At 43.4% G+C, this 72089-nt stretch overlaps 1 long non-coding RNA gene across 3 annotated transcripts; it reads left to right on the top strand.

Moving 5' to 3' along the window:
- Positions 1–17117: 17117 nt before the first annotated feature.
- On the top strand, positions 17118–27651 carry LOC125692472 (uncharacterized). 3 transcript variants are annotated; one of them, XR_007376685.1, is made up of 3 exons: positions 17118–17610; positions 18933–19089; positions 23131–23818. It is a non-coding gene; the product is annotated as an uncharacterized LOC125692472 (long non-coding RNA). The 3 variants fall into 3 exon arrangements; XR_007376686.1 differs by lacking the exon at positions 23131–23818 and adding an exon at positions 19356–20242; XR_007376684.1 differs by lacking the exon at positions 23131–23818 and adding an exon at positions 24540–27651 and having other exon boundaries at positions 17119–17610.
- The last annotated feature ends 44438 nt before the right edge of the window (positions 27652–72089 follow it).

Genomic DNA, 72089 nt, shown 5'->3' with positions numbered 1-72089 from the left:
CCAGCCTGGGGACTTTAATTTTCTGGAAGGTGTTTCTGACACAGCTGGATGCAAGAAACATTTCAAGAGGAAGCCTGATTTCATGAACTTTACGGTGAAGATTAGCAGAGGATTTGGATGGCATTCCTGGCCTAATCCTAGAAGTGCTTATGCGGGCTTTGTGCTGGCTGTTTGCACTGGATTTGGAAAATTGGATTGGACTCAGAAGAACGACATGTTATTTCAGCTCTGGCATGCTGAAAGGAATGTAGAGAAGCCCAGCTCTCCGTGCCTCAGTTTCCCCTGTGCAAAACAGCCTCATTAGCACAGTCTTCTCTGTTTTCCGGATTTAATGAACTAATAAATCAAAATCTAGACAAAATCTATGCTGTTAATTAATGGCAAAGTAATATCACTCATGCCACAGTCCTTAAATTAAGTGTACTGCAGGGCTCCTTGCTACACCACCCAGCCAGCATCAGTCTGTGCTTGATCCTTGGCTGCACAGGAGTTTCCCAGCACGTGATGCATGTGGCTCCCTGCTCAGATTTATTGGAATGATGATGAGAGGAAGGCATTGCAGCAACAGAAGAGCTTTCTGATCTTTTCTCAAGGGAGAAGGAGTAAATAGAAGAGCAAAGAGACTCAATATATGCCTAGAATGACTACTTCTGCCCCTATCAAGCCTCCAGGACCCAGAGAAAGCATATATATGCACTTAAATGTATTTCTTAGCAGCACCATTGGCTGAAGAACGGCTGAGCTTTCCATCCACTGGTGACAGCCATTTATTTCAGCTTCCTGCTCTGGAGATACATTTCCTGAGAATCAAAGAATCATAGAATCGTTAGGGTTGGAAAAGACCTCCAAGTCCAACCCCAGCCCATCCCCACCATGTCCATTGACCATGTATCACTCAGTGCCACATCTCCATGGTTATCGAACATCTCCAGCAATGTTGACTTCCCCACCTCCCTGGGCTGCCTATGCCAGTGCCTGACCACACTTCTCTTTTAGAGAAGAAGTTTTTCCTATTATCCAACCTGAGACAATCTCTTTATGGCTGATCATGGCCCATTATAGAAAAGTAGAGCTGCCAAGAAGCTCTGCAGGAAGTTCTGAGGGTCCTGGGATGAGGCAGTTCGGTGCTGCTGGAAGAACATTTATCCAAGCATTTCTGCAGCATGGTTCAGAGCTGGCAGTAGCAGGATGTGCATCAGCAACACAGGTTGCCCAGTGAGGCTGTGGATGCCCCCTTCCTGGAAGCATTCAAGGCCAGGCTGGATGGTGCTTTGACCAACCTGGTCTAGAGGGAGGTGTCCCTACCTATAGCAGGGGGGTTGGAACTATATGATCTTAAATGTCCCTTCCAATCCAAACCATTCTCTGATTCTAGGGCTACTGATCTATGAGGTGGTAGCATTTCAATTTTGGCATCAGTCACCTGCAGAGGATCTCACAATGTGAAGCTTCTTCCCCACCTTCTGCTGCTGAGGATCAGAGCTTGCTCCAGATGTTCTCCATGTCCACCAGGAACAGGACGCAAAGTAGCAGATTTGTATGGGATCATGGGATTTCAGACTGGAACATCATGGAAAAAAGCATTGGGTGAGTCACAGCCCTCCCAAGTGGATTCTTGCGTGGCCATTTCCCTGCAAGCAATGGTCCTCTGCTGGACACAGCACTGAGACTTCAAAGGAGCATTTAGCTTGTCTTTGCATCTTCAGCTCTCTGTCTTCCCATGCTCCACTTGACCCTCTTGGGAACTGAATCTAACATGGAAAACAGTAGGATGGGACTCTCCATGGCCATCAGGGCCCTTGCTCTTCCCCAAGGGTGGGATCAGCTTTGCCCAAGACAGCCCTGAGCACGAAGCATCTGGCCCTAAATGACTTGCTGACAGGGGAAATCCAGGCCGGGCTGGAGATCTGAGGCGAGACCCGTGCATTGTTCGAGCCTGGCAGTCAAACAACACACTGGTTTTTTTTGCTGGCATCCTTCACAGGGTGATTTTTTTCCCCCAAGTGAGTTTATGGCTCAGCCAGAGGCAGTAGTACCGTGCCAGCACTTTAACAAGGCTTTCCTATAAATATTTCTCTTTCAGCTTATGATAAAGGCAGTGTCTACTCAGATGGAGGGGAAGGGAAAGGCTGGGGAAATCTATTTGTTTTCCCATTTAAGCAAAACCACACATCCTCGTAATTATAACCAGGGAGGGAAGCAGCATCCTCTGGCAATCATGTTCCTCTTAACGTGCTTTTTTGTTGGAATTATTTATGTCCTGTTAGTGGGAAATATACGGAGTATGGTGATAGTAGAGAACAGCCTTCAACTTCTGTAATGTGAAATGGTTCCCATTTGTGGCTAAAAGAAAAGCCCTAGAGAAACAAATAGAAAACAATTGGTCTTTTAGTATGTCTGAACATCTGTAGGATTACATTAGAACTGCTGATTGGAGAAAAAAAAATCCTTTTTTTTTTTCCTTTAAATACTGTGCTTGTTTTTAAAAATCCATATTTGACATCATATATTCTTGATTTTTCTTTCTGAAAACTTGCTAGTTGCCTTGGTGGCAATGGGAATGATACTGAGGGTGTGTTGATGGTGCCTATTGCCAGTATTTCCCAAGGCAATGTCATAAAGCCTTCAGAGAGAAAAACCAACCAAAAATCAGAAATATCAACTGATGCCACGCTGGATCTGAGTCTACAGTCCCGTGACTGGTTATACGAGCATCTATCTCACAGTATTTCCTAAATCATAGAATCATAGAATGGCCTGGGTTGAAAAGCACCACAGTGCTCATCTAGTTTCAACCCCCTGCTATGTGCAGGGTCACCTTGAATGCCTCAATTTGGAATGTTTTACCTTCTAGCTCCTCCAGGAGATAGCCAAAACTCATATCTCCGCTGGAGGGAAACTCCAGAATCCTTTTGCAGTTCTTAGGAACCAGTGAAAGGGAGCCATGGGGATAGCTGCATGTCTTATGAATTTATGACCAATGGATCCATGCCCCAAATTTCCAGAAGCCTGTGTGCTCCTATACAAGTTTTATTTAGTTATTTACTTATTTATTCATTTTTAGTAGAAGAAAGGCCGGCTTTAGGCAATGCCTATGCAGCTTTGAATGTGCTGTCTCTAGAGCATCCATGACCACAGGACAGACAGCCTCCTGCCCATCTCTGGTGTATTTGAGTGTTGGACAGCCCCAGTGGACATGATGAGCAGAAGGTCACTGTAGGAACGCCAGTCTCTCCACCTTGATTTAAACATCCTTATCTTTCGAGCCCTACAGATGTGGGTTGGCTCAATGATCATGACGTGAGGAAGCAAACATGTAGCTATTTATTTAAACACACTGTCAGAGCCTTCTTCTGGTATTTGCAAGGGCCTGCTGGCTTCTCCCAGAGTCCTTTCAGCACAGCAGCTGGAAGTGAGGGGAACCATTAGAAGGAAATATGGTTTCCTCTGAAAGAACCTTCAATGGCTGATTGACCATTGATTGAATGGCAGTGTGTAGTAAAGTGCAAAGTCTGCACAAGACTGACGCAGATAAAGCACTCACAATGCCTGGTGAAGATTCTCTAGCATCTAACATGGTGGTTGAGGCCACAAGGCACCCATTGCCCAGTTGCCTGTTTCTATAAACCCCAGGACAGAAAGTCACACAGTCACACACCAACACACCCAGCCTCACACACATCCCTTCAAACTCACACTGCATAGAATTACTCATAGCCCTGATAATTTACTTTCTACTGCTATGAATGAATTCCAAGTGTTGGCAGGAACGTATATCATTATTTTTGAGTGAAAAAAAAATACCAATTTATCGATATTTTTTCCACAAAGTGTTGGCGCTGATGAAGATGTCAATGCAAACATTGCTTGGAAAATACTATAAATATTTTTCATTTTCATGAAAAAGATGAATGTTATTTCTCTGGTTGCAAATGTATTTTTGTTTTGGAATGTAAACGAACAGTGCAGAAACTATAAATTGTAGTTTAAACTAAACTGCAACAGGATGTTTCCTAATTATTAAAATGAAATTGCTGACTCAAATTAATTTTCCTCACTGGTTTGTTGTTCAAGATTAATTTGGAGATTCCTTTCCCTCCCTTTTAATTGGAGAACATGTTTCAGTATCTCACATTTTTTCAGGGACTGTGAAATTCACATCTCCCCTCTGCTTATTTTCCACAGATAGAGCAAGATATAGAGACATGGTAAGGAAAATTGAGTCACCCAAACCCTCATGAGAAGAAGTAGATTTTATGTGCCCACATTCCTATACTCCTCCATCCCTGCTTGCTGAACCCCATTGCCACCAAGAGCTGTAAAAGCTCTTGTAGTCATCTGGGTGATTAGTTGTAGATTTAGACAACTTGCTGTAGCTGCTGAGTGTTATGTTAATCTTACAGGAAAGGGCTCTGAGTTTAAGGGACAGATGTTTGTAATATGGATGTATTGATTACAAAGAACTCGGGCCCCACCCAAAAAGCAGCTGCATTTAATTGCAAGGAATGATCTCCTTTTCTTTTCTTTTCTTTTCTTTTCTTTTCTTTTCTTTTCTTTTCTTTTCTTTTCTTTTCTTTTCTTTTCTTTTCTTTTCTTTTCTTTTCTTTTCTTTTCTTTTCTTTTCTTTTCTTTTCTTTTCTTTTCTTTTCTTTTCTTTTCTTTTCTTTTCTCTTTTCCCCTTCCCTTCCTCTCCTCTCCTCTCCTCTCCTCTCCTCTCCTCTCCTCTCCTCTCCTCTCCTCTCCTCTCCTCTCCTCTCCTCTCCTCTCCTCTCCTCTCCTCTCCTCTCCTCTCCTCTCCTCTCCTCTCCTCTCTTCCAATGGGCTACAAAAGAAGGAAAGATGTATGTGTGTGGCAGGTCTGCTACAAAAAAAACCCCTCATTAGTCATTTAATCTCTCTATGCCTCAGCTTACCCACCTATAAAATAGGCCCAATGCTATTAACTTTATTTCTCAAGGTTTTTGGAGTTTCTCCTGTTGAACTGATAAGATTCTGTTTCCAAATCAATGGCCGTGAGAAAGAGCAGAGTACATGAACTCCAGCCTTGAATAAATAATGCCAATGTATCGGGATCAGGCATGGACAGTGTGAAAAATGCACTTCAAATGAAGTCACCTAAATGTCAGTTAACACCATTCTCCCGTGTATCCCTGCCCTGATTGAACACAGTGGGAAAACGTTCCCCACCCTAGCTCTCATGGGTTGCTCAGAGATAACGTCCCCATATCCCAGGGCTTGCTGGTAACCCCATATCGGTGTGACAGAGTTGGTACAGTTGTTCTCAAAGGGCTGAGAGAAGATGACTACATCTGTTATTCTTACTGCATCCATGCAGAGCCCAGTGTGGAGAGCTGGCTCTTGGAAACCATCTCTGTTCACGATTAAAGATATTTTCTTTAGAAAAGACTTGAATGGCCAGCGTGGATTAATTTTTCCTTCTCTGTAATCGAGGTTAGTTAACATTTGCATGTGGTAATCTTTTTCATAAGTTCCTGGACATAAATCACTCGTCAAAGAGAGTCTGGTGGCTTGGAAGCAGGGAACAGCCATCCAAAACACCACTGTGTGGGCCAAGGGTTGTGTGAGCTCCTCTCTCCCCAGCTGTAAATATCCGCAGAAAAACGAGTCCAGCCGTGGTGAATGGCTGGATTCAGTGCAAAGAAATGGCATTTCTGGGAGGGTGGTGTTGGAACTAGAGAGCCAGTGCAAGAGGACTTGGGTTCACTCTGTGAAAGTCATCGGGAATGTATTTGTGTGTGTTTTACGGACTGCCTCCCATCCAAAAGCAGAATGAACATAAAGCAGGCATTGGGCAGCACCTCTCCAGCCCAGTCGCCTGGCACAAAGCTCATGCATGACAACAAAACAATAAACATCATATGGACTCTTTGGGCAGAATGTTAAAGTGCAGCAACAAATGCATGCACATACATGAACTAAGATTTATGTACTCCCAGACATACAGGAAAGAATTCCAAACTAATTAAAGGCATGGCTTTGAAGCAGATTCGTGGAACATTATCATTAAAGCCTTTCCTGAGCTTTAGGTTAGAACCCTGAAATGGGTTAGGGTGATCTGCTGACTTAGCTACACTAGTTTGTATTTTCACTTTCAGCTATATCATACTAACCTTCCTGTGAGCTCTCTTTGAGCAACTCAGACTGACACAGCTCTGATGTGTGTGTCCAAGGGAACAGATCACAGATAACCTCTCCCTTGTATGATTACAGAACAGGACAAGGAAGCTAGGACTTGGTTCTGCCTCCAGTTTTGCTCGTTGTATTGGGAGCCTCTTCACCCCATAGGGAAAAAGAATAGACCGTTGAGAGACTATGTACTTGCAGCTCCCTGCAGAGCATGAGAACACTTTATACCATGGTATAACCTCCAAACAGCACCAGCTAATGAAGGAAGCTTGAACTGAACACACCGAACCTGTACATTCATTGGTTTCTTTGCTGGTTTCTCCCCCAAACACTAGTGAGATCCAACTGCCCATCCCACAGTAATTGCAGGACATCCAACACCATCTTAGGGGCCTCCCAGGCACGTATGGATCGTATCTGAAGTCTGCATGGCTCATGGGATCCCAGTGTCTTATGGGGACGATGGCAGCTGGCCATACAACCCCATGAGATGGAGCCCACATGCATTATTTGAAGCTCTGTAAGCATCACAGAAAAATAACTGTTTCTTGATGGATGTTGCTTTCACCTGGCCTAAAACTCAAACTAGTCCAACAAAAACCTGTTCAGCAGGAATTCAAGGAACAATAAAACACATGTTACTGAGTTATGAGACCTAGTCCTGGTCTAGCGTGCTGTGCCTCTTACAGCCCCACTCCACTCCACTAACTAGGCAAAGAGCTACTAAAACATAACCCCAAGTTTATTATGTTAAAACTGCAATAAATCTGTCATGGCCATTCAGGCACTAACATATGACTGTGGAAAATATGTTGGCCTAAGATTTGATAGCAGCAGATGGGCACGTTGCTATTGTTTCATCATCGTAAACTAGGGGGAAATGCTTAGTTACAAGGATCCAAACTCTGCAGGACAGATCTTTGGCTGGTGTAAAGTGGCCCAGAGCCAGGGAAATCCATTGAGCTCCCTCAATATAAACCAGCTAAGGATCTTATCCTGCACTTCCCATTGCCATCTCACACGGAGGTAAGAAGGGACATCCTGGCTTGGGCTGCAGGGTCATCTAATCTCTCCTATCTTTGCTAGAAAACATTTTTGTAAAAATGGAACATAACTGACCCTTTCCCCAAGTATCATTTTCCAGCTTTTGGCTACTAGTGAGTTAGGGATGTTCTATGTCAAATAAACATAGTAGCCACCAAGTGGACCTGTCTCCATGACGTTTTCTGTTCACTTTTGGAAAAGTGATTCGTGTTTATGGACACAACAAAGCCATGTTATGACAAAGTGCTCAACAGCAAAATTATACAACTTATGTAAAAATAAACCCTCTTTTTCTGTGTTTTAAAATTGTTACCTGTAAGTTTTTCACCATCCATTATTACTTGCACAACGAGAAGATACGCACAATGATCTGTTTTTCACTGCTTCATGGCAGTCGTGGTTGGGTGGACATTAAAGCTATCCATTGGCATATCATAATCTATTGGCTAATCTATCATGGCCAGTCATGCCTTTTCAATAGTGGGGATTCCCTATCTATGTATATCATAGAATGGTTTGAGTTGGAAGGGAGCCTTAAAGGCCATCTAGCCCCACTCCCTGCAATGAACAGGGACACCCACAGCTCCATCAGAGCCTGACCTTGGGTGTCTCCAGGGATGGGGCACCCACCACCTCTCTGGGCAACCTGTGCCAATTCTTCATTACTCTTATCATAAACAACTTTTTCCTTATATCCAGTCTAAATCTCCCCTCTTTTAGTTGGAAACCATTTCCCCTTATCCTATCACAACAGATTTCACTGCAGAGTCTGTCCCCTTCCTTCTTACAACCCCCCTTTAGATACTCAAAGGCAGCCAACTATCTAGAACTTATATTTCTCTGATACATAAACTCTTAAGAGGACAAATGGAGAAAATCACCCTAAGATGGAAAATGCATAAGGTGTTTCAGCTGTGGCCTAAAAAATCACTGCATACAGCCTACAATTAAACCAGTTGGAGGTAATAAATAAATAAATAAATAAATGAAAAAGACTTGAAAGTCTGAGTGAGAATGACAGTGTGAAAAGAGCTGAGGCACTGTCTAGTGAGTCTTTGTGCCAACAGGACTCACAGGCATCAGGAGATGACTTTGGATCCAGCTGTCAGAGCCCAGCCAGGCATGGAGAGCTACGAGACATCCCTGGGGTTGGGGAGCACAGAATGCAGCAGCCAGACGTAATGGAGGTCCCTCAGCAGAGCTGTGTGTGTGTGTCTGTGTGGGTTGAAGGGGTTTGTGTTAGCAGAGGTGGATGGCTGAGAACAGCAGGGAACTGTTGTTTCAGTGCTCTGCTGTCTTACAGTTCAGTTATTCGCAGAGTGGAGGTAAAATGTGACAGAGGGGTGACACTGTCACTAAGACAGGGGCTCTACAGAGTCACAGAATAACCTCCAGGAGTCATCTCTGATAACTGCTCTCATAGCAGGTTTAACCCTACTTTGTCCATTGCCTCTTATTATTTGCAGTGCACCTGGCTCATCTTTTCTCAGGGCCTCACGCAGGTATCTCCTGCAAAATGTGAGATCCCCCTTTTTGGCTCAGAAGTAGCAGTAATAGTGATGCTGACAACAATAACAATAATCATAGATTACTGCCACCTACAACAACAACATTATTAACTGGAAACAACATAATAAGATCTCCAGAAGCAGAATGAATATGCAATTTCACTGACAGATATTTGCTCTCGCTGCTCTTAGTCCAGAAAATATGTAAGGTTTTGGCCTCCGATCCTCATTAAATCCCTGGAAAACACTGTGGCAAAAACCTTAAGATGCTGTGTTTTACTAAGCTTTTCAGGGCCCCATTCTGCTGAAATTCTTTCTTTTCAAGAGGGGTAAAACTCACTGAATTGTTTTCTTAATAAAAAGGGGAAAAATCAGTGATGTTTTCTATGAACCTGTCTTTGTTTATCGTTGGTAGGAGGAGTGTTCTGTATCTAGTTAATATTTCTGGATGTAAAATGTTAACAACAACAAAATAAAACCCAGTAAAAAATACAAAAATATATCTTTTTATATTTGGACTTAAATCCAGTCTGAACTTCCTCTCTTTCCATTTGAAATTTCTGCAAGAGTTATGCTGAGTTTCTGCACCATCAGACCCAAAATGAGTCTTACAAAAAGGAAATGCTCATTCCCAGTACTGGAACATCTATTGGCACAGCACTGGGAGATCTATTTATATGCTATATTTCAGCTATCCCTTCCCAAACACAAAAATTTCATGTATTTGGGGAAATTCATCTTCATGGTTCCCTTTTTTTGAGAATAACAGAAACTTACTGTGGAGGTAACAATGGCTTTCATGTCGACATGTGACTCCATTTTTACTTTTATTTTTACAAACTTCAGAGAATGACTTTATGTCCATAACAGTAAAAAACAAAACGATACAGAAAACCCATCACCTGTACCTGAAAAATATCCCATATAAATTTTGCTCTATCCACGCTTCCCGTTCTCTTTTGGCAGAAGCAGATGCAGAAATAGAGAGCAAAACTCCCGTGGACATCAGAAAATGCATAACTGAGCCTTCAAGAAGTTGTGAGAAGGTCTGGATATAATGACAGCCAGAAGGTTGGAGAAGAGTGCAAAAGAATGCTCAATCTGTGCATGCCGTGTCCTTATGCCGTGCTAAGCATCCACAAAGACCACTGCTGGAAACAGGATGAAAGGCTAGATGGACTTCTCCTCCATTCTGTGGCCATATTTATATTTTTATGAGCTGGCTTCTATCCAGTCAGGTTAAAAGTCATAGAATCATAGTAGCATTAATGTCGGAAAAGACTGTTAGGATCACCAAGCCCAAGCCCAACACATCTCCACCATGCCCAGGAATCATGTCTCCAAGTGCCACATCCCCACGGTCCACATCGGTGACCCCTGGAGTTATTCAGTATCCCATCAGGGTAGAACAGTCCACACATTCATTTGCAGACTTGAAGACCAGGATGGTCTGGAAAGAATACAGATTATTCTTTGAATAGCTCAGCCTGGTATCTTTTACATGGGATGTCCAACATCTAGAACACTTCTTGCTCTATCTCGGAACAAAACACATGGCAAACAAAAGGTAGCTCTTGCTAAGGTGAGTCTTGAGGCTTGCAGTGAAAACCACTCACCACCACCTGTGTTAGAGGCGGGGAGAAGGGGAAGAATGGGAACACTGCTGCGCTGATTAAATCTGCTCACAAATCCATATGTTACGTTATTGGAAAAGGAGGGAAGGAAGAAGAAAACAAGCATTTGTAACAGGATGAAATCTGGGAAAACGGGACCAAAAACTCTTCGTAATTCAAAGCAGTTGTGGGAGTTCTGAGCCCATAAGCCATAAATGACTAAAACATGTCCCTGCATTTTGAATTATGAAAAAGATATTAGGGTGGGTTTTTCTCTCTTTTTAATGGGATTTGATGAAATGCCAGAATATCAGAGTTTGGGTCTTTCTCTTTTTTGGGTTCGTATTTTTTTTTTAATGGCTCAACTTGCCAAATGTGCTCATGAATGCAATTTTTTTGTCTAAAAACACACTGACTTAGGGGGAAAAACACACAGACACACAAAACTTGCCTCATGTTACTCGGCATGTAAATCTTTTTCACTTGTATTTAAAAAATGAAATAAAGCACAAGTCCTCGAGAAACCTGGTAGGCTTTGCCTGGTGCTGGGACCTTCTGCAAGTTGGGAACAGCTCTTTGTGCACGAATGACTCCCACTTTTGAATGAAGAACATCTCTTCCCTCCCCCTGAAACATCCTCGTTTCTGACTTAATGTCACCATTTCCCATCCTGCCTCAAAGCTGTGGCATGTTCCCAGAGCTACCGATTTCTGATGGCTTTGTTTGAGATGACTTCCACCTGCTCTTCAACTGGTGGGGAACTGCTGTCTGACTGCAAATCATGGCCTTTTTTGGGAATGTATGAACGAAAAGGAGCTGATTTGTTTGCCAAGGCAACATTTTTTTGAATGCAAAATCACAATACATACAGAGAGTGCACAGTTCTGTCACGAACAAGAACAGCAATACAAATTTCATCCGTGTATCAGGCTTATCCTTCCATGCTGTCAGCCCGTGTTGAGGGTCCAATGCTATGTCTGCCAATGAAACATTCGCTCTTTAGACAGTGGGGCAATGCTTCTTACTGTTATATTTGTTACAGTAGTTACAGAGATGTTTTGGATGAATGATGTCCAGACATACAACAGCCTCTGCCTTAATGATGGTGGTTTCTGAACTGTGGTTGGCAGATATCTCCAAATCCTTGGAGCCCATCAAAGTCCTATGTGCAAGATAGCCAAGAAGCATCACTCTATTTTCAGAAAGCTTTGCATAATTCAATGGAGATAGAAATGCCTGGAGTTCTGCAAATAATAAAAGACTGGAAAACTAATAGTGTAGGAAATATCTGGGGTCTCTGGAGTGGTGCTGCAAGGAGAACCAAAAACCCAACTCTCTGACTCGCTGGTGTTTCTCCTTGGCTTTCCAACAGGTGACTTCTTATTTCTAATAAACTGGTAGTACTCATTTTTAAGACTTTGTTCAGTGACAGTTTATGGAGGCTGAATATATGACCAGCAGAAATCATGAACACGTCCAAGTTATGGGTTTGAGTGCTGCGGACAGAAAGAAGCACATCAGTGGAAAGCACTATAAATATTTCTACTCAATTTCCTGCTCTGTTGGGTTGTTTAATACTCTCTAGCTCTTTGTGAACAGTTTACTAATTCTTTATAGACTAGCCACGACTGAACTCTTGGATTTATGCGGGACCAACAAGTTGCTGCAGGCCTGGAGTATCGCCCAGGCTGAGGTTTTGCTGTTTTGATTCTATGAAATTATCTATCTTCTGCTCAAACATAAAGCTCCCTAAAGCTTGGGAATACAGCCACGAAGAAGCAGGAGCACATCTGATAAAGACTCAGCAGTGCCTTTGCTGGCAGAGCTCGCCGCAAGTCGTGTATTCATTTTTTTATTTATTTATCTTGGATTACTCCAACAAAGCTGGTGTCCAATCTGGGACCTTTGGGCACCCTCACACATCGTTAATTGCCCCAGCAGTGACAAAATCATTACTTGGCATGGGCTCAGCGGTCAGAAACTGTCCTCAGCTTTATTGCAACCAGCCTTTGGGACTCTCCAAGCACCTTAGCAAAGCAAAAGGGGATTTTTGGTGTCTGTTCCACCACCATCCACCAGTTTCAGAAACGTCAAGCACTTGCAAGGCCTTTCCTTCAGCTCTCTGAATCACTTTTTTGGGAAGAAGCTCTAAGAAACGGGAACGTTCCTGCTGGGAATGGAAGCACAAAAGGGATCTTTTTCAGCTGGGAGTGGCTTGCAGTCGCATAGAGGATAGTTCTTCTGCAGGGGGACTGTTTAAAGGAAGAGATTTGATAAAGCCATGATTCCTACAGATATGCTGTTCTTTTCTTCATCAGGACAGTGATTGAAAACACCAGTTGGCCCTGTTGACTCCCAGTTTCTGGGGAAGTTCATCTGACAGATTTTCTGCAGGGAAAGAAACTGCCCAGCATGTCAGAGAGTCCTGGCAAGCACCAGGAGATGCAGGAAATAAGAGCAGGGAGAGATCACAAAGCTCTGGAGAAGCTGCTCTCCTGCCAAGCGCTCCGAAGAAAGCCAAGCATGGCTGAACACTGTGGAAAAAGAGTTGCCTCCATTTTTTGGAGCAGGAGGGCAAGAATAAAGGCCATCTGTCCACAGAAGGTTCCCCCAGGTTCTACAATACAAGCTGACAACCCCAGTGGGAGGGTGGGCATCCAGCTGTAGCCGTGTTGCTTTAAACATGTACCTTGGCTGATGAGCTGGGTTAAAAATGGAAGGCTGTAAACACCCCCTGATCAGCTGCACAGCTCCCATTGACGTCACAGTGCACAGTACACAGAGATCAGGGCCAAAATATGGGCTTCGTGTAGCACAGAATATGAAGTTATTATTTATTATTTGTTGAGTCTGTCATTATTGCCTACAGCCTTGCTCAGTGGGAAAATCTGCTTCTAATGACTGCCAGCATCTTCCCCTCTATTTTCTTATCCCCTGTTCCCCTTCTTCATCTCTTCCCCTTTCTTACATCTCACATTCCTTTCTGGAGGTTTCCCACCTGCTTGTCCATGGCATAATAGATGCTTTAGATGTCTTCATTAGACCATGAAGTCAACCCCTCATCTAGAAGCTACATGGAGATGTTCTTCACTCCTCTCTGCTTCCCACACCTTTTTGTAGAATCCTAGAATGGTTTGAGTTGGAAGAGACCTTGAAAGGCCATCTGGTTCAACCTCCCTGCAATGAACAGAGACACCCACAGCTCCCAGATGTGCAAGTTGGACAGAATGCCTGTTTGGTATCAGCTGCTGTGGGTTGTATGGCACAAAAGCTGTCATATGAAGCTGGTGGGTGAGGTTTAGAGGGCAAAAGGTTATTCTGTGCAGAGAAACAAAAGCCTGAATCTTTTGTGTTGTTGGTTCCCAATGCTCGGAAGTCATGAAGTGGCACTCGGTTCCCCTTCCTCTGGCACTCTTCTTCCAGTTGACTTAAAAACCATGAATTTAGGAGGGAAAAAAAAAAAGAAAAAGAGATAATAGTGGCTTGTTTTTATTTCTGCTCCAGCTTTTGAAATGCTTTTATCACCAACAAAATAGGCCAGACTCTCACATTTTCAAAAGCAAACTGAGATTCTCTGTTATATCACTCCAGAGTTGGCAGTGTAATACCATGACAGTCAGAAGACAGTCTTAAACAAGTGAAAAAGGTTTGCTAACCGGAACTCAAGCCAGCTGGCTGCAACAGGGCTTGAACTTTGTGCTGTCATCTGCAAATTAAAATTATCAATGGAGAAATATATTGATTCTACAACAGCCCTCCTAGCATTAACTTGTAGAAGAGAATAAGATTTACTGATCAGTTCCTTGATCCTGGGAGACAGAGCACCTGCATCCTATTTGGAGCTCTGCCATTATTTGAAAATTTGCCCATCAATGTCCAAAACGATGTTATAATAACAAGTCCTTTCCTCATCTCTAATTTCTGTGATTTTATGAGTACAGCCCTACGCTGTCTAAACTTCTTGGGAAAACATTCAGGGCATGCCCATGACCGTGCTTTCGAAAGAATTTGTGGGATTATGTCAGACAGTTCCCAGTGAGCCAACATCAAAGATATTGGGTTGCAGTTTTTAATAAAGCTTAACTGATCGTGACAGCTAGTTCATTCAATAGTTTTGAGCTGACAGGATGGATTGGAGGAAATACCCAATTACAGAAGATTATACGTGTATGAAGACAATGGATGCTGCTGTGTTTTATTTTTAGTGAGAACTGGAAGAAGAAGAAATTGAAATAGAATTAAAGATGGGGCCATAAAGGAGATCAGATCTGAACATGGCGTTGATTCATACAATTTCAGATTATCAAGGGACACTCTGGTTACACCAACAGAAGGAGATGCATAGATAGAAGATGGATAGATAGATGGGAAGATGGATTGCTGCACATAATGCAGTCATCTAGGGTGGTATTTACACTGACTATCTCCAATGCAGTGCTTGGGTCAAAAAAAGGCTATTTAAACAGCTACCATATAGCACTGTCTGACTCTGGAAATGCTTTAAGCTGTATTGACACCTCCTAAATTTAGGAAGATCCACATTTAGAGCAAAAATTCAGAGGCACTGTAAAACTTTATAGTCTCTGGAAAGAAATGCACCTTCCTTTTCTTTTTTTTCCTTCTTCTTTTTCACATCTACTGGACAATGCCATCACAGATTGCCTCCTGCCTCTGTCCACCTCAGCCTCCCTAACCTCCAGATTTTGGGAACATCCTTCCTACTGAGCTGCAAGCATTACTGACCATCTCCAATCGTGCTCTTTTTGGTGTGTCTGTCTTACCCTTTGCATTAGAGTTACATTCTGGTCTTATATTTTATTACCAGTCCTTACTCATAGAATCATTAAAGTTGAAAAAGATCTCAAAGATCAAGCCCAAGCCCAACTCATCCCTATTGACCATGTCCTCAAGTTCCACATCTCCATGGTTTTTAAACACCTCCAGGCATCCTCTTTCTTTATGCATCACCATAAGTTCTTACTAATCCTGATCCTAGTTATGCAGTTCACCAACTCAAACAATTATAATAGCATGAAGACAAGAATATACTCATGTTGGCTTCTTGCAGTAAGCCTTGTCAAGTGCAAAATCTGTTCTTCAGTTCAAAATTGCTGCTTTAATGCCTTTTTTTTTTTTGGACAAGGTTTGGTTAAACCTGGGAAGATCATGTATCAAACAGATATCTCATCCTCAGGATAACTATCAAATTAAGTATCCAATGGCAAATTCCACACCAGGCGGATTTTGAGAATTTGACAGACTTCCTTATGATTCATTTTTGGGACACAGTGAAGCGTTGGGGTATTCCAAGAAAAATAATCAACATCATTACATCTTTCATTGGTCAGAGGGCAGCCTCTGTGGGTCAAGAAAAGCAGTCCCACTGCTTTTCTATGGGTTGAAGCAGATACTAATGTGAGATAAGGATGAATTCCATCATCCGTCCGATGTGGCACCAAATCCTCTGAGGGAAAGCAGAGACAGCTCTGGAGCAGATCATCAAAATATGTCATCTTTGCTGATGACAGCACTCTTGAGCAACAGTTCAACTGCTCAGCAGGAAGAAACCAAACCATTGTCCACATTACAAAATCCAACGTGAGGTCAATAGCTTGTGATGAAAATAAGACAATGACATTCCCAGAAGCTTCCAGTTCAAGGCTTGCCTTTTTGAGGGCAGAAGGTTGTAAAAGGTGAACTTATTTATACGCCTTGGCAGGCTCGTGATCGGTGTGGAAATTCAGCAGGAAATAATGTCACAAATTGGCACAGTAGCTGCTGATATTCAGGAGCCTGGATCACTGGAAACCTACAACTGACAGATCAAACCCTGGCTCTTCAGCTCAGACATCCTTTCCACACAGATGTGAGCACTGGAAATCCACCAAAGGTGTAAAGAAGATACCTCAACGCTGTGGAAAGCAAAGGCCCAAGGAAAGCAAAGCAAATCCCTCAGGATTAAATGGAATGAGTTTGTAAGAAATACTGGGATTCCTCAAACTTCTCACAACTCCTTATCTCCAGTAGGATATATTCAAGCTATGCAGAAAATACAAAACCAGACTGTCTGCCACAGCAGGTGGGACACTAAGCAGCAGGAGAAGCACAGGAAAGAAGATGCTGAAAGAAAAAGAAATATCAGAACCCACTCAAAGGGTGAAAAATACAGGAGTAAGTGCCAAGGAAACATGCAAGGTATGGTAGAAAGCAGAGAACACAGAAGCTGTTTTGTATTCTAAATTTTCATAGACATTATCCAAAGTTGATGACCAGGAACAAGTCTTGAGCAACAGTTTGATGACTTGTCAGTATGGTTATAGAGAAATGTAGCCTGGAGAGAACCTCTGAAGGTCTCTTATCCAAAACTGCTCAAATCAGGGCCAAGCCTGGCTTGGATGACAGAGGGGTTTCAGAAATTCACTGCATATCAAACAGACTTTGCCCTTGATAAAGTGGCCACGGGGTTGAAATCATGGCAAACAAAATTAGCGCATCCATCAGAGAGAATATTGGATGGCTGCAGCCCTGAAAACAGAAGGATCTCAGATAAGCCACCTACATACAAGACTTCATGAAGCAACATCAGGAAACAATCCAAGAACTGCCCAGGGCCCCATCCAGCCTAATCTGAACAACTCCAAGGATGGGGCACCCACAGCTCCTCTTGGCAGCAGAGCCAGAGCCTCACCACCCTCTGAGTAAAGGATGCTTTCCTAATATCTAACCTCAACATTTCCCCTTGCAGTTTAATGTACACATGAGGCGTGCACACAGCTCACCACCGAAAACTCCAGGTCAGTGAGACTTACAAGACCTCCTGCTTCAGCTTTAAACGTGGAAGAAAGAAATACAGCTTACCGTTACCTTTCCTTCCTCTATGCTGAGCTGATAAACTTTGAAAACTCAGAGGAATGTTTACAGGTAACTCCTTCATTAAAAGCACACTTAAAACAGACATAATATCATCTTCTTCCTTGTATTTTAGAATAGTTTTGAGCTTCTGAGCACAGAAAACACATCAGCTGTATCAAGAGGAACACGCATACAGAAATACCCCCATTAAGAAAATAATTAGGGCTATATAAAGAACAGCCAAACATAAAGAACAAGCTAAAAACCCTCCAAGAGGCACAGGCATGCACTGAAATAGCTCAGCCTCGCTTTCCAGGTGATAGAAATCAGCTGAGTCCCAGCACAGCTGATGTTGGTGAAGGGTATAAACATGCATGGAGTGCAAGTTTACTTCTTTTATGCTGGGGTTAAGCATACTTGATTTTTCTGGACTGAAGGAAGTCTTGGTAAGTGTGGCTTTTTCTCCTGTGTTGTTAGGGAGCAATGCAGATGTCATTCAGTATATTGACTTTCAGTATGGCTATAACTTAAGGAGAAAAGGAAAAGCAGAATAGAGGTGGGGGAGATTAGATGTAGTGATCCTTATGGGTCCCTTCCAACACAGAATGCTATGTGAAATACAGATGAGGAAATTAGTGAGCTGTGAAAAGGGAAGAAGTTAAGGTAGGAGGAAAAAAGGGAAAATGAAATACAGGCAGCTGAAAGGATAGTGGTTGATAGGGGGAAAACAAGCTTTCAAATGAGAGCGTTTTGAAAGAGGCTTGGAAGAGCAGGGAGGATGGAGTAAGGAACCCCTGGCAGGAGGGAAGAGGCTGCATCCTTCGTGGGTTTGCAAGCCCTCTTGGCAGGGGAGGGAGCATCTTTATTTCTTCACTTTCCTTCAGAGAGTGCTTTGAAGCTAACGGTCTCTGCAGCCCCAGCCAGAGCTCAGCAAAGCAATTTATCCATAGCCCCCACCCCTCCTCTACCCTGCCCCCCTCCCCCACCTTTGCAAACCTGCTTGCCGTCCACGTGCGATCTGTTTTGACAAAAAACAAAGCCGAAGTCCCAGCGACCCCCACATGCCCCCCCTCCCCCCGCCCCACACTCCCTCCCACACGTGTGCATGCAACAAGCTAATTCCTAACCAAACAATTCAGGGGCTGTTGGCTGGGTGCGTGTCCTTTGGCTGCCCCGGTGTAACCCCCAGAAGCAGCGGAATTAAGCCCTTCTCTTTAAATATTTTTGAATGATTTGCCTCAGTGAAAAGTGAAATCTGGAAAAAATGCTGTCATGTTGCAGGAGCGGTGTGAGACCTCCCCTTAAGCCTGGAACCCCATGAGAGCCATTGCCTCCACTGGGACCGGTGGCCAAGACCAAAAAGTGCCTTCTGGGCTCCTTTCCAGCTTTAAAAACATATTATTTATAGTACACAAATAGCCAAGGGGAGCTTTGTTTGTTCTTGCCATCTGTCCTCTACCGCACTGCAATCTGGGCTGCAAAGGGACATTCAGGGTACCATAGGTGATAACCCTCCGTGGCAAAACCAAGGCACAGGGCACTGCCTCTCATGTGGGACTCATCACAAGTGGCTGCAGGGAGACAGGAACAGTTTTCATATTGCTAAGCCAGCTGCTGCTCATCCCATCTGTCTACAAAAGGAAGCGTTGAGTTCTTAATAAGTTCAGTGGTTCCCTAGATGTGCTTTTCTTCTCTTTCACTTTGCTCTGGGCTTGTGGGACCATGGGGCATGGATGCCAGCTTGAATTCTTTGCTTTGGCACTTGCAGTCTGTGGACCAATCAAACATTGGAGCCAGCCTTCTAAATCTGGGATCAGTCAGGTCAATGACAGCAGAGTGTTATGAGCAACTCTAAGCTGGACTGGGATGGAAAGAAGCAAAAAGTCATGATTTCAAAGCAGGATCCTCCTTCATCTCTGCAACAGGTATGTGGATTAAAACAAGCTTTGTCTGTACTGCAAAGACCATATGTTTGAGGGCACCATGCCTTATTCATTGATGCTTTCTGCAGTTCAAAATGGCTGCAATGGTGTGAAGGCTATTTCCATGGTGTGTTCATCTACATATGGTTGAGGACTATTTTGGCTGTCCTGTGGCATGGCGTGTGTGCTTGTGGCTGACCATGCACGGTGCAGGAAGAGGGTGGCCATATGGTTCCAAAAGGCCACTCTCTCATCCTTCCTGCCTATAGGAGGAAGAGGTCTGGTATGGGAACCACAGTTAGTCCTGCACCAGAGTCTATTTCAGAGGAGATGACACTCAACCCAATGTGTTGGAATAATAACCTTTGCAGTGTGCATCACTAGAGGGAGGAATGGGACCAGGCTGAGAAATAGGGAATCAGAGATATTTGACGGGGCAGAGGACTTCCAATCTGTTCTTCAGATGCAAACACAGGCTGCAAGCTGCACCATGGATTTCCCAGTGGAAACTTCTGCTCTGACTAGTAGAGACTCTTCACTTTTTGACCAAAAAGAATTGCACACTTGCTGTTAGCAGAGTAGGAATAAATGAGCGTGGAGAAGGAGAAAGGAATCTGTATGGAAGCTCTGATTCAGGATTCCATCTGCCACCATGCTGGAGAGCTAGACAGGCTCACACTTCCCCAAGTGATTCTCTCCATTCTGACCATGTCTCCTGAAACTGTGGTTCACCTAAGTTCAGCCTGATCCCAGCTGTTGTGTGTTTACCTCTTTTCTTCAGTCTTTGAATACAGGGTATTAGCATAATGTGTTTCACACCCCCCTCCCCCCCCCTTTCCAAAGTTCCCTTGGGAGAGAATGAATACATCAACACCTCCCACTGACTCATAGAGGTTGAGGGGAGCTGTTGATTTTAGGTTGGAAAGATTGCTAAAATTAAATAAACAATATGCCAGACCAAAAAAATAAGTTCCTTTGTCCATAACTCCCTGGATCTACTTACAAAATTTTAAGCTCACCAGAAACCAGACCTTTGTTTGGAGAGGGAAATGAAGAAGGGAAACACTAAGATGTTAGTCGACACGTACAGGAAGGGGAAAAAAAAAACAGTGAATAGGAGTACATCTATCCAGAAAGACCTTTCTGGGCCACTGAACCCCAGGGCAACCCAGGCAACCATAACACAGCATTGCTTTCCTAAAGTGATGGAGCCTACGTTTAAAATGTTGAGGTTCTTTGCTCCCAATGGGAAATATCTCAGAGGATAATGCTGAAACTGCCGTGGTCACAAATGTTCACGTCCGACCTAAATTTACACCCACCCAGTTTATAGCCATTTTGCCAATGCAACTTCTCTGATGCATCCTCATCCACGTTTGTGGCTAGAGAACAACCTCCTCAGCTCTCATTTTGCCAAGTCAAATCACTGTTACGTAGAATCACAGAATTGCTCAGGTTGGAAAAGTCCTTGAAGATCATCAAGTCCAACCACAACCTAACCATACTACCCTATCTCTACAGGAAGATTTCTCCTTTTCCTGGTCCTCCATCTGGTGTTCTATAATAATCAAGGCTGGGAAAGAGATTATTTAGTCCAACAATTGCTTGTCAGTTGCTTTTGTTTGGACAATCAAACACCTCCATGGACTTGGAGCAAGGTTTGAGCTCATCTAAACCAAAGGCATACAGGTTGCTCCACTGCTGTTGTGTGGGCCTGGTTTGATGCACCTCACAAGACTTTCTGAATAATTGAGTTCTGTTAAAAGGCATTGCATGCTGACTAATTTCTTAAAAGCTGAGGGCTTTTTTTGCCTTATGTCCAACTGAATAAGGATGATTTTTTGGCTGTAAGTCCTGAATTGCAAGGCTTTACGTTGCCATTTTCATTTTGCCAGTTACCAAGTGTGTTTCTCGCTTCCTATGTAATGCTGCAGTCTTTGCTGTAATGCCAGTGCTTCCCTTTCTCTCAGCAGCAGATTTCATCAGAGCACACTCATCTCTCAGAGGGAGGTTTTGTTCAACAAACCTGGTTCCAAAAATTGTCCTTTGATTGCTCTGTTGTATGAAACTCTTTCAAATCTGGTAGAAACTTTCGACAATACCCATTTTCATCTCCTCTCTAGACAGTTTTGATGCAATTTCCATTTACTATTTAAAGTCCTATGTTCTTCTTAACTGAAGACATTCCACGTGTTACCAAATTCTTGACTGAACTCTGGACATTTGGGATCAGTTTCATTTCCTTTATGTCCCTGTTCATTGCATGGGAGTTGAACTGGATGACCTTTACCAGTCCCTTTCAACTCAACAGATTCTATGATTCTATCAAAAAATATCTCACTTTGTCTGCTATTTTTATCTCACAAAGACACAAATTTAAGACAAAGTTCATTTTTGTACTGTTATTGAATCCTGTGATCAATTTCTTCTCCACCGTTTTTAATGGAAGCCCCAACAGGTGTGCTTTTTGTTTTATTCTTTAATATACCTTACTCAGAATGCTTTCTTTCTCTAATCCATGCTCAATGGATACTGGTTGCATTTTTTATTCCTATATCCTCTTTTTATTGGCATAGCTTAAATAGTTTCTACTTTCTATTTTAATAACTTTCATCAAGGAACTAATCAAACCCTTGTTGACAACGCGTGCTTTCCCCAAAGCCTGGCTAATCAGTCTATTTTACTGTTGCTATATATATATTTTTAATTTATTCTTTCAAGATACCCTGATTATTTCTATTCTACAGGGTGTTGTGTTTTTTGGGCTTTTTTTTTTGTCTGGTTTCATGTTCTTTTTCCATGAGATTCAGATTTTTCACATTCAGAACAGTTTAGCCTTCTGCTGCTGTTCCTGACCCATGCGTTGGGCTCATTGTGGTCAGTTTAAAACTGCCACTGTTTCTGTGCTGATGAAGGGGTTGGGGTACAAGCTGGAAGACCTTGAACTGTGTGTTCAGGATATGAAATGAAACGTTAAAATTATCCAGTAAAGTTGGTAGGAAAAAAAAAAAAAGAATGGGAAGTTCTGTTCCAAAGGAAGGACAGAGATAAAGAAAAAGAAAATATTTACTCTATGTACTTAAAAGGTGTAAAAGGCTGGAAAGAAATGAAAATGGATTTCTTTGTCAAAGTAACTTAATAGGAAGCACAGCAGGACAGGCAGAGCCCGTTCTCAATAGACACTGAGGTGTAGACTTGGAAGGAGACAGCAGATTCTGCAGGATTACAAGACAAAGTTTTTGGAAAAGCCATGTTATTATGTCAGCATTGAATTTCGTGTCCCCCTATCTAACTGTATGTTCAGGAGCTTATTGCTAGATGTTATCACTGAAAGGTCTCATCATGAAGATGTCACTGAGCATATTCACTTCTTGCAAGGAAGTGCTGTACACAAACAGCCACAGGTGGAGTTGAAAGGTGAGGAAAACTTTATTGAGAAAGTTCTTTGCTTTCTCATCATCTCATGTGTTTTGCAAGTATGTACTGGTTTATGACTGTATAGTTCAGTCATACATAAATTATCCTATAAGACAATAACACTATTATATTCTAGCAATACATTGCTTTCAAGTGACCCCTTTACATCCCTGTTTCAATCCTAACTTGGAAATCCTTTTACTTGCTAGACATAAATTCCCAGCCCTGCGCAGCCACAAGCTCTTTGTTTAGAAGATAAAGGAATGAATCACTTTAGAAATGCTCAAGTGGTTTACAATATGCAATGAAAAATAGACATTGTGTTTAAAATAGATGGCTGTACAGTGTATTTTTTTTTTTTAATAAAATTGTGTTTTGCAACTCATATCCCATAGAGGACAGCAAGCTGACAGCAACAGAAACATGAATCCAGGGTGAGTCAGGGTCAGTTCAGTTTCAGTACATGGATCACTCTAACCCCTTTGAGAACTGTACTGTTCAGGAACTTATATACCAAAAAAAAACACCCCAACCCTGTGAGTGTGTGTGTGTGTGTGTGTGTGTGTGTATGAATCCTCATCCCCAGGACATAACTAATTTTTTGTCCATTGGTTCATTTGTTTACAGCACGTCCTGGATGGCTCTGTCACATGCCTTCCTGCCTCGAGGCCACCAGGTTGCAGGGTACGTGCCCTCCCTGCAGGCTGAGTTCTTCCCTTTGCAGCACAGGGAGGTTCATGGTAGGGTTAGGGGAGATGTGAGCCTGGTGTCAGGCCACCATGACACGGTGTCAGGCAGCACAGACCTCGTCTTGTTCTACAGGTCCCAGTAAAACAGCACCTCCAGGCCCTGAGATTTATTACTGGAGGTTATTAATTCCTCAGGTTGTGAAAATACGGGATAACAAACAGATCCTGGCATGCTTTGTTCATTCTTTCTCTCTCCTGCCTATTCCCTCCCTGTTCGTGTGCTTCCTGAGCACGAGAAAAAGGTTAAAAGCACGAATCCTAAAGAAACTTTGGAAGTCGGGGATAATTCCGTGTGCAGCTTGGATCTTGGGAGAGTTGCCTTCAGTGCCTCATCCATAAACTGTGTGTGGTCTCACTGAAGTCACTGAAAGTCCAGATTTTTCCACCTAGCTACGCTGCCTGAGCTAGGAGCCTAGGATGTAGGAGGAAATTTGCTACAACTCTGTAGAGCCTTTGAAAGGAAAGGTGACAAGGCAGGACAATGGGCTGGATTTCCCATGTGATAAATAGAGTGGGGTTGAGTGGCTCCAAAGGGTATATGGTGATGCAAATCCCATCCTGGTGCTGAGTCACCTGCTGTTCTTTCCCTAGATATTGGTACAGGGAGGTGGGGGGGGGTCCCTGGAGGTGCTCCAGAACAGTGGAGATGTGGCACTGAGGGACATGGTCAGTAGGCATGGTGGGATGGGTTGGGGTTGGACTGATGGTCTAATGGACTGATGGTCTTCTCTGACCTTAATGATTCTGTGGTTCTACCTAACGTGGATGATTTACCAGAGCTGGTAGGATCACAGTGGTAGCAGAGAACAATCTTGGGTACTAGGAACGAGCACCAGACCCAAAACTCCTAAACCAGCTCCAGAAGCAAAACAATACAGTGCTCAGCTGTGGTGTTTCCAGTCTGCTTGCTGTGTGTCAGAGCTGCCTGTGATGCAACAGGGACAACAAAAACCACAGCTTCCTCCTGGCATTGAGCAAGATGTTGTATACTTGTAATGACAGCCTCTAAAAGTTCTGATAAAGAAGGAAGCTCAGAAGACACCACCAGATTGGATTTTGCACATTTTTCCTGTGGCTCGTTAGCAATTCTGCCTGACAGTCCAAGGGAACACCCTCATATTGTCATTCAACGGTGCAAAGTGTCCAAACTGGAGGCAATTGCATCTTCTGTAATTTATCCTATGACAAAGCCTAGAATATTACTTAGGAAAAATTAAAGGAAAGACCAAAATGGTGTCATAAGGTTTGTCAGATGGAAAAGTGTTTTTTGGTTTCTTTTCATTTTAGAGTACTAGGCCTTAGGATGAAGAACTCGCACTGTTCATCTGGCATCTTTCCTTATCGTGCCAACTTAAAATGAGTCACTGTAGTCCTCTCTGAATATTCTCCCAGCTCCTGGAAATTGCCAAGCACAGCAGAAAATGTGAGACGTTGTAGAAAGAAAAATAATGATGAAAAAAGAGCTCTCTGATATCCCCAGATGACACAAGACAAATCGCATTTATGAACTGAAACAAGGGAGGTAAAGAAGGAAGGGAGGGAATAGCTCCATTTGCTGGTCCTAAAACCCAGGCTGAATCCTGAAGAAACCCCTTCTGAGTTATGAAAACACAGAGTAGACATTCATTCTGGTGGTGTTTCTGCCTCCACCCTCTCCATTTACACATGCTTTGGTGTTACTGCAGTCTTCTAGGATCAGACACAGAGTCACCACATCTCCAGAGAGCACTTTGCTTTCCATTTGTCTTGAGCCAGCCATTATGGATTGTGAGTTTTGGAACCTGAGATCTTGCCTAAAGGGCTCTGAATAAGTGCCACACGGAATCCTTTTGCCTAATAACATTTTTGCTTTGTTCAAACTAGACACGATGGAACCAGCCTTCCACAGTTTGCTTCGGGCCACTTGGGTTGTGCCTACATGGCAAAGAGAAGCAAAGCACCTAGGTCTCCAAACCAGCACTGAGCCCAATTGGTGCCTCCAGATTGTGCCATAAAGAGGTGTAATATGGCTCCTTGCACAGCTATTCCTCACACAGATCTCAGCCTAGCACATGCTGCAAAAGCAGGAATCTCAATCCATTGCTCCACTGTGCATTATGCCTTTGTCCTACCTCTCTCTGTAGACCACAACCAGAGTGAGATTGGAGCAAAGCTAGAGGTCCTGACTACTTCCATCTTCAGGCACTTTTTATCCCTGCTATTGATAGAGTAACAGGAGCGGGTTTTGCAGACTCACAGCAAAAAGACCCTCCCTGCTAAGGCGAAGGAACACGGCCCAACATAGAGGAACAACAGGGAGCAGGGAAATGACACACAGCCTTGGTGGTGATGCTTCATACGTGCCTGCCTCAGTAAAGCATTCTGTCTTCACAGCAATTGTTCTGGAGACATTTGTGGTGTTTTACAGTTGGGAAATACTCATACAGAAGGCAAAAGTGTATATAGTGGGGTAACAGCCACCGACTTCTGACTCAACTTTCTTAGAGCAAATCGTTGTTCTTTCCCAGAAAACTGGGGTCTGTATGATTGCTTTTTTCCTGGAAACAACTGATGAGTGCTGTCAGCATTTTCTTTGAATGACAGAACAATGCAGGAAACATTTGATTTTCCTTGTAAATTTCAGCTTTGCTGACCAGATACAATCCTTATCCCTTTCGACTGCTGCTCTTTATAAATGCATGGCAAATAAGGCTCCATGTAACAACACAGAAAAGTCATGAATAGCAAGATAAGATACAGAGATATTTCAGATGTCCTGAAATGGGTTTATACATTCATGAGGAAAGAAATGTGAGCTGCTTTTGTTGCCTATGTTCCTTAATACAGCTGAACTAGAAGAATATAGTGAAGACTAATGGGCATGGTGGGGAAGGGTTGGACTGGATCATCTTAGGAATATTTTCCAACCTTAATGATTCTGATTCTATGAATATACTGTACAAGCCATCCACCTTTTTGTTGTGTCATCCTACATATATATTATTTTTTTCCTCTGAAAAGACAGATGCTGTTCACCTTGCCTGTGGGAGGGGTCAGTCTGAGCACAAGACAAAGCTGTCATCAATACTTTATGCATCACATCTCACAGACATGCAGGTTTGAGTGGGAAAAGCAACCGTAACATTTCCAAACAAGTGATTCATTCATTTCTCTGCAATACTTATTGGGGCTAAAATAGCCATCCCTACCCGTGGGCAGTTTGCATGGGGCCACACCTGCTTGGAGACATGTATGCAACCCATTCTTAAGTTCCCTTCCAAGCTAAGCTGTTGTATGTGTCCCTTCTGTATCTCATGAATGCTCTGTTGACCATTATATTTATGAAGAAAGCTGTAGTCTCTCTGTTTCTTCCAGGCTTTTCTTACCTTAGCTTGCAAGCAAAGGGCTTTTCTTTGGGTGACAAGGTGAAGGACGTGGCGCATCTGGTGAGGTTACCATGCTTTGCCATGTCCAGAACAGATGGAATCCATGTGGAGTCACCCAAAACGAGGGGTCAGTAGGTTTCAGCTGGTGATTGCAGCATGTGGAGGTTCCATGGGGCAGAGGATGTTGCTCACTGATCCAGGAGAAGCTGCCTGCTCTTAGACTCCTAGCTCAGGTCTTCGATGTCTCATTTATTACTGTACCTTCATCATTCACCTGAAGTGCAAGCTACAGTCACAAGTGCAAAAGGATACATGCTGCAAAAGCCAACGCAAACTTTCTTTGTAATTAATTAAGAGGACTTTTAGAAGAGAAGGAATACTCCATTTATCCATTCTGATTGAAAACAGAGATTTCCTCAAACAGCAGAAGCAAAAAAATCTAACATTATTCTCCCTTTCTCAGCCCCCGACTGTCAGGCTGAAAAATGTTTTCTTCAGAGCCTGGATTTTTCTATAGGAACCCAAGTCTGTTTTTTTTCCTATAGGATCCTACGTATTATGTTCTATAGAACCCTACATCTCTTTTTTTTTCTAGAGGAACCCATATATTTTTTTCTACAGGCTCCTGTGTCTTTTGATTTAAAGGACCCCACATCTTTTTTCTTCTCTAGGACCCACGTCAGTCTTATGTTTGGTACAAAACGGAAAGACATCAATGAAAACATGAAATAATAATAATTATATCCCTAGTGGAGCGGATGGTCAATGGATGGTAACCATATATCTGCCAAGTGTGATATGGGAGACAAAATCTTGAGAGGAAGCATTTGCTGCTTGCCAATTTACCTCGATAAAGGAATTTCCTGGTGTCTCCCCTCCTATACTGACCCTATGCCAAAGGGCTCTGGGCAATATGTGGGATCCAGATTACCTCTGAATTTCGACACGTTGCTCCTTGCTTTGCCTTTTGCTAACTGCCATAGCACCTCGAAGAGGGGGGGTATGGGGAGCTGAGACGATGTGCGTAAAATGCTTGGGCTGTAAGTGCTTGTTAGTATTAGATAAACATTCTGAAAAGCTCATTCGTACAAACATCTGCATTGTTACTTAGGAAATTCCTTTGAACTGAATAGCACTCAGCCGCTCCTCATGACAAACGCTGTCATGTGGGATGACCTCCTTTTGCTCCCAGAAAGCCACTGCACCCCGCAAAGGGACACTGAAGAACCTCAGCTCCCAAAGGCATTTCCAGGACTGGGCTTTATCCCCATTTTTCCCTTGGAGAGAAGAAAACTGAGGCACTGAGTGGTTGCAGCAATTGATGTCAGAGATAAAATTGTGTTATCTCCAACCTGAACATCTATCTGTGTCCAGCAACTTGAACTGGTTTAGGTAGCAGGCCCAAGAAGCTTCTCTGTTAAAAATCCAACCTTGTCCTTGGCTGCCACTTGGCTGATGCCTACTATCCACTTCTGGGGTCTAACTGAAAGGCTCTCAAAGTAATTAGAGAAAGACATTTGTAAAGTGACTCCTCTGGGCCCTTTATTACCCTCCAAATGCCCCGGATGAGCTGGAACTCCACAGCTCACATGCTGGGTGGAGGCTGTTCCCCATGTGAGTTTTTCTGTTTGGGTTATTCTGATTACTGTTTACTTTTCCTCCTTGATTCCTTCCTGTTGGGAGCACGTGGCACATCACAATCTGCTCTTCTGACCCAACCTAGAGATGCTATGCCCCTCTTATCCTTGCACTGGAGTAGCACAGTTCATCGTAAAAAGAAAACGATGCTGATCTATTCTTGTTTGTTTTCAAGGGTGATGCACAGAGCTCCATAAATAAGCTCTCGTTTCAAGATGACCCAGAAGATTTCAGGCAAAGCTGCAAGACGGCATCTCCCAAAGGCACACAAATATTTGAAGAAGCCAAAGCAATAAAATAGATGAGCTGTCTTGTGCTGTAAATTTCCAATAGGATTGACTGGGAGAGCTCATGGACTCTGATGAAAAGATTCCACGATTTGGCTGAGGGATGCTCTAAGGAGAGCTCAGATTTCAGGAAAAATTGGGGGAGAATAGGTTGGGATTTTGGATTTCTACCTGTGAGCCATGGATAACTGGGGTCGGTGGTTTAATTCTAAGCAGGCTTCAGCTTGAGTTAAAAAGAGCAGCAGCACACAGATCTCCACATGCCAGACTCCTGCAGGGAGACACTTCTCAACTAGAAAATCTCTGTAAGGTGAAAAAAGATGGAAAAGCCCAGCTGCAGGCAACCCCTGCCAGTCCCATTTGCTCAGGCTTCTCCTCACCCTGAACCTCACTGGGAAGTTGCATGAGCTCAGGATCTCCATAGCAGAGAGCAGAAGTCACATCCTCTGCCCCCAAAGCATTGCTTCCAGTCCAGGCTGAGGGAAGACCCCTGTGCTCACCCTCAGATTCACAAAGTGCAAGCAAAGGACTTCTGGTTCCCTACAGTAGAGGGCAGCAATGGCACATAGACACAAAATAACCACTTAATGACAAATGGCTTTGGAAAGAAATAAAATAATTAAAATACATATATATGAATATATGTAACACGCCTAAAAAAAAAAGTGGTGGTGGAGGGGAAAGCTCAGCTCTGCTATAATAAGTCCTAAGGTCAAGGCTTTTCTTTATTTTTGCAGTGAGTGATTTCATTAGCATCCAAAACAGTGGGAGGAAAGCAATAGCAGAGATTGCTGGAAAGGGAATGTAGCACTGCAGGCACTGAAATGGAGTGAGTCCTTGCTATCATAGGCTACAACAGGAATCCTCGAGCCCTTGTTGCTTCCCAGCAGGAACCCTTACATCTTGTTGCATCCCAACAGGAATCCTTGAGTCCTTATTGCTTCCCTGAGGGGCTTGAAATTAAGAACAGCCCAAGGGAAAGTTTACCAGCTTGGATGAAATCAGATCTGAACCAGCTCCTTGCCACCAACTCTGTAGCTTTGGGGAGACTGGGTTGTATTTAGGCTCCCTGTCGCAACTCTTCCAGCAAAGCTGTGGTCTCAGGATAAAGGGTGGCCTTAGGAAGTCAGCCCAAGGCTACTGTGGTACCAGCAGCTGCTCAGGGTATATGACTTGGGAAGTGATACAGTGCTGTTGGCATCCAGACAGGGCTTTTGATTTAATTCTTTACAGCACAGAAAGTTGGGCGATAGATTCCTATGCAAAGTGGGCGCCAAACCTGAATGGCCTGGTATAAATGATGGCACAGAGTGAGTGCAAGGTAACAGGGAGTCAACTTGGGAATACGGCTACACCTAAGGTCTGTGCTGGGGAAAAGCCAGAGAGAATTTTCTGGATGGTCTCTTCTAATTTACAGATACCTACAGGGCATCCAACCATGCAGATATTCTTCTGGATCTCTGGTCCATCTGATGGCCTTATCTCATCTCACCCCGCTTTTGGGATAGGAAGCAATACCTGTGGCATCCTCTCACTGAGATCAGACATAAGCATCTCAGAATCATTAAGATTGTGGAAGACTTCTTGGGTCTGACTCCAGCCCATCCCCACTATGATCACTGACCATGTCCTCAAGTGCTCCATGGTTCAGGAACACCTCCAGGGAAAGATGACTCCACCACTCCTTGGGCAGACTGTGCCAATGTCTCATGGGACTTTCTCTTCTTTCTTGGAGTTTGGAAAGCCAAAGCTCACCTGGAGTTGAATCTAGTGAAGGATGTAAAGGGCAGCAGAATGGGCTTCTACAGGTACATCAGCAGAAGAATGAAGAATAGGGAAAATGTGGATGTGCTGACATACAGAGGGGAAGTGTGGAGGAAAGACTTAGCATCAGTGGAGGAGAATCAGGTTAGGGAATGCTTAAATAAACAGCCTCAAGCTCGTGGAACTTGATGGGATCTACCCACAAGTGCTAAGGGAGCTGGTTGGTGTCATTTCAGAGGCATTCACAATTATCTGTGAAAGGTCACAGCAATTGGGAGAGGTATCTGAGAACGGGAAGGAAGCTAATGTCACCCTTAGCTTCCAAAAAGACAAGGTCTGCAGAGAACCAACACCACTATATATATATGTATGTTATAGTGAGAGTGACTGAGAACTGGACCAGGTTATCTAGGGAGGCTATGGAGTTTCCATCCTGAAGATGCTCAAAACTTGAAAGTGTATGGCCCAAGCAACGGGCTGGAATTGACCCTACTTTGATCAAGAAGCTTGGTCTTCATGATCACCAGACTTTCATTCCAACCTCAACCTTTTTGTGATTCTGTGATATGGATAAAACCTGAAAGGATTTTTTTGCTCCAATTTGCCCCAGCAACAAACCACTACAGCAACTTGGAAGGGAGTGCATGGAAGACATGGGTTCAAGGTCAGCTCCTACTAGGAGTCCTAAGGGAGGGGAGTTCAGCTTCTGGCTGCTGTACTTAGGAAAAGGTTTTTTTCATCTTTTCTGTTTTCAAGTGGGGGAAGAATGAGGGAATAACTTGCATCCCCACTGCAGAAATATCACCAGCTTCAGGAGTTCCCCAGACCCAAAATGGGGAGTGGGCCCTGGCCTGCCATAGAGATGGGTGGTGTAAATGGTTTGGCTTGCAGGAAGCTCACCCTAACTTCCATTGTAGATGTAGGCTTAGGTGTGTGTTCTAAATCAAAGCTTTTCAGCCACTCACTATTTCAGATCTCTGCAAGCACCCCCGCTGAGGTGTCAGCCATTTGATGAAGTAGGAACCAGAGCATCACTTCGGCATGTTGTTCAGAGACACAACACCTGAATTGGGTGTTCCTGATTGCTGTCCACAGCTCAGGTTAAGAAAAGTCCGTGGGTAACCACAGCTCTTTAAACTGTAGCTTGAAAATCAACTGTTCAACTCATCTATCATTTGATACCCTTGAATAATTTTGCAAAGTTAAATTTCCTCACCTATTTTCTGCATATGGATACCTGAGGTAGTCTATATTATTTTTCCAACGTGGAAGTGATTAAGTGAACATCTTCAAATCCATCTTATTCTACTAATTCCAACAACTTCCCTAGAACACCATGCACAGAAATACTAACTAATAATTTTTAAATAGTATTATTTACCAGAATAGACAGCATCTGTGGATGCTGTTGTAAGCTACCGTGCAAAGAGATTTTCTCTGCCTCATTTTATCCATGAGGATGGTGAATAAATAAAAACTACATGGATATAATTGAAGTCAACATAAAAAGTATTTGGTGGGGAGCTGTATGATTGGGGAGACAGAAAATATGGTGGAGCAAGTGCTTCTGTTCTTATTGTCTCATTGATTCCAAGACACAGCACTTGCAGATGGGCAAGCATTTCATCTACCTGCAACTTTATACATATAGGCAGATTTGTGGAGCTCACCTTCTCTCTTTCATTCTAGCTATTCTAGCCAGAGCACCCATCTCTCTCAATGCATTTATTTTTATCCATCTAATCATTAAGTTGTTTGTGCCTTGGTAATGGTTATGTATTGCTCCATCTGTCCGTTGCACTTTGCAGCAGTCTAATCTTACAGAGGTTCAGTGATTTGCAGGGCCTTAGATGTCCAGTTCCAAAAGACTGGCTTTTTAAACAGAATTCTGTTTGAAATTAAGAAGGAAAAGAAGGAAATCTCACCAAGCAGAGAATTGGCATCTACATCACGCCCCATAAATGCATTCACGGAGGAAGTATTCCAACCTTCAAACAGGTTGCCAGACAATCTGACCTAAGCTGAGACGACTGAGCAGAAGAATTTCAGGAGATCTATCAATGTTGCTTTTTCGCATACAAGTTTTATTGTATTGTCAACACATTCCTGATGCCTTTCAAGATGAATGCACATTTTCCAGATTTGATTTCCTCTCGGCTTCTTTTGTGGCTTCTTAGTTCGACTGTGCGAGGAAAGGGAAACTAAATTAAATTTAAGCAGCTCGGAGCTCTGCAAGGGATGGTGCTCGGGGTGTGTTGGCTCCCATCCGCATCTGCACAGGCGCCGCTGATTCATGCATATGAACAAGGAGGTGACAATCATTTATTTCAGAAGCCCGGCCATTCGTTGCAGAAAGCTCGTGCCCCCCTCCTGCTCCTCCAGGGCCTCCCCCTCTAGAATAATAATACATGATTGAGGGAATCATATTCTCAGAAAAGAGGGTCGGAAATGGTTCTGTTGCTCTTCGGCAAACTTTCAAATAAAATAAGAGCTTTCTATTATTAACCATCATTATGGTACGGAATTTTCCCACACTGAGCAGAGAAAATAGCTCGAGAGGGATTCAGTTTCAGTGAGTGTCACAGGAGGCCATGCAGCCCAACAGGTTAGGCACTGCAAAAACTTGGGAAAACCAGAGTCTGTTCCTCACTGCTCCAGTGATGACTTTCTCAATGTCCCATGTGTTATCTGGGCCAACTCACAGCTCCTGGACCTTTTGAGTGTGAAGTTACCTCCCCATGGCATCTATCTTGAGTATGTCAGCAATGTTTCTCTGCAGATTTAACAAGTGCACCAAAAAAGAAAAAGCAAGGATCTTGCACAGACTCCCTTGCAGAGAGGTGGCAGAGATGCTGCCTTCTTATGTTCTTCCACCTGCAAGTGTGTGAGCATAGAGTGGACTTCTCTTGAGTGACATGGTTCTCCTAGTTGTAGTGGGGGTAAGTGCTGACAAGCCTTTCCAGAGATGGATGGTGGATGGATGGGTTGATCAATGGAAGGAAGGAAGGAAGGGAAGGAAGGCATAGGTATAGGTAAAAGGAGAGAAGAACGATACATTTCTGTGGGATCCTCTTGTTAAAATATTGGCAGTGCTTCACTGAGTTTAGGACAGGAAGTGATGAATATTTCACTCAATGGAAACCACATAGGGGATTTGAGCTGCTTCGAATATATTTGCCATACCTCCTACCAGTTCTCTAGACATAACAGGAAACTGAACGTTTTATGAATGTGCAAACCTACCTGCCTATAAATAATACAGAATAACTTAAGTGCAGAGTTAAAAGGGGCAAAGCAGGTTGAAAATGTTACTGATCTCTATCCAAAGCAATAAACCCTCATGCATTGTCTACTAAGATATTGCTGTACTTCTCCAGAACATGATTGTTCCTGGAGGTTAAGCAAATCACAGGCCTAGCTGGAGGGTGGTATAGAAACTGCATGAATTCTTCTATATACCATGTTGGATAGGGAAGCAAATGTTCCCTTTTCTCGTGGAGATAATTTCCACCAAACTGCAGTTCTCCTTGTCCCTTTTAGTTGGTTATGAAGTTCTACAATGCTTGTCCTTCTAAATAAATACAGTGTTAGGGCAGGGGGCTTGACAGGCACTGAGCTCACACTAGTCCTGGATGCTCTGGAAAGGTGGGTAACATCTGTCTCTCTTCTCTGGATTGTATTTTGGAAATGTCCTGGGCAAAAAGAAAAGTCTGAATGCCCTTCCAAACAATGGCTGAGCTTGAAGCACTTCCTGTCCCTGTACTTTGCAATGTGCTGCTTCTCCACAACTCTTTCCAGCACTGAGAGAAAAGTATGCAAAAAGAAAAACATTGCCAGATTTTCTCTTCAGAGTTGGATAAGAAAATACAGGTGCGAGGTGGTTTCCAAGCAGCAATAGCATTTTCACTTTGGTTGCGATGCTGGAAAATCATGAAGTGTATGTTTGACCTTTCCAATTGGGAATAGCCTCACTGAAATGAACAGTTCAAGCCTGAAGCTGCACGTTCTCAAAAGCAGGGTCAATATCTTCCCAAACGTTTGCAGGACAGCACATCTCCTCTGTGAGCTGCCACCCAAAAGAGGGAGATTCACTTGTTGGAAAGACTGCTTTGTAATTATGCCAGAGGACTTCTAAATCAGTGGGGCAGATGACAGAGAGACTGTGAAGTGGAAATAAGGTTCTGACGCTGCTTTCATTGGTGAAAGAAAATGAGTTTAGGAGTTCAATCTGGTTAGCCAAACATCCTCCCAAGACAGAAGGCTGTAGCCAATATACACCAAGGAAAGAAGCTGAGAGAAGAGCAGGATCTAATGATAACTGTTCAAAATAACCTGTACATCTCTGAGTTTCATTCAGCAGAAATTCTGTATCCAGAATCAAAGGCTGGATGCTGTGTTGAGGGACATGGTTTAGTGGGAGCTATTGGGAATAGGTGAACGGTTGGACTGGATGATCTTTTAGGTCTTTTCCAACCTTGGTGATTCTATGATTCTATGATTCTATGATTCTATGATTCTATGATTCTATGATTCAGATAGCTGAGGAATCAGGAGGCAATTGGATGAGCCTGAGTAAGGTCCATGCCCAAAGGTCCATATGGTCCTTATGGTCCTGGCAGAGGATGGGAGGGAAGACAGTGATGGTCGAGGAGCAAGACCTCCTAGCAGTAAGCATCTACCTCTCCCCTGGAATGATCAGTGCATAAATCATTCATCCCTCTGGCACATTTAGTCCTTGGCCTCTCACCCATGCTGAATTTTCCCCCCAAATCTTATGGTGCTCATTGGGAACCCACCAGCAGCATCGTGATCGTTCCAGGCATGAAAAGGAAAGGACAGCATTGGGTCAAGAAAACATTCACTCAGAAGTCTGTGAATCGCCCACGTACAGCAGAGATGTTGGTTAAAGTAAAGCATCTGCCCAACATCTTGGCTGGTTTCGGGTCACATTGCTGATGAACAGTTTATTTCATGAATTCCACTCTGTCAATTAGCCATTAACAAAGGGCACGTATATTCAGATACAAATATAAATAGGTTCTAAGATTTGTATAAATGAACGTGTACCCCCAAATATTCATTATTTTAAGGCATTTACTAATGTATTTTCAGATTAATCCCTGGTATTTGGATCACTGCCACTATTAATACTGGGCTGCCTTTAAGTTTAATAGTAGAATTATATTTTAAAATATATGTTCTCTGAAGCCGATTTAATGTTTTCTTAATGTTGAGATTTCTTTACAATTGCTTTAAAAATGACCTTTTGACCAAAGAGAAAATGCAAGAATAATTCTTCCTTTTATTTCTGGGCAGCACGATAATGTTTAAAGGAGAAAAAAAAGACATGAATACCCCCCAAAAACTAAAATCTTTCAGTATATATATTTTTCCTTGTTTTCAGCAAGAATTTTTAATTTGAATGTGTTGAAACACCACATTCTTTATTCCAAAGACTGCTTTTTTTTTTTTTTTTTTTTTTTTGAACAGTTTTTGATGTGTGACATAGCTGTTATTTTACGAGAAACCCGAAACATTTCGCTGGAAATTTTTACTGGAGAAAAAACAAAAGTTCAGTTTTCAAACTCTTGCACTCACACGCACCAATGGTATTTTTCATTCATCCAGCCCTGCTCTTTACTCTGGATCTCCCATTGGAAGCAAACAGCGTAGGGACAGAGCAAATTAGCGGAGCTAATAAAGCAATTCAGATTAACACACCAGGAAACGTTCCTTTCTCTCATTCATCAGCTCCTACTTGAGGTAGCCTGCGCTAAGATCCCTCTAAGATTTTCAGAGCAGGGTATGAGCATCATCCAGTTGTGATCCAGATGAGAGAAGGAGAGCTGGGGGGGGGGGGGGGGGGTGGAGATTAGCTGCTCCTTTGTCAAAGACCATCACCTTCATAGCTTGGCCCAGACTCAAGAGCTGTCATGACTTATCCCATGGGACCCCACCGGCTGGTGAGGTCAATCACATCCTTCCCACAAACCATTCTGCTCAGACTCTTCCTATCATGATGGTGCCTTCCAGTCCGATCCGACGGCAGCACTAAAAGGGAAGAGGCGTGGGGGATGTCTCACTGCTGTGTATTTATAGCGATACCCGAGCTGGGCTGTGGTCACTCCAGCACCGGGAGCATGATGATAGTAAGGAAAGAATGTGTCCAGGAGGGAAGGGTGGCTCACAAACAGATGGAGGGAGCCCACAGACCCAAAATCTAACAACACTCAGCAAAAAATACATTACTGCATGGGCAAAGAGCTGTCTCCCCCCTCACCTCATCACCACTCACATTCCTAACATACAAGGTGCTATTGTTTTCCAGCCCTTGATTTACTCTTCCTAAGGGTGCTGCTGTCTGGAATTAGATGTCAAGAAAACGTGGCTTCGATACTTGCTGTCCCTTCACAAATTACCCCTTTCTTTCCATAAGCATCTCTCCCAAACAGGATTCCCCCAGCAGATGCTTGCATTTCTCTCCTGTGGCCCCAGATCAGAACTTGAGACACACCAGAGTTTCTGATGGATTTGGGTCCTTTTATCAAAGATGACAAATTTGGTTATACAACAGCAGGGAAGTATAGGGAAAGAAGGAACAGGGAGACAGAGGTTTCTGGTTTAAATTCTGAGCAAACTCTCTGTGTTGAAGGAGCGTCTTCTGCATTACAGTGTGCAGTGGGTTGCAAGGATCCAAGATCTGCATCTGCCTTAAGACACTGAGAATGCCTTTGAGTTAAGATCCACCTCTCCAAGTCTCAGTTCTCTTCTCAAAAGGACTGGGAAGTTTCTGGTTCCTGAATTTCAAGTTGCCTCTCCAACTTAACTACACAAAATAGCAAAGCACTTGCCCTGGGCTGGTTGCAGCACCAGTCCTATACTCAAAATAATGATAGATTGTTTTGGGTTGTTATTCCGATCCATCTTGCAAAGTCCAGTTTGGAAAGGTGTCTTTAATTTCCAGTTTGCACAGATGCAAATGATAACTCAGTGCTGTTTTTTTTTTTGGCTCATTGCTCTTGGCAGGTAGCATCAGGATTAGTCATGGCCCAAGACCTCTTCTACCCAAAGACCCAAAGGATTGGGATTTGCAGGTGAGTGAATGACACCGTAGATTTGGAGGTGGACATCACTTCTCACCCGTGGGCAGATCCTTCTGCCATCTTCAAAGTGAGCTATTATTCTGAATTAGATTTGCAAGGTTCCTTGAGATTCCCAGACGAAACCCTGTGGAATTCATAATTTTAGTACCTGGTAGTTAGCCAAGTCATCGTTCCAATCGTTGCCTCTCTTTTTATTTCGGCATGTTCCATTTGTTTATTTACTAACCTTTTAATAGACACATAAATGTTTCACCCATTGTCCCCGTAGATTAAGGCCAGATGGGATGACCTTATCATAGCACAGATCATGCTGCATCTTTTCCATAGCTCTGTTTATCACGTATTTTGGAAAGACATCAAGCCTTGATTTAAAGGCAGCAACTTGCAAAGAAGGTGGCTTACTCATTGAGAAAAAAAATCAAGTGATTAATACCTCCCTGTCCCTGGAGATGCTCAAGGCCAGGTTGGATAGGGCCCTGGGCAGCCTGGTCTGATATTAAATGTGGAGGTTGGTGGCCCTGCCTGTTGTGGGGATCGGTGGAGCTTCATCATCCTTGAGGCCCCTTCCAACCCAAGCCATTCTATCACTCTGTGATTCTGTGATTAAGTGTTCTCTCCATTAAAAACCTTCAAAATCTTTACTGTATTCTGAGCGTGGCTGAAGTAAGAGAGTTTGTTGTTTGTTTTTTTTCTAATTTAAATTGAAAACACCCAGTTGGTGACTTGCAATCTAGCGGAAGCAAAGACGTTCATTTCTATGAAGAGGCTCTGCTTTGTTGTTACTGGCATGTTAAACACGTTAAGTAGACACATTCTGGAAATATGCTTTTGATCAGAATGGTGATGATATAAGATAAACCTTCCTTACAGAGCCGTTGAGCCGGTTAGGACATGTCTTTTATTCCATGAATGTCAATAAAAGCAAAGAATTCTAGTTATCATCAAAATATTTAGCTTATGTCAAAACTTGAAGTGTTGGAGAGGTTTTGGTGAAAAAAAGAAAAACAAACCTTTCCCATTTTTTGGCAAACAGAAAAATGTTAGGGGGGAAGAAAGCTAAAACTTTCAGTAACAGTGAAAAAGTCAGCTTTTTATATCTACAATTTCTGAATGGAAACTTAAAAACCAAATTTTTGTGTGTCAGTGGAAATTTTTACTCTGGTGAAAATCGCTGCTTTGTCAAAGCAAATGTCTCAAGAGAGCATTGGGACCAACTGCTTTTAGTCATTGGGAACCTCTTGAGATCAGACCTGCTCACTTTCTGAAGGTGTTTCTGCCTCATGATTGAACACTTCCAGAAGGAAATGAGGACCCAATAGATTTGGGGGTTACAGGTATGCTTTGGAGGACACAGGTGCTGTTGTGTCACACCGGTTCAAGTGCAAACCTGGTCCCTGTCCCTGTTTATAATTCAGAATCGGAGGTGTTCACAAGTCTTTTGCTGCAGATAGAACAAACCATGCACAGATCGTGAGGGAAGGAGCCAGTGAGGATAAGGAGGAAATGTAAGACATGGTTAGCAGTGGGAAAGAGCTGCCTCCTTCCTGCAGCTCTCACTGCTTTGAGGATGCTTTGCTCTATCTCCTGTATTGACAGGAGTAAATGGTGCGGAGCAAATTCTTCTGTGTGCAAGGATGAGTTCCTACTACGGGTGCCTATGTACACACAGAAGGCCTTTCTATTTATGTCTGTATTCCCTAATAATCCCCTTACTTATTAACCATTGCCAACCAGGCTAGAGAAGGAGGAAGAGATCCCAAAAACTCCTGAAAGATAGGCAGCCAGATGGAGGCAGGGTACCCTTGAAGGAAAGGCTGCAATGTAAACATGCTCCTTATTAGTCACCAGAGAATCCACAGAGGAGCTCACCCTCCAGACATAAATCCACGGCACACTGAGCCAGAGGGCTGCGTGTTGCTTATAAATAACAGCTCTTGTTACAGCAGTAATTTGAGCAGCGGGAAAGCAGAGGCATGCTATGACTGCACTTGTTCTCTGCAGAGAAGACATAAATCCACATCTTCTGGTCTGCGTAACAGCACAACACGCTGCAAGCACCAGGAATGGCTCCGGCAGTAAATCACGGCCAGCTTCCAGCTGCTGTTGCTTCAGTGATTTTTGCTGAGCAGCTTGTGCTAGGCTGCGTGTAACAGTGTTGTCCCTAGAGGATGGAGGTGCAAAGGGTCAGGCCTCCTTTTGGGGGGAGGCAGGAGGCACAGAACCCTGGCTTCAGGCTCTACGCTGAGAGGGGAGGATCTGGAGAAATGTTCCCATTACGGTATGATTGGTCATTGCTTTGTGATAATTACTGTTTTAAGAGAATAGAAGCACTTCAGATATATGGGAGATGTCTCTGTTTATAATCATAGAATCACTGAGGTTGGAAAAGACCTCTAGAATCCCCAAGTTGAATCCCAAGCCATCCCCACCGTGCTCACTAACCATGTCCCCAAGTGCCACATCTCCAACCTTCAGGGACAGTGAGCCCATCACTTCCCTGGGAAATCAGTTGCAGTGCCTGCTTTCTCTTTTGGGGAAGAAATGTTTCCCAATAGCCAATGTCACCCTCCTCAGGTGCACCTTGAGGCCATCACCTCTTGTCCCAATGGGTGGAAGACAGAAGGTTCAAAGCAGCCATGCCATTCTGGGCTGGCACATGGAGGTCACCTGAATGTCTCAGGATGGCTACCACACCTCTTAATGCTTTGGGGTTTTAATTAAGTCATAGCAGCCTTCCTCTCAGAGCTAAATGATACCCTCAGGCAATTTCCATGTATGCTTGTGACTTCCATTATATGAAATCAAATTACTTGCTCATTTTCAATGTAAGATAGTTTCAGTTTTCAGGGAATTAATTGTTCTCCCTAGCAGGGGTAGGTCAGGAAGATATGGGTTTGGATGACAGTGAACAGTGGACATCTTTATAATCAACAGGAACCTCTTTACAATATCAAGAACAAAAGGAAGAAAAGTAATTCCTGTCAGTATCTAAAAGGGGTTGTAAGAAACAAAAGGGATAGACTCTTTAGCAGAGACTGCTGTGATAGGACATGGGGTTTCAAACTAAAAGAGAGGAGATTTAGACTGGATATAAGGAAAAGGTTGTTTATGATAAGGGTAATGAAAAATTGGCACAGGTTGCCCAGAGAGGTGGTGGTGCCCCATCCCTGGAGACACCCAAGTCAGGCTGGATGGGCTCTGAGCACCTGATGGAGCTGTGGGTGTCCCTGTTCATTGCAGGGATTGGGACCAGATGGCCTTTAAGTGTCCTTTCCAACTCAAACCATTCTGTGATTCTGTGATTCTACGACTCCACGACCTTGTGATTCAATTCACTGCCTGGGGAAGCTGTGAAGTGCCTGTCACTGGAGGATTTTAGGAAGGAGGCAGATAGCCATACATATGTGCCAGAATTTCTCCAAAAAAGCCAATCCTAGATCAGGACGAGGTGCATAAACAAGGTAACCCCCGAAGAGCCTTCCAGACCTTTTATTTCTCTTATGCTATTTGAAAGCCATGTGCCTTCCTGCAGAACCACCCAGTGGCCAAGTTCCTTCCTTTAGATTAGTGCAGGCACTGCGGAGGGAATCACTATCCTAAGGGATTTACATACTAAAAAGACATCTCTCTGAGACATAGGAAGAAGTGTCTGAGCCAGAATCATAGAGCAAGTCAAGCAGCAGAAAGAGGAATTAGCTTCAGGGCTGCTGACCCCTAATCCATGCTGACCAGACCCTATTGTTAGGTTTGACTGTATACCCTTGGTCTTTCACACGCCACTTTGTTCTGCCCAGGAAAGGTAAAAGGCATTTCTAATGGGACGCAGTTTTGTTGCCAAATGAATTCCTCCCTGCTGCAAATAACCCTTTGATTTGGGGAAAGGAGCAAGCTATTAGTGAGCCGCATGCAAGTGGTTGAAGGAGAAGAAAGGCAACAAAGGCTGAAGCTGGCCTGAGTTCAATAGCAGCAATTAAGAGCTGCTATTTGCAGGCAGGGTGAGTGTGAGGTAAAGTCCTGCACTGGATCGTTGTGCAATCCTGGTTATTTCTCCTGAGCTGGCCTCGTGGAAACATTGGCTACGTTGCACGGTGCAGACTTTCCAGCTTGTGCCAGGGGCCTCTGCTGCAACCACAGGTTCGCTTTCTTTATGCAACTGCAACTGTCACAAACATTTCTGAGTGCAATGGTTTACCTTGACGCTCACATTTTCTCTGCTATAAATGTTGACCTTTCCTGCTTTCAATTACCAGTTAGTGTTGTGTTGGGTGTAGCGTGTGCATGTTGTGGGTTCTATAAGCGTGTCATAACCTCTATAGACTTCAGTGAATGAACAAGAAACAATTCTCTGGAGTCTCCTCCAGAGCTCACGAGAGGAAGCAAACAGAGCTGTGTGGTCATTCTGAGAATATTCCTGATTGCATCTGCATGCATGCACCATGAAATGCCCTGCCAGCTCCCTCCTGCTTTCTTCTCTGAGAACTTTACCGGTGTGGTCCATGGCCTCTGGACTCTCGTTCATCCCACAGCCATTATGACTCAAATGTTTTAGGCACCAGCCAGCACAGACTTCAAGTAATGCAGGATCAAGGTCTGGTGATACAGGTGTATTGGGGGTTTGGGAAGAAACAGCCAGAGCCTCCCCGCTTCAGGACAGAGAGCTTCCAAAGGAGGGAAGAAAAGAAAAAATGAAAAAGGATAAAGAAAAAAGAAAAAGAAAAAAAAAAAAAAAGGAGAAAAAAGAGGGGGAAAAAGAAAAGTAAAAAAAAAAAAAAAAAAAAAGTAAAAACGAAAATGTTTTAAAAAGTTAAAAAAAGTAAAAAGTAAAAAAAGGAAAGAAGGGAAAAGAAGGGGAGAAGAGGAGAGCAGGAAAGGAAGAAGGGAAAAAAGGAAGGGAAGGGAAGGGAAGGGATGGGAGGGGAGGGGAAGGAAAGGCAGGGGAGGGAATGGGAGAGGAGAGAGGAGAGGAGAGGAGAGGAGAGGAGAGGAGAGGAGAGGAGAGGAGAGGAGAGGAGAGGAGAGGAGAGGAGAGGAGAGGAGAGGAGAGGAGAGGAGAGGAGAGGAGAGGAGAGGAGAGGAGAGGAGAGGAGAGGAGAGGAGAGGAGAGGAGCAAAAAAATCTTGGATCTTCCATTTTTCTTACCTAACGGTATTATAATAATGCCACTAACAATGTTGTTAACTTCTGCACTGTTATGAACATCTTATAAACCCATTAATATGTTTGACAAATTTTATCTCAATCTCTTCATAGAGGGAAATATCAATTTATCTGGGTTTCTATAGGGACAGGAGAATCCTCTTCATGGTTGGCTTTTAGCTGCTGCAGTAGCAACCAAAGAAGGGTTGTCCTCAGTATTTGGTGGAAAGCATCTACAGGAACCTTGGGAAAGCTGACCAAAGCTCCCCTCTGTCTGCTAATCTCCTTGGGGAAGAAAGGATGGAAAATCAGGCAACGGAACGTTTATGGCTTAATTTCTATAGTTTGGATGACATCCAGTGAGGAGAACGTGATACACGGCATTGTAAAAACAGAAGGTGAGAGAAAGAAAAAGAAAGAAGCGAGTCGTTGTATAATAAAAAAGGCATGGACAAATAAATGAAATATCAAGCAGCCTGGCAGGATTTCAGCATAGTGGGTTAACAGCACACAGCAATAATCAACTCAAAGCAAGCAGCTTGGCACGGGAAGAAATCCAGCAAGTGAAGTGGTGGATGGGGATATGGTAATAAGGACTGATGTGGTAAAACACCAGGAAAACCCTCTCTTGAGGGGGGCACAGGCGGCAATTTTCCTGTGGCTGAAGTAGCTGACAGAGTACCAAAAGGCAATGCCAAAGCATTGTAGGTCAGGGAGGAACAGAAAGGCGAGAGGCAGAGTAAGTGAGAAGCAACCAAATACAAACACGGAGAGGAAGCCGAGGCTTTGAGGGAGAAGATAAGGGCAGCCAAAAGGCACTCTGAGCTAATGGATAAGCAGCATAAAAATGTGCTTTTACCAATGTTTCAGGAGAAAAAGGAGGCACAGGGCACAAGTGACTCAGACAGCTGAAATACCGTGCCCTTTTTATAACCCTCCTTCAGCAAGGGAAAGAAACAAACAAAACCAAGCAAGAAGGGGAGGGAATGATGGTATTGGGTTTTTTTGTTATTGTTGTTTGGTTGGTTGGTTTGGTGTTTTTTTTTTTTCAGGGAAAAGATGTTTGAACAATTCAGAATCGATCTGCAAAATATCTGTTGGTCTGAAAGAGCTAGAGAAATATGTGGAAAATGGGATGGGATGCAAACTGGTCGGTGCCAGGTGAGACAGATGTGGGAATGCAGTAGTTACAAGTGAGCAAATTTTATGTACCACCCTGCAGGGATGGGTTGAGAACAGGGAGCTTGGCAGAAACAGAGGCTGTGCCAGACTTTCAAACAATCACAAGAATTGCACTCCTGGTAATTGCCATGCTGGAAATGGTAGCTTCTGACTCAAGTACAATAATTGAATAAGTATGAAAGGAAAGGAGTTGGGAGGGTGCCTGAAGCTGGAGCCTGACCACTGAGGCTGAGCATCAAGAAAACCTTCCTGGAAATAAGAAATATTAGCCTATGGAACAACCATCTCATAAATACGATGTGAGAGCCCTTTGGCTGACAGTATTTTCACCTACAGGAGATGGAGGACAGAAATCCAAGGAACAAGCTTGCACTAGCATGGAGATGGATTGTACTGACTCTAAGTGCTTTTATCTATTTGACAGTTGGTTCTGATTATCTTATTGGTCTTTTCCAACCTTATGATTCTGATTTCTAGATAACAAAGATACATTATTGGTGCCTTGAAAGAATGCCTTGGAGACAAGAACATTGCAGGTTGGGTACTGGTGTTTCTCCAGGTAATGTAGACTGCACTTGCATTTTAAGGATATTTAAAATGGTGGCCTCCATTTTTTGCCTCCTTTTGCAACAGTTTTTTTAAAAGAAAAAAACAAACAAACAACAACAAAAAACCCTGTGAAAATGTTATCCCAGAATTTTGACACCCATCTCTGTCTTTTAGTGCTCTTGTAGAGAACACGAAGGTTGGTGTCTTAAATTCTGCTCCCTGATGTCCTTCCCTAGAAAAGCCACCTCCTTCTTCTATCATAGAATCATAGAATCATAGAATCACAAGGTTGGAAATGACCTATAAGATCATCCAGTCCAACCGTCTTCTCATCACCATTGCCACCACTAGTACTAAGCCATATCACCATATCATGGTGCTGCTGTGCTTAGCTGATGGAGAAAGAAAGGTGAGAAATGTATCCCACAGTGATCAAGTGTTGTAACTCCCATGGGCATAGCAAGGAGATGGTAAATCATGGAAGAAGTATAATCTCAGAAATAAGCAGAAATAGTGAAGAAGGAAAACTGAGCTCTGGGAGACAGAAGGGAAGATGAAGGCTGTCTGTGAGTGTGGGTGGTAAGGAAGACAGGAATGGTCCTTCATGGTCAGCAGTCAGAACAGAAACTGTCCATACAGTGTCCAGTCCTCACACATCAGATGCCTGGATGCTCCTCCATTATGCATGTGCAGCTCTGAATCAGCCTCACAAGGTAAAATGCGACACAGGTAGGACACAGCTGAAGTCTAGAGTGATGCCAGAGGTATCCTAGCTGTGGGGGATTTGTTAGGTCAAAAAGCCAGGGGAAAAATTGCATAAAAATAATAAAGAGCTGCATTCTCCTACAGGGAGATATTTTGTTCGAAGCTGTGCAACCAGCACTGGCAGTGAACTTGGCTGGAGAATGACATTCTCTTTCAGTGGATGCATCGGCCACAGTTTTTGCCCATTCCTCAAGTTCCTTCTCCCTGCTAACCAGCATCACTCCTGCCTTCCTCAGGCCGAGTCTCAGCAGGTTCCTTCTCATCCAGCTCCCTGTGGTGGGCTGGCCTGGGGGATGCATGGGGTTGGATCTGCTTGGAGTGTTTTTTTAAGCATTGTTTATAGTTTACTCCTCCTGAGCACTTGTGTATTTTTGTTTCAGCCCACTCACATGCACAGCTAGCAAACACATAGGCCAGGGCTCCATGCAGTCCCTTAGCACTCCAGGACTCCGCATCGTTATCTGAAAACTGCAGGAGACAACTTTTATTTGAAAAGAAAACAGTCATGTCAGGCTATTCCTCACCCCGCTGCCTCAGCCTGAAAGTCCCCAGTCTGCACACCGAGTCTTTCTTGGAGAGCAGTTTTGCATACCGAAGCTAAGATTGCTCTCAAAGATGCCAAAGGAATTTGGTTCCTCGGCTCCCAAGGAAATGCTTTGAAATTAGATGTACACATATCACTGATCACTTCTGAATATTTCCACTGATAACATTTTCAGTAGGCTCGTCCTCACCCGGCCCTGCAGGGGAAGGTATTTCGGTCCTGAGTATGCTGTTAGATGTGTCTTCAAGATGCTTCTTTGACCCAGCTTATTCAGATAGCAGCAATCCCTCTCCTACAGAGTCTAACGGAAATAGGTGTCAAAGTACTGGCAATATCATAATTGTAATGCTGTTATGTCCTATTCCTGGGTTTTATGCTCTTTCTGGCCATGGGCTTTGCTGGATAAGGAGGGGAGGAGAATGATGGTCCTTCTTCCTTGGTCTCTTCTGGAGACCCTAGAGCTCACATGAACACCATTTCCAAAGAGCCCCTCTTTCACTGCTTTTGGTTAACTGTGGCCAACTCTTGCTCAGAGCTGCAAGGTATTCTGTAGCAAAGGAAGTCCCTCTGCACCCTTTGTCTGCCCTAAGCTCGTTGACAGTGAGGGCCGTGATGAAACCATGTACAGACTTTCACAAATATACATACATGCTCATATTCATAGCAATGGAGGAGGCAGAGGATGGATTTTCAGGAGGAAGGTCACAAGACAAAATGAAGACAAATTTGGATTCGCTCTCAGGAAAATATGTGAATATGTGTTGTGTTGTCGTCTCCCAGTGGGAGAAGTGGAAGGGTGGAAGCCCCATGACTTCAGTCATTTCAAAGTGGCCAGGACAAAGCCCTTGGGATTGTACAGTACGGAAAATCCTGCCGTGTCTGGGGACAGCGGATGGACCAAATGACCTAGTGCAATAGGTCTTTTCCATCCCTGATTCCAGTGAGTCTCTGAGAACCCTTTGGACTTAGTGGGAACCAGAAAACCGAGGACCCATGAATATAGTTCACATACCAGGATGCTCATATCATTGCTAGACCTTTGGTCCTTTTGGCAGAGCTAGCGAGCGGACCTGGGAGTCCCTCCAGTATCTTTGGTGATTGTAAATCCTAATCCAGCCATCTGCTGTTGTGCTAGGGCGGACCAAACTGCTGAGTGTGAAGAGAAACTGTAATAAATGTACACAAATTGTTCTTACTTGTTTCATTTCACATCCAAATGCAGATGGTCTCCATCTCCACCTTCCTTACAACATAGACAAGTCAACTTGGCTACTTGCACATATTCATGCAACAGTGGCAAGACTTCAGTGCAATAGATGTGAACAACAAACCTATTTTATCTTTTGTTCTCCAGTTACTTTTAATGGAGGTTTGGGCAAATTCCTGTGGCAACTGGAAGGTATTTAGTGGAGCAAAAGCCTGAAAATAGCTGAGGACTTGGTGTTGGAAAAGATCTGTTAATGTGAGCATTTGTTGCTCTCATGAGGAAATCTAAGTGCCATAAGACTGAAATGACAAGTGGATACAGCTTTGATTTTACATCCCATCCACATAATGATAATTCCAGCAGAACAACACACCTTTACAGCAGACAGAAACACTGGCTCCAGAGAAGCAAAAAAATAATCTGCTAAAATGAGGGGTTTTGTTGCAGTTTCTTGTCATTGGCCATTTTCTGTCAATCCTAGTAAGGATTTTCAGAAATTTATAGGATAATTGAGGATGCTGCTATTTTTGGGAGTCAAATTGTGCAGAAAACGCCCTAAGCCTTCATGTGCAGTGTTTTAGATGCTGTCAGTAGATTGCAACCTCTTGAATTGAATGGAATTGGGAATTGGGTAAGTGGAAGAACTTAAAAACTGGTGATTAATTCTGGAAATCTTGGTCAGCCCTCCACATTACCCACAAAAAACCTCCTTCTTTGCCCAGTCATGGGAACAGACAGTGCCAGGGCTTTGGATGCAGCTTGGCCACTTGCTGCATTTGCTTCTGCACAATTCACTCAGCTCAGAAAACACATCAGGATACACAGAAAAGTGAATAATGGCCCGGACAGAAATGAGCTCTGAAAGTGTCAAAGGAATAGTCATACAAAAAGTTTTAAAGCGATCCCAGTGTGGAATTTCTTAGCATGGTCCAAGGAGGTTAAACCCAGGATTAGTAGGATTAAACTATGCAGTGGAAAGATGAGAAACTATTTCAACAGTCTATGAGGCAGTAGAATATATTCTCACAGAAAGCAATGGGTGAAGCACTATGTCTTCCATGGGGAACAACTGTCCCCAGTTCTAGCTTTGGGCCAGCATCTATGACAAAGATTTGCCAAGCTTTGGAGCGTGAAATGTGAACATCATTATGTAGTATGTAGTAGTACACCACAGTACACCATCATTTTCTTCCAATGGAAGACATTAGTACCTTGGGGTGCATCCATGGGATGGAGAGCTGGGTCACCCTACTCACTCACCTGATTCATACATGCTTTTTCAGAGTCAATTATGTTGCTGTTCATTGTTATGACCTGGAAACATTCTCTTCAAGAGCTTTTTACACCATATTGCCCTCTCTCGACATCTTATTATGAAGAGGTAGTATGCCATGAAGGCACATATCCTTGTGTGCAACCTAAAAGAGTCATAGCAAGAAGCTGAGGAATTCAGAAAGACTGTAGGGTTGGTTTCCACGCTAGGATAAGAGGAATCCACTCACTGACACATTTTGCCTGGAAAAAAGGACTGCCAGAGCCATCAGAGACATTAAGCAAGGAGTATCAAACTGGGTGGTATTTTAGACTGGGAACCCATTGAGTATAAATGAAGTTTTCCAGAAAACAGTTTAAGTGATGCAACAGAAACACCTCTTCTTTGCTGGTACTAAATTTGCTTGCCAGAATTCATTGGAGGGTCTTTCTTTCAGTAAATCCTAGTCGCTGCTCCCAGATATCCAAGTTCTTCTGTGTCTCTCTTCTCTTAAGTGAAAGTAGATGTAAGCTGATTTCCAGTCCAAAATCTGATTCATATTCTGCCTACCCACATGTATTTTTACAGTAATTTTAACTGGACACAATTCTTCACTTGGATACAATCATCCTCTTCCCTTCCTGTGCTAAACTGATGTGTGGTTATGGTTGCACACTTTCCAGCTTAGAGGCAGATGCATTTTAGAATTGGGTAATGCATCCTTTATGTTCAGTGGATATACTAATAAGTTTGGAATCAATGTTATGGAAAATAGAATGTGGAGGAAACTTGCAGAACTACTCTGCAGAACTTCATCAACAATTCTCTCTGAGAAGTTCTGTTCAGCTTTCTCCTCTTCAGAGGTTACAGCCATAGGAGGAACACTCTTTCAGATTTCTGCCTAGGAAATGGGCTGTATTCCAGTCCTGGACCTCCTGGGTTTGGGCAAGTCATATCTCTTTGCTCTTCACCTTGAACAAATAGGGTCAGGAGTGCTCAATACTCAGTGTGGGAAACTCTCAGACATTCTGGGACTTGAGTTCCACTTTTTAAACACACACACACTCAGAAGCACTCCGAATGCTTTCCTTCTTTTCAGCCAACTCCTCGCTGTCTTCTTTTATTTAACAGTAATATCAAGTTAGATGTTCACTGAATCTTGGGCTCATTAGAAGAAAATGAACCTCCTGAAGTCTGCCAGAACCTGCAGCAGGCTGGGTACGATGACAGAAGCTGCCACCAGATCGCTTAGCAATTCTTAATACTAAGTGGAGGAATGCTGGATCGTTTTGATGAAAGAAGGTGCAAGCTAATCAGGAATAGGCAGCAGTTTGTAACAGGGAAGAGAATTTTTGCTAAAAAAAAAATCCAAAAATGTTCTTGCATATTTGTTCAAGGTAGAGTTCTGTCCCTGGAAAATGGGTAAGGCAGTATCTGTCATTTCCTGGATATATGTGATGCCACATGGGTCAGACCACAGATGTGTGCTGTTCTGTAATGTCCAGTGATGGGCATATCCACTTGCTTCAGTTGTGAAAGGCTGTTTCAAGGATGTGATGATACCCAGCATGACATGAACCGTCCCACTAAGGCCAGGACCAGAAGGCCAGAGTCTTTCTTTCATTTCCCAGCATGCAGAAATATCAGCTCCCCTTCTCTTCCCCTCCCTCTGCTGATTGTGCACAGGGGATAATCCCCCTGTAAGTGCAGCCTTCTCAAAGGTGATAATTGCTCAATTTGGAGGAGATTAGCACAGCTGCTTACTGTGCAGCAAAAAGGGAGAACCTTTGCCATGTGGGGACACCAGCATTCATTCGCATCCATGGAAGCAGTTCCCCATTTCCATTCCATCCGAGCTGACATTTCACCATCTCTGACTTCAGCAGAAACGGGCTCCAGCTTTTCTATTTTTGTTTTTCACATGGTCTTCCTTGCTTGCAGTGCTTTAATCAAGGAAAACCAAAATAAAGCTTCTCTCCATCAGAGCTCAGAAAGCCCCTCTGAAGGAGGAAGCTGTTGGAGTCAGCAGACATATCAGCGAAAGAATGAAGGTCATACTTTGCATAATATATTTATCTTGGAAAACATGATTTTATTCAGGCTATCCAAGAATTCAAGTGCTGAAACTAACACTAAGTCAACAGCACTTATAGTAATGAAATAAATTCTTTATAACAATCCAGCAGAAGGAGTTGACAAGGGTTTTGAATGGCTTGTTTTTATTAAAATTCTTTCATTCTTGCAAACCAGCATTGTCTGTGTTTCTTGGATGTGGCCAACGTAGAGACACCGTGCAAAGTCTAAGCTGGAGTTTATTTAGTCTGCCTGCCTGCAGCAAAGAAAAATAAAATGCTTAATAAAAGATTTCCTTCTGTGGGAGACCCTGCAATTTGCAGATTGTAAGATAAGGGGGCTGTTTAGAGGAAGGTATAATTCTACATCTAAACAGAGATGGCATTCCCAGTTGAAGCTAATAGGAATATATCTTCAGCGTTTGGTTAACCACAGACCTGTGTGAGAGCCACTAGAATTGAAAGCTTAAACTGTTCTTAATTGCACTGTAAAGCTCAAATGAAAATATTTTTTATGTTCGGCCTTCTTTAATCTAAACATGATTTAAATTCATCTGTACTATTTACCTACTGACAGCAGTATATCAAACCTCCATTTCATGACAGCTCAGATGTACGCTGCACTTGCATTCAAAGTTTAATTTCCAGTGGCCCTAAAACTTTGACATCCAGTTTTGTTACAACTACACCATTTACCTGAGCAGCAAAATATGCCTTTTACTTCAGATCATGTTAACTTTGCCTGGATATATGTTTCATTAGTGTTGCTAGGAAAGCTTTTGCAGGTGTGATTGTTGTCACTGCTCTTAGGCACTCTAGGCAAGGGGGTTATTGCCTGTGCAATAAATGCTTTGAAAGAGAGCGTGTACTGAAGGGCGTTTTGCAGGCACACTGATAAGGCCTTGGAAGATGAAAACTTCCTGAATTTCAGTGTGTTCCCTTTCTGACCCCCAGCCTCACTTAACAGGGAGCACCACGTAGCCCCAGACCCCATAATTCCATGAGGCTTCTGTTCCTTCTCCCCAGCAAAAGAACTTCTGCAATTTTGCAGTCCAAATATCCCAACTCCCCCAGCCATAAAACAGCAAAGAGCAGAAAAATCCTCTGCCGCTCCCTTTTGTAGCACTGAGATGAGACGAAATGTAATATCCTTCTTTTACAGATGACCTAAAAAGGAAAGAACTGGTCAAAGTCAATTCAACGAGCCTGCAGCAGCGCCAAGAAGGCAACTCGTGTCACCTGCATTACTCTCTCCTACTTTGACCACAAAATCATGATGCATTTTCTTCATCTTCTTCAAAATGCACAATCTGTCAACACCTCATAAAGTTCAGACCAAGTTAAATTTTGCATCTCTGGTTAAACTTCCAGTGGTCACCGTGTCAAAATCTTTGGAACTTTAGAATGAGACAAAGTGGTCCATATATCTCAATGGACTTTGGATGAGGTTAAAACTGAAATCTTAGGCCCCACAAATCACTGATGTTCCAACAATATTTTACGTAAGATCTGTGATTCTGGTTTAGTAGTTTATATAACTATGGCTGTCCTTCCTCTCTTCTCTTTGTTTCACCCAGTAATCAATTTAGCTTCTGCTGTCTGTCTTCACATCCAATATACTGTCAATACGGATTTTTTGGATGGAGGGTTCTTTCCAGACAATCCCATTCGGTTGGCTTCCAGAACCGTGTTACCATTCATACTTCTTCCCTCTTTTTCACATCATCTCCTTTAAGAACAGCATTGTGCAATATCACATCTCCTATAAACTGAGTCATTAGGAATTAATATTTCTTCTCTACCTCCTTTTAGGGTCAAATTTTGCAATCTGAGCCTACATTGAGCAGACATAACCCACAAATGGCCTTACAGTGCCAGACCCTCTGTGGGTATAAATGGCTATAACGTCCATCTATTATCAGATTTTGAACAATACCATGACAATGGCTTTTAGTGAGTCTACACCATTTTGCACTAGCTGAAGTCCCAGCTAACTGATTTTAGTGCAGCCACTCCTGCAATAAGGTGTGATACCATGTTTGAATCAGTTGCCTACCCTAGCCCTGGAGAAAGAATTACGTGCTTGAAGCCACTATGTTAAAATGTCGCTCTCTTATACAATACTGTTCCCCGGACAGTTGTAGGTTCCAACAGCTTACTTTATGGGAAAACCACTTTTTAATTTTTTCCTTAATGTTTTGGAGTTTATCCAGTTAGAAGAACCTCAGGTTTCCAAACTGAACCGAGAGATTGAATGCTGAGCACGTTATCTTGATGACCACCACAGCTTGCATTTCTACAACTTGATTCTCAGATTGCGGATCGAATTCTGCACTGATAGGTGATCAATACACACTAGAAATAAATCAGTTTTCTATTTTTGAAGGGGAAAAGCCTTTCAGGGGCTGCAGCATCTCTCTCTGCCATCTTGGTAGTATCTTTTTTAGAATTACCTGGGATTTTTGAGAATAAGACAGGGTGAGCAATAACAGAGGCCAGCTTAAGGTAGGAGGCCTGAGTCTGGTTCTTGCACTTCCAAGCCAGGGCACACCATTGGATCAGTGGTTAAAACAAACATGGGCTTCTGTAGTAGGAAAGAATGATGAAGCACAGCATTTGTTGAAGTACAAACTGTTGTACTGAAGTGTTGCTTGGACCACAGAGCCCAGGGATCCAGCATGAAGCATTAAAGCTGGGGGGAAAACCAGAGGAAATTAATGATTGAATAATGGATTCCAAATGTTGCAGTTCAAAGTTAAATCCTAATAATACAGTCACTTAAGGGTATGCTGAGCTCCAAAACAGATTGTTTTTCAAGGCAGAGTTGCAGCAAGGAGGATTCTGGGTAATACTATCTGAATTCCCAGTAAGGTAATAAGGGAAAGATTTAGCTACACTGAACACTGCTCTGAATCTGTTTGCTTCCATGCATGCAGGAACAATCGCGGAGCGCTCTTCCCGAAGCTTTGCTTTCTGTGTTGACTGTTAATCCTGGTGGCAGGTGGCTGCCTGCCATCTGGAACATCTTTGCCCATTAAGATTCTCCCAGAAAGAAAGAAAATAGCTTACTTAGTAGCCGGGCCAGGTTTTCAGGAGAGTGCTTCTGTATAGCAGCCTTGGGTCAGTGCTCGCGGCTAGATGGATTGGCTCAGACCATTGGCTCAGCATATGGGACTACTTGTTCCCCCTCTTCCAGGGAGGATGAAACAGTAAGTCTACCAAGACGCTTCTTCTCTCAGATCCTTATTTCACCTCCTCGCTATATATCTTTGCTCACTGGAACAGGTTGCCCAAGGAGGTTGTGGATGCCCCATCCCTGGAGGCATTCAAGGCCAGGTTGGATGTGGCTCTGGTCTGGTGGTTGGCAAACCTGCACACATAGCAGGGGTCTGAAACTAGGTGATCATTGTGGTCCTTTTCAACCATTCTATGAATCTACACTGTTCCTGAAGTTACCAGGGGAGCCAAGGCTGTATTCACCCACAGTTTGAACTTAAGTCTCGCAGGTCATTTCTGGTTTATCTGATGTATTACCATAGGTTGTGTGCCTTTGTAGAACACACAGATCCTCAGGAGGGCAGGAAGAACTAAACTTCTTTTGTGTCCAGGAAAAGGTGTGCAATTTGCTGGTCTATTTCTCTTATTCTTTTTGCTTCCTTTGTCGCTTCCTTTGGTTACAATTATTTACAGTGTGTTTGCATAGAGAGGGGACTAACTGTGGGATGCACGTGCAAGTAGCTCTCAGACGTGTAGCCATTTTGCTATCACTTTGCAGTAAGCAGCAAGACCTTAAAAGCTGTCCAAAAAAATGAGTAGCCAGTCTTGCTGATCTTAACTCAGGTTTCTTTAATTTGAATCACTTCTGAGACTGTTCCATAGCTTGCTCAGTGTGGTCGTACAGCACCTAGCACTGAGGAATCCCAATCGCATCCAACCAACGTTGTATTAATTGTGCCTTCACTTTTCCAAAGGCAGTGGAGCTAAATGTTATCAGCATTTATTCTTTGGCTTAATCCCAAGCATCTAATCTCAGTGTAAGGCAAATTCTTGGAGGCAATTCATTGACTGCTTAAAATAGGAAGTGTACAAGTCTGAAAACTAGGTGAAGAAATCCCCAAGGAGCTTTCAAATACGGTGGATTTGTCATTTTGGAGATGGCATCAGGAGAAAACTAAGCAAAACCTTCAAACTTGTGAGACTTGTTGCTCCTATCACTGCTGAAGGAAAGCAATGAGATTTAGAAAACTGAGGAAAATAAGTCTTTCATCACAGAACCGTAGAACTGTAGAATATCCCAAATTGGAAGGGACCCATAGGAATCATTGAGTCCATATCCTGGCTCCACACAGGACCACCCAAAAATCTTTTGGCACTTTTGGCTCCAGGGCACAATGCTGACTCAGATTCAACTTGCCACCAACCAGAACCCCCAGATTCCTCTCTGGGGCACTGTTTCCAGCCTCTCATCCCCCAATTTGTTCATGGAGCCAGGGCTGCCCTGTCCCAGGTGCAAAATCTGGCACGTGTTCTTCTTAAACATCATGCAGTTGCTGACTGCCCAGCTTTCTAATCTGTCTAATTTGTCCTTGATTACTCCTTTTCTTCATGTGGCTGAAATAAAAAAGGATCAATTGATCATAGATTTAGAGAGGACTCCTCCCATTGCCTGTGGTTTCCATATAATCAGGAGGGGACTGGGAATAGTAGGCAGGACCAAGGTCCCTATGCTGATGACCCTATGTCAGGGGTATACTCATGCAATGCTGCTGATACTGTCAAGGCTGCCAGTGTTAAAGCTGAAATCTTAATCTCCTATCTCTAGTTTGCCTCCTAGAATTATCTGGCTCTTCATAACCTACAGTAAGAATCAATTAGGTACCAAAGTTAAGTGTCCAGGGTATCAGAAGCCACATGTATTTACCAGACCATTTGGGCTGAGAAGAGGGACAACGTTAAGAGTAAAGACTAGACAAGGATGTGAGAGGGAGAGAGGTGGGCTCCTGCACTTATTGTGGGAAAGACCAAATGAAAACAGTGATTGCAGCACGGCCAAGCCTCTGTAATGAACTGACAGCCCCAGAGAGCCTTGAGGACATATAACCTGGGAAACCTGACATGTTTGTCCCTCAATGCATGTGCTGCACCAAAATGGTTCCCAATCGGATTCACTCTGACAAATCTCACTGTCTTTCATTTGTCTGCCCTGCTGGCTCTGAGGGAATCTAAGCTGCTCCTGTTAACATCGGGGAGACAAAAGCAGAGGAACTAACTGCTCTTTATAACCTTTAATCCTTTTTTTTTTGGCTTCTTGGGAGGAAAGTCACGTTTGTTCAGACATGTACCTGCAAGCAGATATGCAACACAATGTAAGAGTGATGAAAAACATTCCCTAAAACCTTCACGCTTCCTTCAATTCCATCCAGCATAGAGTTCCTCCAGTGCTCAGCACTTCAAACAGTCAGGTCTTGTGTCAGCATGAGCAAAATAGCCTTCCTTACTCACTCAGAATGTAGTCCTAGAAGCTTAGATCAGAAGGAGAAATACAGATAAGCACGTAAACCCCTAAATGTTTATCTGGAGGGAACGCTAACTGAAGTTGGCCCATCTCTATCCAAAGCAGCCTGTGGAAATAACTTGAACCCAAATCAGGCATCTTAGAAGGATCCTATGCATTATGCTATAGCTAGGGTAATCTGAAAAAAAAAAAAAAAAAAAAAAAAAGAGTGCCAGATGGAAAAATAAAATATGCCAGTTTCCCCTACACGCATAAGCTATATTTGTGCTGCCTTGACATAGCTCTACTTCCTCGCACCATTCTTTTATATCCGGTTGACGGATATTTTTCCATAGAGTGGTAATGCTAATCTTGGCAGAGGCTGAGAGCAAATATAGAAGCTTCAATGCGTGCCTGGAGATTTCCAAGCCATCGGGAAGCATGCCTAAGAACGACTCAAGAGCAGCGTGAGGAAATATAAAAGAGTCGGAGAACTGGAGAGAGCTTGTTTCACATTCACAAATCCCCCAGTGCCACTAGGTTTTAGAAGGTGAGGGGAACCCCGCCATCTTAAATGATAGGTTGCTGCCGAGCCGGCTGCCAAGACATACCTTGGCAAGAGTCCTCGTCAATTATTATCTTATTTCTTTTTACTTCTGCTTCTGCTACAGATATCTGGCCTCAATCATTACAATATCAAGCACCCTACCGTCTTTAATATATTTATCTTTACCACATCCTCTAAGGCAGGCGAGTGTGCTGATCCTCAGATTACAGAAGCAGAAAAGGACCAGAGAGGCCCAGGCTCACAAAAGGACTTAGACACTTATATTTCATTTAAGACAGACTTTGGATCCCTAAAGAAACAGTTCATAAAATCCCCATTTACCTACTTAAGACACATTCGTACGTGCATTACTTCTGAATACACAACTTTGACTGGTTTCCACTGCTGTGATTTGCCAGAGCAGCCACCATCTCAACAGCATGAAACACCGCTTCATTCCGTGCTCTCTCCTGCTCCTCAGGGAGATCCCAGCACAAAGGAACACCAGGCACTCACAGACCTATTCATTAAACGTGTAATACGAATTAAATAGTGGTGCTTTTTGCAAACAGGCCCACTGTTGCAGGGCTGGGAGGAAGGAGCTCAGGGATCTTCTCACATTCTTGCTCCCAACTCTGTTTATAAAAGCATCTTACGAGTCAGACGTGCCAAAAACATGGACAGAGATGGAAGCAAGAACCAGCATCCAGTGTAAGCCTGCAAAACAAATACATGGATTTGGTTCAGCTTCCTGAGTGCAGCTATCCCCGTTAGTCTCCAGCTCCCACTGGTTCAATGCCATACTGCCAGCCCCAGGAAGGTATCTCACGTATCACCAGATATCTCAAGTGGTTTTGGGCATCTATGTCTTCACAGCTAAAGCAGTTTCACTAGATAGGAAAGCTTGAATGCCTGAGGGCATTAGGAGTCTGTACAGGGACTCCTCAGTGCTTCGAATCAATCCTCACACCTCAGAGAGGAGAAACAGGTCTCCTACCAGGTCCTCTGATGAGCTAAACAGGCACATTTCTGTAAATGCAGATTGTATCCCTAAGATAAGAGAAAAACAAAGCCAATATAGACACGGAATAGTAGCGTGAAAAGTTTATTTATGAGCTATCAGTTACTTATAGATGAATGATGCTGCAGTGGAGTATTCCTATTCTATTACTGGTCTGTGTTTTTGCTTTTCTAAGGAAAGTGAGGTGTAGATACATTGGCTATTGCAGTGTGGCCTCAGCTTTTATAAACAGAGCAGAAGTAACCCAAAGGATCCCTTTGAAGCTGCAATCTTCCTTTAAATATCACTCAACAGCACTCAGAAGAAACAGGTTCCTTTTTCACCTCCAAATAACCTGGCCTTGCACTTTCAGGTGGCACCTCAGCTGATCCCAGCCCTCAGAGGGTCCTCACTGCTGCTGGCAAGGCCATTGAGCCCCAGCAAAAATTCCTGACTGGTGCAATCACTTCTACTTCGGTCTATCTGAAAATTTCCCCCCTGTAGTTTTATTTGAATGTCACATTCCTTTCTCCCGCTCCTAAAAAATAATGTTCTTTAGGACTTTGACCTGCACACGGGTGGTGGTACACTGGTAGCAGGAGGGTTATCTGTTGACGTGGGACAGCATCCAAGGGACTGACGGGCCCCGTGTTAAACAGGACACGTTTTTGGTGGATAACACTGCTGTGGAATATATTTATTACACTCCTGGTGGCTAGTGAGGACAGGTTTTTCCAGAGTGCTGCCTGCTAATATTAATGGCCAAGGATGAGGCTCAGCCCGTGTGAACCAGATGCTGGTGAAGTTGCTGTTTTGCACTTTTGAAAGGAAAAAGGCTGCCTTGTTTGAGGCTACTTCCACAGTACCTCAGTGCCTGTGCTTTAGATCCTTGTTTACAACAAGATACCTATAGCCAAGTCATTTTTCACTACAAAGCATCAGTGCTGAGTAAGGTGGGCGAGTGAAGAAAAGCTATATTGAGAACTGACCTCTAGAGGCACTTACGGACATCAGGGCCTGCTGGATAAGCTTAAATTCAAAGGAGGAATCACAGAATCATAGAATCACTGAGATTGGAAAAGACCACTAGGGTCATCTAGACCAACTGTCACCCCCATAACCACCATGCCCACTAATCACATCCCTCAGTGCCAGTGGAAGACGTGGGATGGACACGAGGGAAAGGCTCTCAACAGCAAGAGCAATGAAATTCTAGCAGAGATCACTTGCAGTCCTCCTGTTGGGATGGCTCTCCTCTAATTTTGTAGGATGGGACCGAACACTTAGTGCTGTAGAGCCTCCGAACCTTGCAATGCAACTGCACCATGACAATAGGAATTGCTGCATGAGCCCATTATGAGAAGTTCTGCCCTGCTGCTTGTACTCCAGATACTCACAACAAGGAAATCAGTGGGGGAAAGGAAATCATAGAATCATAGAATGGCCTGGATTCAAAAGGACCACAATGATCCTCTGGTTTCAACCCCCTGCTATCTGCAGGGTTGCCAATCACCAGACCAGACTGCCCGGTGCCACATCCAGTCTGGCCTTGAATGCCTCCAGGGATGGGGCATCCACAGCCTCCTTGGGCAACCTGTTCCAGTGCATCGCCACCCTCTGGGTGAAAAACTTCCTCCTAATCTCCAACCTAAACCTCCTCTGTTTCAGTTTAAAACCATTCCCCCTTGTCCTATCTCAATTTTCAGATATGGGGCTAAAGTGTTTGGGGAACAAATGAGCCCACAAAGAGTTCTGCAGGGAGTCAAGCTGCCCACTTCCCTGCAGGCAGATCTCCCTGGCCAAGGTTTTCCTGGAGGAATCTTTCCAAGTGACACATGGTGGGACAACCAACCAGCCACAGGGATTCATGTGTAGCCACTACTGAGCCGGGCTAGCCAAAGTGATGATGTCAAGGTGATAAGGCTGTATATCCCATTACCAATCCCCAGAGCCATCCTGTCTTCTGTCTGCGTTTCAACACGAATGTGGTTGACAAAAAAAAAAAAAAAACTTTAATGAGAACTGCCAGAACTCTAATGTTCAAAAGTAAGGGGGAGTAAGGGCAAGGAAAATTAAAGAGAGTAAGTTCTGTATATTCAAAAGCTTTATTTTTGGAGTTGGGAGGAAAAAAAAAATGTTGTTGGTTTTCTTTTTTCAAGTATCTATTTCTGTTTGAAAAAAAAATAAAAATAAAAGGAGAAGAAGGAGAGGGGGATGGAACTGTTGATTTGTTTCTGCCAAAAAAATGTAATTCATTTCTCCTTCATTGTTTCCAGAGTCCTTTGCCATTTCAAGAGGTTCTCACACCCACACAGGAGTGTCTCATATAGCCAGGCAGCAGACTCTTTCTGCGTGACCCTTTGGTCGTTGTTGATTTATGAATTATTTTTATTAATAGCATGTAGAAAAATCCCAAAACTTCAGGACTTTCCCTTCTTGCTGTTTCAGAACAAATCCAAATGTCTCCATGGAGCTTCCCTCATGTATTGCAAGAAGTCCAACAACTTTTCCATGCTTAATAAGGAGAGTGGATTTAGGGAGGAATGACAAGATGTGTGCCTCTTGTTATCCCTGCTTATCATTGATTTACAAGCTGCTTGTCCCATGTGCAGACCTCTCGAATGAGGTTCAGATCAAAAGACCAGTGATGTGATCACCTATCATTCTGAGGTGACCAAGCAGTCTAGACTTAAATCCACTTCAGGATGTCAAAAATCTCAAGTTTAGGTGTGAGACGATCTTGAATTTCAGATAGCCCAAACAGAGGCATCCCGCTTTACTAAATTCATACCAGACCCACGTTTGGATCATCTCTCTTAGCTTGCTCTGAGTTAGCAGTTCCCTTAGAAGATAAACAGCCGGAACTTTCAGAAGAGTGTCCTCAAGCTGGCATTTTAAAAGGATGAGCACTGCCAGCCAGACAAACATCTCTTGATGAAGCTAGCAGGTGTCCTGAACAACTGTGAAAAATCTGGATGGAAAAACACAGAGAAATTGTTAGCAGATCTCAGAGTGCTGGATGCCATGACCACGTAGATTGTTTTGTTTAAATCAGGAGTGTCCATAAAGAGAACGTATGCTCTCAGATGAAGAAGGATTAGCTCATCTCACCCACAAATATGAAGTGCAGTGAGCTTGAGACAACATGAATGAGTGATATTTTCCTTGGACATGCTAATGACCAGGTATGAGTGGCATCCTACAGAGGCTAGAGTAGAATGAGCCATGTGTCAGAATGAAAGTTATGTGAGGAAATAACATGAGAGGGAGTCAGGAAGTAACATGAAGTGTTTCGGTCACTGGAGTGGATGAATTTGTCATCTCTATATCTATGGACCTATGCAGATGGACCTATAGGTGCACATGTGTATTGAGGTGTGTTCAAAGCCAGGTTGAATGAGGCCATGGACAGCTAGATCTAGTGGTTGGCAACCCTGTACATGGCAGAGTTGGAGCTTTATCTTTAATGTTCCTTCCAACCAAAGCCATTCTATGATTCTATGGTAAGTGTATGTTTGTGCTAATAGTAATGTCTCTTAAAAAAAAAAGAAGTCTGGAATTTTATGAGATGGAGCCAACAGAGGATATCAGATGGGAGAATCATTGTGATAGAAAGCACAGAAATGAACGTATTGAAAAGACAAGTGGGAAAACTGCTCAGATGACTTGGCTGCACCCAATGCAATGAGCAAGTACAAATATCTTAAGAAACTGAGCTATACATCAGATAGGGCAGTGCTGTCGAGGTAAATTTTATTTATTGATTGTGCTTAGGGTATACTGTTGACATCTGAACTTAGATTAATGATGGAGCAGTCCAAGCCACTGGAGACCAAGGTTTTGTTCTGTGGCCAAAGTACAATCTGTCCTAAGAAGAGGTGATTAATGTGAAAGTCACTCACTATTTCATCTTTTGTGTGGAACTGAAAGTTTTCCAGCATCCAGCTGGGTACCAAAGAACACAGTGAGATGTGTCAGGTTCTCCTATCAGGACCATCTATGGCTCTCCACCTACAGTGGATGCTTATGGTTTGAAACAAAGAGTGATGTTTGGAGGGAAGAATAGAAGTGGCTGCATTCTTCCTGCAAGAGGCTGAGGGAGGGGTGGACATGTGGTGGAGATGTGTTGTTCTGCAGTCAAGCACAGCAGTGCTGACAGAGAAGAGAAATCCCAGTCCTCTTTCTGGCCCTGCACCCTGGCTGTTCTCTTTCCATTCATGTTCCCTTCCTAGGCCTGCGCAGTGCTGATAACAATGCCTGGAATTATCTCACCATCTTCTTTGTTGTGCAAGATCTGTGTCTTCTTTTGAAACTCCTCAAAGCCAAGTCCTTTCGGCGTCCAACTCTGATCCCGCATTTCTCAGCCAAAGAACGAGGCAGGGAATGGGTGGTGGGCGAATGCTGGGTAGCAGAGGATGGGGAAATTACAGGTTGGGCTGGCAGTCACCCAGATACTGGCCAAATCCAGCCAAAAAGAAAAAAAAAAAAGACATTAGCAGAATGGAATGAAGATGTTCAAATAAAGCAAAGCAGAGCCGGAGTGGGAGGCGCAATTACTTTGCCTCTTCCTGGCTCTGCCAAAACTTTTGGGGGAATTACGTCCATTTTTCTATGGATGACCTCTTCTCTGAGTGGCAATAGTTTCACCTTTTGCAAAGGCAAGATAAGCACTTAGGAAATGAAATTCAGTTGGAAACCAAGGAGGCAGAATGATGGCTAAAAACTTTTCTGATTCAGGGTTGTTTGTGCCGTTGCTGCCGTGCAGTAAAGGAATGGGGAGATGATTTGATGTTTCTGTGCTCATTTTTGTTGTTTTTGCTCAGAGATGGTTAAAATGAAGGCAGGCAAGGGGAGAAGGACCCCAACATTTCATCATGGAGTATAATACTTCTTTTGTGTCCGCACTATGGAAAATTAATGATGGAAATAAGAATACAGAAGATCCCTCCCATATCTGTTCTTTGGCTCTTGGGGCTGGAAAGCAGTGTGACAGATTACATGTGCATTTCCTAGAAGTTCTCCCTTCTGCCTTTTGACCTCTTTTGACACATCAGCATGCAGCCATCTATCCCACACGTCTCCTGGCTGTGGCTCTACTTCCCAGCTCTGCTGAGCAGCCCCAAGTCCTGCTGCAGAGCCAGGGGCACCTGATGGTTTCTTGGAAGAACACAACTGCCAGGATGAGTATCTTTGGGATTTCAGTATCTTTTGGTCACTGTTCTTGTTTAGGACAGGTGTTGTGAGACATTTGGAATGATCTGGAGAATGAGGCATATCTAAGAGGGGTGGATTCCTGTTCCTCCCATATTAGAGGGTCTCACACACTGCACACCTCATGGTTTCAGATCCAGGCATTTGAGTACAAACACAGCACCTTTACAAGTCTTAGAAGCGTGCTGCTTTATGTGTGATTTTCCCTTCATCCTCTCATGCCTTTTGGCATCATAAGGCTAATGGATGGCATGGAGCTGGACTCAAAGATCTCTATGGGTAATCTTCCAACTCAGGATATTTCATAGAATTGTGAGCTCGAAGGGACTCTTGAAGGTCAAAGCTTCTGCTTTAGGATAATGAACCAGGAAAGGAGATACCTTACCTGAAGGGTCAAAACTGCTTTAACGGCAGTTACGATAGCCTGGAGGGCAACAGGCCTGACATGACAGGACTGGATGATCTTGGAGCTCTTTTCCAACCTGGTGATTCTATGATTCTATGATCAATTTTATCCAACTTTGCAAAGCTTAATCCTTTTGAAGACTCCAGAGAGGAGGAGTTCAGTTCTCGCCAGTAGCTAGAGATGGATAACCAAGCCTGGGCATCATGGCTTTATGCAACAGATATTATGGAAAATAAATGTATTCAGGCTAACAGAAGATCTGGAATACAATGAAAATGCAATTTAAAAACAGTATCAAGTTTTAGGAAAAAAAATCCTCTGGAATTCTCAATGTTAATTTTTATGATGTAGGGAGAAAAGCATATTCTGATTCTTTTTCAAGCTGAGAAATTCCAAGATCTTTAGCCAGCAAAACAGAGAGAGCCTTTGATAATTGTATGACCCCTTTGAAATTGCTAATATCACTTGAGCTGTTAACTCCATTTTGTTTTAAATGAAACAAATTCCATCAAATTCCATCCAGTTCTAATAGATGCTTTGTTTCCCAAAGAGACAGATTATCATTTATGGCTTGTCTGGCGATCTTATCTAGCACAAACATCTCAGTGTTGCACAGTGAAAACCACTGTCCTTATCCTGGAGGTCTCTATAGGCTCTTGTGTCTTCGAGCCCTGTTTCACTGACCTGCATGGACTCTTGCCATAGGCAATTTGATGAAAGCTAAATAGCTATTTTTGTAAACGGGGATGTTGCCAGTCTCAAAGAGATGGAGGTGATATTAGGGCTGATAACACAGAGTAAGGGAATGAAACTGAGTAAAAGGAAATGTGGTAATGAAGACAAGCATTCCATAAGCAAGTACAGCCAGTTTGTATGACTGTCTCTTCAAAGGAAACTGATATGTGAACTCTTCAAGCCTCGCTTGGGCAAGGCAGCCAACACTTACTTTGGAGTCATTTGGGACTGGAGGAATTGATTCAATGACATTGGAGGTTGTGGGGATTTATATGGTGAGGGCAGATTTTTTTTAATGAAGAGAAGCAGGATTCAAGCTGAGGTCCCGCTGTGAGGAGCACCCCAGGAGCATCAAAGCACTTTGCTTTACCTGGATGTATTGAAAGAGAAAGTGCTCTTGAAATGAATTGAAAATGCCACAGTTTTTTGTCAGCCTGGGCAGATGGCTTAGGACGTATTCTGAATTTAAGAGGTGACAGTATGACAAGCAAAGTGATCAGACGGCATTCATGGGCTTTTACCAGAAGTTTTATAGAACAACCTCAGAGTCTCACCATGAGATTTATAGACTAATAACCTCCACTTTATGATGGGCTCCAGATATGACCATTATTCTTTCACTCTTTGTGTGCCAACGCTGATATATAGTCACTTCTCTTCTGAGTCACTTCTCCTGCTTCTGCTTCTTCCTAACTTTTAATTTTCTTCCTCTGCAATCTTTTGCTTCAGTGTCCTCTGATCTCCCTGGGGTTTCCTAAGGAAACTCCAGCACTTCCTCCCTCCAGTCATCGTTTATTTGATGGCCTCATTGGGAAAGTCTTCCAGACCGATGAGAGGTTACCGAGAATGGCTTTTCCATTTTTCCCTTACCATGGTGTACTTCCAGTCAGTGCCTGGGATCCCCTATAAACATTTGATCCCGGGGGTATTCCTTTCCCATGTGATGCTCAGGGAGCTCTCCCATTCTCATAAGATAGGAGTGAGATCAAGTCTGAGCTAGGTGCTCTTTCTCAAGTATGTCTGATGCCAATGCAGTTCAGGAGTGCTGGAGATGCTCTTCCCAACTCTGTTACCAACTTTCCTTGGTGCCATCAAGCTTTCTGAGTAGGTGATTAGCCTCATCTTCTTCTCCTGATGTGACTTGTCTGCATTTATTGAGGGGTTCTTTAGGCTAAGACACTGCCAGCCTTCCTTGAGCAGATGGCTTTTTCCAGATTTTATCTCTGTGTTTCTGGCTCCTTGGAGATGGTGCCTAGCTCACTGTGTTCTTCCAAGTCATAGGGAAACTTTGAAAACAGAACACATCTCAGTCTTCAACCTATGGCTTCTAGCCAAGGGAGTTGCTCACATCTACACGTACCTCAATCAGCGTTTCCCTTCCATCATCCCACCTCAGGATAAGAGAGTGCCCATCTCCTCAGGGTGGCCTCTTCCTCTCCAACAGTTCCCCCTTCCCTTTCTCTCACCCTACCAGCTGGCATGGTGCAAGCAGCCAGCAGCTGGGCCTCCTCCCAACATCCCTCCAGCACAAATGCAACTGCTGAGAGCGTGCAAGACAGCTGCCTGGCGTCTCCTCCACAACCCCCTCCTCCCACCCTCCCTGACCACCCTCCCCGTTTCCTCATCAGCCTGGCTGCCCACCTCTCTCTTCGGCCACCCCAAAAGTGTGATGGCCCAAACCAAAGCTTGGCAACGTCTCTTCTTTCACCCAACTCTCTGCAAGTGCAACGATGGGGGAGCATTCCTCCACCTCTCCTGCCACATCCTGCTGGCAGCCAAGTAGGATGACAATGACACAGTAGGGTTTGGGTACGTTTTTTGCTCCGTCTTGTCCCGCAGCCAACCTCTTTGACCTCTGGATGAACCCAGTAAAAGAGAGTGTCTTTGGAGAATGCTCTTGCCGGTTTTACATCTGTGACCAGTTGCAATTTAAATTCCCCTTCTGTTTGGGAGAGGAAATGAGAGAGGAGCAAGGAAGAGTGATAGTTAAAACCAAAAAAAAAAAAAAAAAAAAAAAAAAAAAAAAAAAAAAAAAAAAAGAAGAAAGGAAAAAGAAAACAGAAGTTGGATAAGAACAAACAAGAAACAAAGGGAACTGAGGCAAATCTTGCGGTTGGAAAGAACTTGGCATAATGTGGAATAAGTCAATGTTTCATAATATGCTAATATCTTTTTTCTAAGAAAACAGTGGAAAAATAACAGGGCCTTATCTTGAGTCCATCGCTACTTCACATGTAGCTTTGCAAGGTCACTGTCGGGGTGGGAATGTGCTGAGCATTTCACTGACACTGGCTGAGAAATTGTCCAACGTCATGGTATGACAGGTAATTAAAGCTTAGTGCAAAGGGCAGCTCACAGCCCCAACTGCACGTCCAACGGTCAACGCAAACATTGATGGATCACCACTGGCTGAGCTGGTGAGGACTGAACTCATCACTCTTGCTGCTTAAAGCTTCTCCTACCTCCAACGGGCAGCCAAACCTCTTCTCCCTGAATAGCAGCACCATCAAAACGGTCAATCGTGGAATGTCTGGAATGGGACAGGGAAGCAAATGGCATAAACTTGCCTGGAGATGGGATAATTTTGACTCATTCATCGTAAAATTATTAAATGTCTGAGAGCTACCAGGAAATACTGATCTGCATTGATGTCCTTCATTTTTCTTCTGTTTATGTTCACTGCAGTTGGGAAAAACCCCACCAAATGCAGTGAGCAGTGAATGAGATCAGGACAAGGACATTGCAGTGATTCAATCACTGCTACTTGTGTTTTCCAAATGACTTCTGTGATTTGGATGCTATGGTTGTAATAAGGCAAGAGGATCTTCAGCTTTGAAACAGGTTTTCAGAGTACTTTTAGTTCTGATGTGACTGCAGCCTCCCAGACACTAAATCTGCTTATACCATAAGTTGCCTGGGGAAAAGATTGTTCATCTTTATGTATTTGTATCGATCTAACATTAAAATCTCATTTTCACCTAGAGCTGCTTATTGCTACCCTAAGTATTGTAGTAAAAGAGTATAGCAACAACACATTAAGGCTCCTGCCTAATTGTCTCCTGACAAAGCTACATGTTTCAACTTTGAAAAAAAAAAAAAAAGACTTTATTCCAAATTAAATAAAAACTAAGTAGTTTGTTTTCCTTAGCAAAGATGCTTTAATAATTTTCACTGGGAAAAAAAGAAAGCAGAAAAAAAAAAAACCCTTTTTCATTTGACTTTCAGGTTTCTTTGGGTTGCTTTCATGTCAGAATTCTGGTAGATAAATGAAACGTGAGATGCCACAGAGGTGGAAACTCTAACAGCTCTCAAATGGGAAATATTCAGGTTCCTTATCTGGAAATGAAAAAAAAATGGAAAGAACCCAAGCTCTGGGGAGTCCAGTGCTCTCAAGAGGCTCCAGGATCTTGGGTGCGTGTCATGGAAGATGGACATTTTGGGTTCCCAAATCTCAGGTTGGCCTAAAGAGCCTGATGGGACTCTCAGGATTTCGGAGGCTTTTCTATCTGACCAGCCATGAGGTGAGCTGGTAAAAAATCAGGTGGAAAGACCTTCTCCCAGCATTTCAAAACCAGCTGGTCAAATTGTCCATGACTTTGAAGTATTTGTACTATGGAAGAAATAAGTGATCTCTGATTAAACTATTTTGCTATTTTACCTAAAATTCTCCAAATAGCCAGATTAAATAAAAGGCCTCGCGCCTTGGATTTATAAATGTATAAATATATAAATATATAAATATATAAATATATAAATATATAAATATTTTCTTGAGAGAAGTATAAGCTGAGAGAGAAGAGCAACAATTTTCACAAGACTGAGGCATGTTCAGGACAGCAACCACCAGATTCCAGCCCCCATTTTAAAACACAGAAAAGCAGCAGCGTGGAAGGAAAGAGAAAAAAAAAAAGGAAGAGAAAAAGCAGTGCTCTTCTCTGTTCCATCCCCTCTTCCTGTCAAAAATGCAAATGGTTTCTGTATGAATCCAAGGGCTTTGCTGACTATTAGCTCAGCTGCAGTGCGTTCAAGTGGAAAGCTGCAGAGCTGAGAATTGCCAGCAGCTTCTCCCAGCCCCATTAACTTCTTACTCACACAGTTTGTCAGTGAAGTGGCTGGAAGGAGGGTTTTGTTGTGATTTTTTTTTTTTTCTTTTCCCATTCTGAGAAATTGTAGGGAGCAATCATTTGCCTCAGCTGCAATGCAGCTACCTCTGGAGAGGCACATGGTGGCAATTTCCCATCAGGTGCAGGTGCATCATCAGTCTAGGGAAGTAAGGTGGAATAAGTGCTCCAGCTGGTGCACAAGAGAGTTTAAAGATGGAATTTGGATATTAAGACGAGTTTCTTCATGCCAGCTGTGTATGAGGTGCTTTGTTTTCCTCTGCAGAGCTTTCCTTCAGTCTGCTGCCCATTGAAGCTCACTCCTATGGCATCCAAAGGAGAACAACTTGGCCATTTGCAGTTATGCCACTGGATCTGGCTTCAACACCACTGCATCAATCTACCGTGGAAAGACTGTGCGTACTCCACATTTTAGGCATCTTTGGGACATGTTTTCCATCGCCTCAGAGGTACCCACATCTCTAACTGTTCCTATTTTTCTGTGGCTGGCATCTTTGAGTAAAATGTTGACCTGAGCTCTTCTGAGCACTGCTTGATGGCTGACAACAGAAGGAACTGAGGGACAATGAAACTCTGGGGAACCTGACAGAAGAGGTGACGCTGTGTGGATTAATGAAAACTCAGTAGAATAAAAGAAGAAGAGCTAGATTTAAAAGAACAAAGACTTCTAGTTTGCTTGGCTCCACATTGACTCCATGAAAGACACATGTATGAAGAAGGCTCAGTGTAAATCTGATGATTTTCCAAAGATGTGATGTGTTTGGATCCTGGATATGAAACATCTACTTTCCATTGAGACTGTGTCACAGTTCTGCCTTTATCCTGTGGTGTTTTCTGAATTTGTTCTGTCTGATTACGGTCATGTTTAGAGAACTGTTGCTTCAGAACACAAAGGCCCCTCACCTGTTGTCTCTCATCCTCTGCCAGCGAATGCCAGACACTTCCAAAGAAGGTGAGGAATCAAACTGCTCATCTAATCTTTGTTCTGCTAAAACTACCCTAGATGGAAGGTCTGAGATCCAACAAGACCATCTCATAATCCAGAGGTATGATGGTTAGAAGTTATTCAGTCTATCAACCTGTGTATTTATAAGGCCCTCAGTATAAATACACAAGAAAAATCGAATGACCTTAAGCACAGGGGTATTAGAAATAGAATGAAACGTAATAGTATGGAGTTGAGCACTTAGATACTGATAACAAGAATAGCTGCTTTAAGCTGGGGGCTCAGCCACTGGAAACAACGAAGTTACAGGGGAAGGATGTGGATGCATGTGTTCATCATAGCACAATTAGTCACTGTTGATGGGATGCAGTCATGGAAAAGCAGAATGCAGTAGCTGAACACGGTACAGGAGCTATTTATAGCGAAGACAGTGAAGTGTTAATAGCATGGGACAAGATTTCCCTTGGCAAACCAGAGACTGTTCTGGTGCTGCATCTCCAAAAAAGGTGAATTTGTGCTGGAACAAATAAAGAAAAGGGCTTCTTTGGTGATCAGGTAGACAGAGAGCCAATCCAATGGGAGGAAAGGAGGAGGGCTTGTTTTCTTTAGCCTAGCAAAAAACAAGGATGAACTTTTATTATGGTCTTTATTAATACATTGGGGAGGTAAAAATTGCAGAGTGTGACAAGTTACTCATGTTAAAGGACAGTGCTAGGACAAGAACAAATGGGTGTAAACAAGCTGGGAATAAATTTAGTCTAGAAATTAATATAAGGTTTCTAAAGCTCTCATCATCTTGGACATCTATTCTTACTGCACCTTCCTCTCTGGCTTTGGCCACTACAAAATTCCTCTACTGCTTCTGCAAGGTCATTGCCCTCACCTGTCTCTTTATGTCTCTCCCCTTGTATTTCTTTTTCTGTCACATCAGAGGTGTTGCTCAATTTGTTTGTCTGCAGCATCAAAGCCATTCCTCCTAACCCTTCTCTCATCTTCAGGCCAGCATCAGAGCCAAATCCTTTTTGTTTTTGGTTTGTTTGTTTTTTTTTCCCTAGCTTTCAGGCTGTATCATCTGCACCTGTTAATTTTTCAGCATCTGGGAGAGGAAGGCTTCTTGGAAGTGAAGAAAAAGGGCCACAAATTTTTGCTCAGACTAGATTGAAAATGATTTTTTTTAGTCAGACGATTGAGTAGCATGGGAAGGGGTTACCCAGAAAGGTGGGGACATCTCCATCTTTAGGGGATTCTGCAACTACCTAAGAGTTGCAGTGAACATAATGCGGTACTGGCATAAGTCCTGATTCAAGCAGAATCTGGGCTAGATTGTCTTCCAGATCTCCTTCCAACTGATATTTCATTGCTGCTATGAAATCAAAGGGATCTGGGTGAGGTCAGACTATCATAGAATCACAGAACTGCAGGGGTTGGAAGAGACCTCAGGAGATCATTGCGTTCAACGCCCTGTAAAGCAGTTCCCTACAATAGGTCACACAGGTTGGCATCCAACTGGGTCTTGAATATCTCCACAATAGGTGACACCACCACCTCTTTGGGTAACCTGTTCTAATGCTCCCTGACTGTAAGTTCTTCTGCATGTTAGTACTGCACATTCAATTTTTAGGTCATTGCTCCTTGTTCTATTGCTACACACCACTGAGAAGAACCTGGCCTCATCCATTTGCCTCCCAACTCCCTTCAGGTATTTATAAACATGAATCAGATCTCCCTCCAGTCTCCTTTTCCCCAGGCTGAACAGACCCAGGTCACTCAGTTACTGTGGACCAATGACCTTCATATCATCACCTGAAAAGAATTTGTGCTGTAACTTTCTATGCCCATTGTGCTATAACTAGTCAGCTAGTTGTGAAATAGCTGTGATATCTTTGTGCTTCTTTTATAATTGAGCAGCAATCAAAAAGACCTCCAAGATCGCCAAGTCCAACCCATCCCCACCATGCCCACTGGCAAGATCTTATAGGAAGGGAGAAAATGAAGTCAGTGGACAAATACACACCAAAAGATTTGCATTAAAAATATCTCTTTCAAAGTTAAGCTGGCAGAGATTGTACAGTCTGACCGTAAGATCTGACGGTGGAACAATCTCTGCTAAACTAAACTGTCTGGGACAGGAATTTGAGCAGTAACCTCTTAATTGAGACTGTCAGGATTTTCCTTGGCACAGTTTTGGCCTTGGCCAGTGACTCTATCTGAGGCAATTTCTGGGAGATCATAGTCACTGAATGGTTACAGCAAGAAGGCACCTCTGGTGGTCATAGACCCTTCCCACCAGGCAGCCTGAGGGAGCAGAAAGCATTTAGGAATGAGCACAGGGGCCGTGTTGTGCAGCTTTGAGGGTCAGAAAATGATCCTGGACTTTGTAGTGGAAGAGATGTAGCCTATAATGTGGCGCCTGTTATTTGCAGTTATGTTCCCTTACTCCATAACTCAGCTAAAGCTCATTTATATTGTCAAATTATGTCTTTTCTATTACAGCCTTGAGCTGAGCGTTTTATGTTTTTCCTTTCTTCTGAAACAATTTGAAGACAGCAGTTTTTTTTAACTCGTAAATTTGGAGCCAAGTAAAAGCAGAGGATTTACAGCCCCAGACATTGAGTATCTGCAGCTCAATGATGTCAGGGGAGGAGTATAGTGGAGTACCTCTTCTCTTATTGCCTTTGTGTGCCTGGTCCTCTCTGCAACATCTGCTCCAGAGTATAGAGTGGTATTTCTTGCTCTCCCGCAGAGATCTGAGTCCATGTTGCCTCTCTCCTAATCACTTCCCATTCATGTGGAAAGGGGAGGAAGCAATAGCCAACACATTTCAATTCAGTGGCAGAGCTGAGACCCATTCCCTACACTTCTCACAGAGGATCTGCAGTTCAGGGCTGTTGTCTACTGTGCAAACTGATGTCTAACCAATAGAATGAATCATAGAATGGCCTGGGTTGAAAAGGACCACAGTGATCATCTAGTTTCAACTCCCTGCTATGTGCAGGGTCACCAAGCACCAGACCAGGCTGCCCAGAGCCACATCCAGCTTGGCTTTGAATGCCTCCAGGGATGGGGCATCCACAGCCTCCTTGGGCACCAGTGATGTTCAACAAGGACCTTGACTGTTAAAAAAGAAGTGGCCTGTGTGAAACTTTAGAGGCATTTGGCTCTAAAGGTCAGTGGTTGTGTGCTTCATCTCATTCCATACCCATATCACTGCACACATGCCCCTTGCTTTTTCCAGTCCCAGGGAACAAAGGATCTGCCCTTATCAAAGCAGTTCATTTTACAGACTTTGTGGTCACTTCCCAGGACAGAGCTCAACAGCACTGCACAATAAGATGTGTCAAACCTTCAGCAATTCTCATAGCTCTAATTCTGCACTGGACTTTCTGCAAATAGCCTTCATTTTTCCAGGTGGAATTGGGAGCCCAGAAACTGCTGATGTCCATCTGAAATGTGGGTCACGTCATGAAGCTCCCAGTAGCTGCTTGCTTTCTGGAATTGATCCTGCCCTCTTTC

Source organism: Lagopus muta, chromosome 4 (genome assembly GCF_023343835.1).
Source record: "Lagopus muta isolate bLagMut1 chromosome 4, bLagMut1 primary, whole genome shotgun sequence".
Lineage (NCBI taxonomy): Eukaryota > Metazoa > Chordata > Aves > Galliformes > Phasianidae > Lagopus > Lagopus muta.
Note: the sequence above shows the minus strand (reverse complement) of the source record. Positions and strands in the feature narration are given on the sequence as shown.